The sequence below is a fragment of the Hyperoodon ampullatus genome (genome assembly GCF_949752795.1).
Source record: "Hyperoodon ampullatus genome assembly, chromosome: 2".
In the NCBI taxonomy this organism is placed as follows: domain Eukaryota; kingdom Metazoa; phylum Chordata; class Mammalia; order Artiodactyla; family Ziphiidae; genus Hyperoodon; species Hyperoodon ampullatus.
The window spans coordinates 119,080,459-119,152,547 of record NC_136915.1 but is presented as its reverse complement, the minus strand read 5'-3'; the positions used below and the strand labels follow the sequence as shown (position 1 = coordinate 119,152,547).

At 40.2% G+C, this 72,089-nt stretch overlaps 3 protein-coding genes across 3 annotated transcripts; 2 read left to right on the top strand and 1 right to left on the bottom strand.

Annotated features, from left to right (window-relative positions):
• Nucleotides 1–31,068: 31,068 nt before the first annotated feature.
• On the top strand, nt 31,069–34,048 carry CFAP126 (cilia and flagella associated protein 126; the record flags this gene model as incomplete). The annotated part of the gene is made up of 5 exons (XM_079698712.1): nt 31,069–31,095; nt 32,357–32,419; nt 32,623–32,703; nt 33,210–33,386; nt 33,776–34,048. 5 exons carry the CDS (start codon nt 31,069–31,071, stop codon nt 34,046–34,048), a joined length of 621 nt encoding a protein of 206 aa, XP_079554838.1.
• Nucleotides 34,049–35,909: 1,861 nt separating this feature from the next.
• SDHC (succinate dehydrogenase complex subunit C) lies at nt 35,910–55,611 on the bottom strand. The gene is made up of 4 exons (XM_079698615.1): nt 55,510–55,611; nt 46,254–46,315; nt 39,681–39,844; nt 35,910–36,771 (listed from the first exon to the last, which is right to left on the bottom strand). The coding sequence occupies exons 1-4, from the start codon at nt 55,575–55,577 to the stop codon at nt 36,667–36,669; spliced, it is 399 nt and encodes a 132-aa protein (XP_079554741.1). The 5' UTR covers nt 55,578–55,611; the 3' UTR covers nt 35,910–36,666.
• Nucleotides 55,612–66,734: 11,123 nt separating this feature from the next.
• MPZ (myelin protein zero) lies at nt 66,735–70,762 on the top strand (the record flags this gene model as incomplete). The annotated part of the gene is given in 7 exon segments (XM_079697133.1): nt 66,735–66,801; nt 69,149–69,315; nt 69,558–69,771; nt 70,014–70,149; nt 70,307–70,367; nt 70,469–70,567; nt 70,571–70,762. Coding segments are annotated over 7 exon segments (936 nt in total).
• Nucleotides 70,763–72,089: the final 1,327 nt, after the last annotated feature.

Here is a 72,089-nt window from a genome sequence, read left to right as displayed (position 1 = left end):
TAAAAGTTTATTGTGCACACAACAAAAAGAAAGTTCACGAACCAGGAGTACTCCCTCCAAACATGGAGGAAAACTCAGGGGTATAGAGTCATCCCTCCATATCTGTGAGGGATTGGTTCCACAACCTCTACTCATACACCAAAATCCTTGAACACTGAAGTCCCGTATATAAAATGGTGTAGTATTTGCCTCTAACCTACTCAGGTCCTCCCATTTACTTTAAATCATCTCTAGATTACTTATGATACCTAATACAATGTAAATGCTATGTAAATAGCTGTAAATACAATATAAATTCCATGTAAATAGTTGCTGGCTTGCGAGAAATTCAAGTTTTGCTTTTTAGAAGTTTCTGGAATTTTTTTTTCCAAATATTTTTGATTATTGGCTGGTTGAGCCCAAGAATGTGGAAGCCAGGAATAGGAAGGGCCAACTGTATTGTTACAAAGCAGCTTGTATTAGTGAGGAGGCAGTGACTGCTTATTATTCACAGTGATTGGTTACAAAATTAGAATTTTCTTACATGATAGGGAATTGGTTAGTGGTTACCTCATATCAATTTTGGCGAAGAGTTTGTTGTGCCTGTGATTTCCAGAGGCATGAGCAAGAAGTGACCAAGGTCAAATTAGTCTCCCTTGCTTTGCAAAATAAGCTAAATTAAGCTTTGCTGTATAACTAAACTGATTTTGTCTGTTCAGGGAATTTTAAAAGCCAGTCTTCATTTGTTTTTTGTTTTAACGATTTTTCTCCCCTTCCAGTTTTATTGAGATATAACTGACATACAGCACAGTATAAGTATAAGGGGTACAACATAATGATTTGACTTATATACATCATGAAATGATTACCGTAATTAGTTTAGTGAACATCCATTACCTCATATAGATACAAAATAAGATAACATTAAAAAAAGTTTTTCCCTTTTGATGGGAACTCTTAGAATTTAGTCTCTTAAATAACTTTGATATATAACATACAGCAGTATTAATTACATTTATCATATTGTACATTATGTCCCTAGTACTTATTTAACTTATAACTGGAAGTTTGTACCTTTTGACCACCTTCATCCAATTCTGCTTCTCCCCAGACCTTGCCTCTGGTAACCATAAATCTGATCTCTTTCTATTAGTATGTTTGTTTGTTTTTTAGGTATATTTGATCTATACAACACTATGTTAGTACCTGATGCACAGCGTAGTGATTCGATATTTCTATACATTTCAAAATGATTACCATCTATCACCATACAAAGATATTACATTATTATTGACTATATTCCCCACACTGTATATTTCATACTCCTAACTCATTTACTTTGTTACTGGAAGTTTGTACCACTTAACTTCCTCACCTATTTCTCTTCTCTCCCACCCCTCCCCTCTGGCAACCACCTGTTTGTTCTCTGTATTAACTTTCTTAGTGTGTGGATTTATTTTTATTACTTTTATATATCACCTATTCAAAAACTATCAAATGTTTTTAAGATGAAAAAAAAATACCATTAAGACTAAATAGAAACGAGAAGTGTACGTGACCTAACTTTAAGTGAAAATGTCAGTGGACATTTTTCTGGAGTGGGCAGACGAATTCAAACACGGTGAAAAAAAAAAAAAAGACGTAATATGAGAAAAGAGCAATCTAGTTAGGCAAAGACGAGATTATAAGTTTTCATTACAAAGACAAAGAAGATATGGACACATTAACTAAACAATAAAAACGCGAACATCTCCAAAAATTAATTCGTCGCGTGATTTCGCCTTCTTACTCCTGGGGGCGTCCAGGCTGCACCTAGCCCCTCCTTCCTCGTTTTCCGCAGACTCCGAGGGCCAACAGCTGGGCAGCGCACGAGTCAACCGAGACGCCCAGGGGTCCCCAGACACACCTGAAATCCGGGCTCCTGAGAGACCGTCTCCGGGACACGAACCCTACACAAAGGCCACCTTCGGCTTAACGGTACAACCCGAGAAACCTATTTCAAGGCCGGAAATCCGAGGCCTAGAGAAAAGGCGCGCCAGGGTTTCCCGGAAGTCTGAGAAGGCCGATTGGCCGCAGCCCTCGGACGTCCCCGCCCCCCGCCCGCCGTCACGCCCGCGGGCGGCCCCGCCCCCGCTCCTGCCAGTGCAACCGCGGTGGGGAGCCTTCCCGCAAGTCGGGCCTGAGTCAGGACCGGAAACCTGGGAAGTGTTGATCGGTTCCCGACAGTAGGAGCAACGTGACACGATCCCGGCCACACATCGGTGGGAGGGACGTGGAGCACAGCGCAGGCAGCCTCCTGTTGGCGTCCCCACTTCTGCCCCAGGAGCTGGAAATGACCGGGCCTCGTCATTGCTACGAGGAGAGTGGCGGTCCCATAGATCTGAACACTTAATAGTCATGTGCGTGTTCCAGCCGGGTCCCGTTCACTCCAGCTCCTCCATCTCCACCTAATCCCAATTATAGGTGTGCTATTTAAAAGTGTTCCTGTGGACGTATTAACCAGGAAAATTCTGGTTCAACAGAGTTCAGCAGTTCTCTAATTAAATAGCTTTCGGAGTTTTTAACACGCTAATATACACTTTCTAATCATAATGATTAACGTTTGTTTTACATTTACTTTGTATCACAGTAGTTTACAATGTCATTTAATCATTTTAGCAATCTTATGAGATAATCATCAAAATGTTGAGGATGAGGAAATAAAGTTGTAAAGAGATATGCCTGAGTTCCCATTCTAGTGATAGAGTTAGACCCAAACCCAGGTCATTTGTACTGATTGTCCACAAATCCCTTTTAAAATCAGAGCATCACTTGAGACCAGGCCTATAAAGAGTGTACTTTGTCTTGGAGTCCTTGGAGGGAGCAGCTGTGAGGTCCAAGTCAAACAAGAGAATGTGAGCCCCAGCCCTACCATGGAAGAGGTGAATTGACTGGTTTCTGACAACAAGGTGAGGAGGCAGTGGGGAAACTGCAGGAAACTGAGTTTGGGGTGCCAGCAGTACTTCTTGCTACCTTAAACACAGCTGCTCCTGCCTACACCCCTTGCAGAACACTCCCAAATATTCTAATGAAACCCTGAAGGTGGGGCTAGTGCTGGAAGGGACTCTGAGCCTCCCACTCCTGAGGAATGGATTAAAAAAACAAAATAAACAAAAAACCCCTAAGAGTAGGAGGTGAGAACCTGACCCACCATCTGGTCTAATACAGTCACACTGGGAGTTGCTGGTGGGGGGTGGAGGAGAGAGGAATATATTCTGAATAGATTTAACTCCCATCTCCTTCCAAGGGAAGACACCTAGACTAGAACAAATGTCTTTTGTAGAAGTCTGGGAATGAGACAAAACAGCTTACTGGGCAGAGAATTTGCAGCTAGAAGCAAATGAATGGGATGGGTCAATGGACTTGAGCAATTAATGTCAGGATGGCAAAAGGCCCAACAGAAATAGCTGCAACTTAGCACATGGCACCCAGGGACAAGGCCAGCCCAACACATCTGAGAGCAGTAAGGTGCCAGCTGCCAGCCACAGGGTTGCCTCCCTTTTCTGCTACCTCTAGGTCATGGTAGGTCCACCTTCACCTAGATGCCACCTTGAGGAGAATAAGAGAGTGTTCTGGTTATCTACTGCTGTGTCACAAACGACTCCAGAGTCAAGAATTTGGAAAGGGTACGTTGGGGACAGTTTGTTTCTGCTTAAAATCTCTGGGAATTCAGCTGGGAAGACTTGGAGGCCAGAGGTGACTTGATGGCTGGGGGCTGGAATCATCTGGAGCTGCTCATTCAAATGTCTGGATGTTATGCTGACTGTCGGCTGGGATCTCAGCTGAGGCTGTCAGCAGCAGCACCTACAAGTGGACTCTCCATGAGGTCTCTCTGCTTCCTCAGATCCAAGGTGGCTGGACTCCAAGATGTGGCATCCCAAGAGGACCAAGCAGAAGCTGTCACCTTTGACTTTGCATCACTTTCACCTTAGTCATAGGCCCACCCAAATTCAAGAGGAGAGAATATAGACTCCTCAGTGGGAGGAGTGTCAGCATCACATTTAAGAGCATGTAGTATGGAATATCTAGCTGCAACCCTGTTGAAAAATTAAAAGGAATGATGAAAGACCAAGCATATTCCTATAGGGACTGAGTTAACCCCCAAATACCATGTTTTGTTATCTATTTCTGTATAACCACCTCAAAATTTAGTGCCTTAAAATAACAATTTATTATTTCTATGGTTCTGTTGGTTGGCAGGGGCTCAGATGGGAATTTGGCTGGAACTAGAATGATCAAGATAGCCTTAAGCCTTTCTCCACATGGCCTTTATCTCTGGCAAAGTAACTGGTCTTACATGGCACGGACTAGCAAGAGGGAATGTTCCAACCACGGCAGGCAGAAGCTACAGATCTGTTAAGGCTCTACCCTGGAACTTACATATCAGCAGTTCCCAGATTCGTAGAGAGGGGAAATAGACTCTACCTCTTGAAGGGTAACTGTCCAGGTCACATTTCAAAAGAGCTTATGGGGTGGGACATATTGTTGTCATCTTTGGAAACACAATCACCACCACAATTTAAGCAAGAAAAAACTTAGAGATCTTTAACTGGGCAGTTAAATTTTCCCCCATTTCTCCACATCTTGTAGGATAGAGGCTTAAGAACAGGTTAGATCAATTATAAAATAGGCTACATTTTTTCCCATGCATATCTGAATGTAATGAGTAAATTGTGAGCCACTACTTATGTCAAAATATTGGTCTGCATTAGAAACAGTCTTAGTCCTAAGACATAAAACTGGAGAACAAATGTGAATCGGAATGGGAAATAAGAAGATTAATTTTGGTTTTGGGCCTACATCTGTCCATCATCTGAGTGCGTGCTGTGACTTAACAAACACCCAAGGTGGGCCAAATGATCAACTGAGACTTTTAAGGCTAGCTCACTTGTTCTACATTTTCCTTTGCTCTCACCCTGGTTCAATCTACCATCACCCCTCACCTAAACAACTGCAGAAGGCTCCTAATCAGTTTCAGTGCATCCATAGTTGTCATCTTCCAATCCATTCTCCATTTATGTATCTTCAAGATACATATTTAAACACTTAATCCTAAGAATATCCTTTAATACCAAAAAAATTACATAACTTTCTTGTTAGGGATTTCGCTATAATATATTTAGATCCTTAAAGCTGGAAAGAAACTTAGAGACCAACACTTTCATTTTAAGGATGAGGAAACTGAATCTCATAGAAGCTAAACAAGTTGTGCAAAGGCATACTGGTTAGTAACTGGCATAAGATGGAACATGACTTCCTAATCTAGTGATCTCTTTACTCATCACATTACCTTTCAAGTAAAGAGGGAAAACATATAATAATAATAATACCTTATATCTTTATAACTCATATTTATACTTTTAAAAAATCTGATTTATCTTTACAACAACCCTGTGAAGTGGCAGGGTAGATGTTATTACCTTTCATTTGTAAAATTAAGACAATGAAATAGCAACTTGGTGACTTGTCCAAGGCCATATCTAGTTGGTAATAGAATTGGACCTAAGAATAAAAGTCTTCAGGCTACTCTTTCAAGGTTTTAAACTTCTTTTCCTTTTTTAAAAAATATTTTTATTACAAAAGAAATATGTGCTTATTATAACCAATCAACACATAAATGTACAATGAAAACTTCTTAAGCAAGAATAACCAAACAAATGGAGAAGCCATACAGGAAAAGACATATTTAACTATCTTTTAAAGGAAATTAAAACAAAAGACACCCTAAATAAAGTAAAAAAAAAAACAAAAACAAAAGCTAGAAACATGCTCTGAGAAATAATTCCAACACATATGACTGAAAAAGTGTATCTCTAACACACAAAGAGTGCCTACAAATTGATAAGAAAAAGAAACAAACTAATAGAAAAGTGAGTAAAGGATATGAATAGGCAATTCATAAAAATGAAATTCATTGTAGCCAATAAACATATGGAAAGGTGCTGGTAGTCAAAAAACCAAAAATTAAAAGAATAATATATCATTTTCACTCATCAGATTGATAAAAAGAAAAAGAGTAATAATATTCAGGGACTAAAAGGATGGGAGAAAACAGCACTTTTGTATCTTGCTGGTGGGAATATAAATTACTATATTTTTTAAAAAGTAACCTGGCAATATATACTAAAAATAAGAATACATGTTCACTTTTGTCCAGCAACTCTACTTTTAAGAATCTAGCCTACTGAAATAAAACCATCAGTATAGAAGGCCAAATGTATAAAGATGTTTATTACAATATTGTGGTAGCAAAAAGTGGAAATATCTTGAATGCCCATTAACAGGGGAATGACTGAATAAATGTCTCCACTATGGAATATTAGGCAACTGTTTAAGAAAATGAGATAAATTTATATATACTTTGTGGTTCTATTTTATTGATTCCTTTTGACTACTGAGCCGCTGAACCTATTTCCTATGTTTGGGGGATCCCTACCCAACCACCGCTGCCTCTGCCTTGTAAGATACAGCTTTCCTCCCACCATAAAATGCCAGCTATTCACTTTTCTAGCCTCCGTTGCAGCTAGAAAATCTGCAGATTAGACCACCAGTCCCACATCTTGAATTGGAAACAGGTGAGGGGAAGAAGCAGGGAAGGCAGTGAACGCAGCCTGGTGAGGGGTATGGCAACAGGGGCAGCTTCAGCCAGTTTCTAGAGGTGGTAGTCACAGTGATTCAAATAGTAGCACCCAATGTCCAGAACGCAGGACTGGCTACATGATTTGTGGGAGCAAGTGCAAAATAAAAATGTGGGGCCGCTTGTTCAAAAATTATTAAGAATTTCAAGATGGGAGCAACAGACAAACCGAGGGCACAGCCTTTCTCAGTGCAGGGCCCTATGGGACTGCATAGGTCGTATGCCCATGGAGCCAGGGCAGAGGGCAGAGTAAGTCAGATATGCAAGCCGCAGTGTTCATGCCCAGTGGCAGTGGCAGCTCAGGGTACTAATTCGTCAGGACTAACAGGAATAACTTAAAATCCAAGTCTAATTTTCTATCTCCCTAGAAATCGTATGAACTACCCAATATCCTTTAATAAGTTGTTTTTCCGCTGAATTAGCCAGAGTTGATGTGTGTTTCTTTTAGCTGAGGACTCTGATACCTCAGTGATATATTAAATGAAAAAGGCAAGTTGCAGAGTAATGTTATAGTACAAGAAAACAATCTGAAAGGATGTATAACAAGTGCTGACGATTACTTAGTTTCAGAAACAGTTCCCTGACATAATTTCTCCCATTTCATCTAGTAACGTAATTTTTAGTTGGACATATAACCTCTCAGAATAAAAACTGTATATTTCCTACCCTGCTATATTTGCAGCTAACTATGGTCAGTGACTAAGTTCAGGCCAATGAGATGAAAATGGAAATATCTTTGTGTGACAGCTTCAAGTATCATTCCTTAAAAGACAGCTTCTGTGGGCTTCCCTGGTGGCGCGGTGGTTGGGAGTCCGCCTGCCGATGCAGGGGACACGGGTTTGTGCCCCGGTCCGGGAAGATCCCACATGCTGCGGAGCAGCTGGGCCCGTGAGCCATGGCCCGTGAGCCACGGCCGCTGAGCCTGGGCGTCCGGAGCCTGTGCTCCGCAACGGGAGAGGCCACAGCAGTGAGAGGCCCGCGTACCGCAACTGCGTGCCCTTTGGAACTACTGCCATCTTGGATTATGAGAATCAGGGTTCCACCCGTGGGATGGAGAAATAATGAGCTGGAAGGAATCTAAGACCCTGAGGTCCTCAAGCAGCAGAGCTCCCCTAACAACCCAGGACTGCATACCTCTGGACATTTTCATGGGAGCAAAATAAACCTCTCTATATTTTTAAGCTACTCATTTTAAATTTTCTGTCACTTGCAGCCAAATCTACTTTAACGAGAATAGTTTTTTCCACAAGGAAGATGAGGTTGGAATGCTGGGGGGTGGCGGAGGGGGAGTCTTTGCATATCTCTGTTTGATTTGTTTGATTTTCTACAATGTGAGTATATTCCTTCTATAATTAAAAAAAAAATCCCTGAAATTGTGGCCAGAAGACCTAGAGTCTAATTACAGCTCCAATATTAACTGGTTATGGCCTTAGGCAAATCATTAAGTTTCTCAATATCTCAATTAAAAAATTTTTCCAAATGAGAGAAAGTAATTCAAATATTCTCTTAAAGTAGTTGAAAAAGACAAAAGCAATATTCTGTATTACATGTAAAGTTTTGCAAAATTTCAGCTAAGAAAATTCCTTGAGATGCTCCATGAAAAATAAGTCCAGTGGTCAAATAAGTTGAGGAAATGGTCTATATTATATCCCCTTTCCACTATTGAAGAGTTTTAATGTACGCTTGGAAGTTAAACATCTGAGACTTCCCACAGGAGAAACGTTTTGTTTCACTTACCCAATCAGATTAAATGAGGGCTTGAGATTTCAGATTTTAGGGTCTGGACTTTCAGGAACAGGTCAGTTTGGGAGTTTGAAAACTGGTTCTGCAACTTACTGGCTGTGCATCTTGGACAAATTATTTAACCTTCCTATGTTTCAGTTTTCTCATATATAAAATGTACTAATATTATTCTCATTTTACAAGGGGCTATTGCAAAAATAAGTTTAAAAACTTTGGCTTTACTTTAATTGCTCAAAAATTTTTGATAATTGTGAGAATAAAAACTCTGATCTAGAATTTTTAGGAAATTACTGACTCTGTGCCTTATTTCTGACAAACGAAGAAGGAGAGGGTAAAATTTGGGAGTGGTCTGAGGCGATATGTTCTCAGAGAAGAGGTATGAATGATGACTGAGTGATTTATGTATGTAACAAGGAGAGACACAGAACTCTGGAGAGCTCTGGTGTTCCTCTTGGTACTTGTTAAAATGAGACATGAGATCTTATCCTAGCATCATTCATTGGTACCTATTTTCATTACTTGGCAGTCTTCAGTGAAGTTCACATTACACAATACGTAAAAAAATTTTTTTTTCTTATTGTGGTAAAATACATACAAAATTTACCATCTTAACCCTTTTTAAGTGTACAGTTCAGTCGTATTAAGTACATTCATATTGTTGTATGACCAACACCCTTACCCATTTCCAGAATTTTTTTCATCTTGCAAAACTGAAACTCTGTACTTATTAAACAATAACTCCCCATCTCCCCCCCCCCCCCAGTAGAATTCTACTTTCTGCCTTATGATGTTTGATCACTCGGTACCTTATATAAATAAATCATTCAGTATTTGTCTTTTCGTGACAGGCTTATTTCATTTAGCATAATGTCTTCAAGGTTCATCCAAATGTTGTAGCATGTCAGAATTTCATGCTTTTTTAAGGCTGATAATATTTCATTGTGTAACGTTCACATTACTTCTTGTTATATTAAGAACTTTGGCCTTTAGCAACATGTTTCTTATATTTTGCCCACAGGAAGTGTCACCACACCTAGTTAGGACAATTTTTTCCATCTAGGATTTCAATTCACCTTTTAAAGGGAGGAAGTGAAGGCAGAACAAAGAAAGGTGTGGGAATTGGCTGAAATAATCATTCAAATGAGTAATTTCCTGGACAGTATTCTTAGGCTAGATATGTAGAAGAGCAGGCCCCCAGAACTGAATTAAGGAGTTAGATTTGGTGGGGGTAGGGGGGGACATTTATTTATTTATTTATTTATTTGGTAAAAGATTTATTGAGATATAATTTATAGACCATACAATTCACTCATTTCAAGGGCACACTTCATTGACTTTTAGTATATTCACAGAGTTGTGCAAATATCACGACAACCTTAGAAAATTTTCCTCATCCCTGAAAGAAATCCCGTAGCAAGTTGCCATCACCCTCAGGTCCCTCCTCAGCCTTATGCAACCACTAACCTACTTTCTGTCCATACAGAGTTGCCTATTCTGGAAATTTCATATAAATGGAATCAGATAATATGTGGTCCTTTGTGACTGGCATCTTTCACTTAGTGTAATGTTTTCAAGGTTCATCCATGTTATAGCGTGTACTGGTAATTCATTTCTTTGTTTGTTTACTAGATGAGAGAAATAATAGCATGAGTTCATTCTTTTTATTACTGAATAAAATTCCATTGTGTGATTATACCACATTTTATCTACTCATCAGTTTTTGGACATTAGAGTTGTGTCTATTTTTTGGCTATTATGAGTATTGCTGCTTTGAATACTCATGTATAAGTTTTTTTTTTTTTTTTAAAGATTTCAATTTTAATCCACAGAAATTTTTCACTGATGTTATTTCTTCATGGTGAAACATTTTACTAGTGTCTATGATTAAAATAATACTAAATAATGTCTAACAATATCCAGAGTATTTCATTTGTAAATTTCATTGCTCAGAGTAATTTTAATCCTAACAGAAGCTTTGTATTCATCACTCAGCTTAAATTTACATGGAAATAAGAATCTTTAAAAGATATAGTAAATTGTGTTATCATTTTACTATTGACCTTTTCAAATTATGGTCACAGAAAGGTTTCCCATGCTTTGTGCCAGCACAATGGCACAGTTATATCATGCATGAAATGTCCCATCTAAACTGCAGGACTGCTACTCTTTCAACCTTTTCTTGCAACCTTTTTTTAAAACTTTTTTCTTAAGATTTTTGATACTGCAACAATCAGAAAATCGGTAACCTTACTATCCAATGCAATTAAAAGAATGGTGGGAGACGCAAGAGGGAGGAGACATGGGGATATATGCACATGTAGAGCTGATTCACTTTATTATAAAGCAGAAACCAACACACCATTGTAAAGCAATTATACTCCAATAAAGATGTTAAAAAATAAATTAAAAAAATAAAATAAAATAAAAAGAATGGTAAGTTAATCAGCATTAGGAACAGAAGAAACTTTAAGATGTGACTATTTCTGCTACTCCACTAACTCCAGGTAGAATTTCATCTTGCTGACATAAATATACAGGTATCACTGACATCTTTATATATCAGATAGTTTTCCTTTCCTAATACTTCGGCTCAATATTTTTCTCATCTGTTGGAGTAAAAAGTCAAGGTCTTTAATAAAATAAAATTTAGTAGATTATAAAGATGATAGTTTAAATACTGTGCTATTACCTCTAGACTACATATTCTAATGGAGAGTTTTAATTATTTTTACTTTGAAAAAATAGAATAAATTATTTCAAAGACTCTTGCAGTAGTCTCATGATCTCAGAATTTGACATGAATGGATATATAAAGAATCTAAACTACATTCCTTTATATTTGTTTTATATTTTTTTCATTTTATAAATAAAATAATTTTTTGATTTTTAAAAAAAAATTAATTCCAAGCAATATATTCTCCAGCTTGTGGTTTCCAAAAGTATCATTGTGGAATTGGCATTTCACAGTGAACCTCCTCCAAGAAAACGCTTTTATCTTATAAACATATTTTTCTCCACCTCCCCACCCCCTGAAGAATTCTAAGCAGCATCTTCTTTTTTTTTTTATTAGTTTCTGCTTTATAACAAAGCGAACCAGTCATACATATACATCTGTTCCCACATCCCCTCCCTCATGCATCTCCCTCCCTCCCACCCTCCCCATCCCACCCCTCCAGGCGGTCACAAAGCACCGAGCTGATCTCCCTGTGTTCTGCGGCTGCTTCCCACTATCTATCTACCTTACGTTTCGTAGTGTATATATGTCCATGCCTCTCTTTCGCTTTGTCACAGCTTACCCTTCCCCCTCCCCATATCCTCAAGTCCATTCTCAAGTAGGTCTGTGTCTTTATTCCCGTTTTACCCCTAGGTTCTTCATGACATTTTTTTTTTAATTCCATATATATGTGTTAGCATACGGTATTTGTCTTTCTCTTTCTGACTTACTTCACTCTGTATGACAGACTCTAGGTCTATCCACCTCATTACAAATAGCTCAGTTTCGTTTCTTTTTATGGCTGAGTAATATTCCATTGTATATATGTGCCACATCTTCTTTATCCATTCATCCGATGATGGACACTTAGGTTGTTTCCAGCTCCGGGCTATTGTGAATAGAGCTGCAATGAACATTTTGGTACATGTCTCTTTTTGAATTATGGTTTTCTCAGGGTATATGCCTAGTAGTGGGATTGCTGGGTCATATGGTAGTTCTATTTGTAGTTTTTTAAGGAACCTCCATACTGTTCTCCATAGTGGCTGTACCAATTCACATTCCCACCAGCAGTGCAAGAGTGTTCCCTTTTCTCCACACCCTCTCCAGCATTTATTGTTTCTAGATTTCTTGATGATGGCCATTCTGACTGGTGTGAGATGATATCTCATTGTAGTTTTGATTTGCATTTCTCTAATGATTAATGATGTTGAGCATTCTTTCATGTGTTTGTTGGCAGTCTGTATATCTTCTTTGGAGAAATGCCTATTTAAGTCTTCTGCCCATTTTTGGATTGGGTTGTTTGTTTTTTTGCTATTGAGCTGCATGAGCTGTTTATAAATTTTGGAGATTAATCCTTTGTCAGTTGCTTCATTTGCAAATATTTTCTCCCATTCTGAGGGTTGTCTTTTGGTCTTGTTTATGGTTTCCTTTGCTGTGCAAAAGCTTTGAAGTTTCATTAGGTCCCATTTGTTATGTATACGTTTTTGTGTGGACATATGATTTCATTTCTCTTGGGTATATACCAAGAAGTGGATTTTTAAAACATTTTTATTTTATATTGGAGTATAGTTGATTTACAATGTTGTGTTAGTTTCAGGTATACAGCTATGTGATTCAGTTATACATATATCCATTCTTTTTCAGATTCTTTCCCATATAGGTTATTATAGAATAGTGAGTAGAGTTCCCTGTGCTATACAGTAGGTCCTTGTTAATTATCTATTTTATCTATAGTAGTGTGTGTGTATTAACCCCAAACTCCTAATTTATCCCTCCCTACCAAGGAGTTAGATACTATAGGACCAGAAAATGAACTTAGGAAACCAGACTGTTTTTTTTTTTTTTGGCGGTACGCGGGCCTCTCACTGCTGTGACCTCTCCCGTTGCGGAGCACAGGCTCCGGACGCTCAGGCTCAGCGGCCATGGCTCACGGGCCCAGCCGCTCCGCGGCACGTGGGATCCTCCCAGACTGGGACACGAACCCGTGTCCCCTGCATAGGCAGGCGGACTCTCAACCACTGCGCCACCAGGGAAGCCCCTAGACTGTTTTTAGTGTTCATTTCTTTTTGTATTCTTATTTAAAACTGTAAAGGAGATTGGAGATACATGCTGAGGTGGCAAGCCTCAAACGTTCTCTACAGATGGTAAGACCACACTGTGACAGAGAGCGAGGGGAAGAATGGCATATACTTAAAACTAGAGTAGATGTTAGGAGAGGTTCTACTCTAAAGGAGTTTTCCTCTGAGTAGTTTTCATTGTGTGGGGTCAGATGAGACCTAGGACAGCCCAGAACACAAGGACCCTCCTCCCATCATATCCCCAGAGGCCATTGTCAATGTGGGCTAGTCTCTGACTCTCCTCTCCCTACCAGGAACTGAAGAGACCGTGCCAGTACCTTTCCCCCTGATCAGTTTACAAGGAGGCAAAGCTTTCATGCATCTGACCTCAAGGGTCAGTGGGACTCTGGGAGAGTCCTGAGGGATGGGAGAGATGCCTGGAATTGACTCCCATCACTCTTTATCTGGCCCAAGAGAATCACCCTTCATCTACTCATCACCATTTCTCACCCAGGTTTCTCCCTGAAGCAATGCCTTAGGGGGAGCTATTTCCCTGAGTACACAGCGACACTGACATATTAATCAAATCTTTCTGCACAGAGGTGGTGGCAATCCTCCAACAACAGGAAGTTGAAGTTCCTTCCCCATTCTGGGTTGAATAACCAAATTTTCTTGGCTCTTACAGTCTCTCCTCCCCCCCCCCCCACTTCTTTTTAAAACTTGACTCTGTCCCTGACTCTTTGCTATCCCATTGCTCAATATCTTCCATCACATCCTCCTCCTCATGACTTTAACACTTATGTAATTTAAGGATTCGGTGGCAGGAGACAATGGGCAAAAGATTTCTTCCTTTGTAGTGTAGGGGGTAGGGGACTGGTTGTAAAACTGATCTCCACTAGAGGGAGACTTAGTCTTAAGAAAGAAAATGGTTACAAAATTTGTGACGTTTAGAGGAAGTAGAGGTATTAACTCATCTATATAGCTGTTGTATTTAGCCAATTATCTCTGTAAAAAAAAAAACTGTTGTGAAAATAATGAGAATTCATTTGTTTTTTATTTTAGGAATTACTTTTTTTATCTTAATTTTATAATTATATAAAATATTTACATGGTTCTAAAATCAACTCTGCAAACAAGGTATATTCAAAGAAGTTTATCTTCTACCCCTGTCCTTTCTGAATTATTTCTCCTCTCTACCTAAAGGTAATCACTAATCATACCACTTATTTTTCCATCATTTTTCTATTAGAAACATATATAATTTATATCTCCTTTTTAATATAAACAATAGCACACTATTCACATGTCCTACACCTTGCTTTATTCACTTTAAAGTATTTCCTGGAGATCATTCCACAGCAGCATCTTCCTCACTGCTTTTCACAGCTGTGTAGTACTCCACTGTGTGGAGATACCGTATTACTGACAGTTGAGTTGTTTCCAGTCTGTAGTTATTACACATAATACTGCATATAATAGTTGACACTTTTCATATTTTTGCTAGAGTATCTTTGGGATAGATTTCTAAAAATGAAATTGCTTAATCAAAAGGCATTGATAATTGTGCTAGCTAGATACTGCCAAAGTCTCCATCGTGGAGGTTGTACCATTTTACATTTCCATACTCAACATATTAGAATGCCTGTTTCCTCATAGACTGACCAACAGAGTACGTTATCAAACTTTTGGATTTATTCAGTCTCGTAGGTAAAATGTGGTATCTCCATGCAGTTTTAATTTCAATATTTCTAAAATTATGAGCAATACTGAACAATTTTCATATGGTTAACAGCAATCTGTATGTCTTTCTCTGTGACATGCCTCATTATAACCAGTTTTCTATAGGTTTATTAGTCTTTTTCTTCTGCATTTTTAGAAGTTTTGTTGTTGTTTGTTTGTTTTAATATTTATTTATTTATTTATTTATTTTGTCTGTGCCGGGTCTTAGTTGTGGCATGCAGGATCTTCATTGCAGTGTTTGGGCTTCTTAGTTGTGGCATGTGGGATCTAGTTCCCTGACCAGGGATCAAACCTGGGCCCCCTGCATTGGGAGCGTGGAGTCTTATGCACTGGACCACCAGGGAAGTCCCTGTTGTTGTTTTTATCAAAGATGCTAACTCTTTGCCTGTGGTATAACTTTTTCCTCTAGTTGTCTTTTTGGTGGTGTTGTTATGTATTAAAATACATAACAACATAACCACTTTTTGGTGGTGTTGTTATGTATTAAAATTTATCAACGCATCTGTGGAGAGGGGCATTTTTTTTTTTACCTTGGATCAATTAATATGATAAACTATATTAATGGATTTCCTTTGCCTCGCCATCTTTGCATCCATAGAGTATTATCCATTTGGTCATGATACAATTTTTTTAACATACTATTGGATTCTGCTTACTAATATTTTATATAAGATTTTTGTATCAATATTAATAAGTGAAGTTGATCTATAGTGTTTTTTGTTTAGTCTTTGTCATGGTTCCAAAATTCAAGTTTGGGAATCAATGTTACACCCACTTCATAAAGTGAATTTGTGAATTTTCCTTCTTTTGCCATGCTCTAGAAGAGCTTAAAAAGTTAAGGATTTATTTTTTTAAATTTGATAATATCTTCTGTGAAACTATCTGGATCTGTTTTGTTTTGTGGGGTAACTCTAACCAGCTTCTCTAATTCTTTTATATTAAATGGTATGTTTTTACTCTGTCTCCACAGGGGTCAATTCTGTTAAATTGAGGTTTTATACAACATTATACATTTAATGTAGATTTTCAAACATATTTACATAGAATATTTAAAAATTTTTCTTTTCTGCGTCTCTTTCTTTCTAACATTATCTATTTGTGCTGTCTTTCCCCACCCCGTTTGAGTAGTTTAGTTAAGAAGTTATCAATTTAATTTTTTCAAAGAAACAGTTTTGGATTTATTTATTTTAAAAGAGAATTTTAATTTCCAGTTTTAAAAGTTCTACTTTTTGTTGTCGTAGTTTTCAAACCCATTACCACTGCCTTTCTTTTTACTAACTTCTTTCCTTTGCTGACATTGGTTTGCCTTGTTTTTTTTTTTCCATTTAAAAAAACACTTTATTACGAAAATTTTCAAACATACATAAAAGTTGAATAGTGTAAATGAATTTGTATATATCCCTGTCCAGATTGAATATTTATCAATATATTGCCACAGTTGCTTCATGTATCTTTTTAAAAAAATTTTCCTGAAGTACTTTAAAGCAAACCTCAGACATCACAATCCTGAACTCTTCACCGTACATCTCTAAAAATAAGATCATTATCCACCTGTATCATCCATCATTATCCATCAGTACCATCCAATAGCCACTCCATATTCAGATTTCCCTAAATGTCTTTATACATTTAGTTAGAATCAGGATCCAGCAATATTCATACTGTGGTTAGTTGTTATATCTCTTTTAATTAAAAACAGTCCTCCTTTTTTGCCCCATGCCATTGTCTTGCTGAAGATACAATCATTTCTCTGTTATTTTCTAGTTCCTTCCTTTGGCCATGTTCAGTTTGATATGATTGATGTCTTTTTTTTTTTTTTAACATCTTGATTGGAGTATAATTGCTTTACAATGCTGTGTTAGTTTGCCTTGTTTTTTTTTCTCCCTAGTTTTTTGAGTCATAATGTTCATTTATATTTGCTTTTTAACTTCTATTCATTTAATATTAAATCTCTGATAGCTGTTTTAACTATTTCCCATAGATTCTTGTTTTCATTATTAATATTTTCGATTTGTTTTGCATTTCTCCTTTGACCCAGAAGTGGTTAACAGCAAGTTTTTAAATTTCCCATTTGGAAATTTAAATTGGAATTTATTGAGATTTTTTCTGTGGCCTAAGATGTGAATGTGCCACATTTTTGTGATATTTGTGAATCCTTTATATGCATTTGGAGGGGAAGAAAGCCATATCTCTATTATCAAGGTTCAGAGTTTAAAATATATTAAATCTATCTTATTTATTATGTTGTTTAGGTTGTCTATATCTGTACTAATTTCTTGTTCACTTTATCTCTCTAGATCTGATTTGTTAAAGTCTCCTATTATTAATGTGCTTCTATTTCTCCCATATTAGGTGTAATTCTTTCTCTTTTTTTAATTGTGGTAAAAATTTCTTTATCTCGAATCCTACAGCCTGTGGAACAAAAACCACATTCACAGAAAGATAAACAAGATGAAAAGGCAGAGGGCTGTGTACCAGATGAAGGAACAAGATAAAGCCCCAGAAAAACAACTAAATGAAGTGGAGATAGGCAACCTTCCAGAAAAAGAATTCAGAATAATGATAGTGAGGATGATCCAGAACCTCAGAAAAAGAATGGAGGCAAAGATAGAGAAGATGCAAGAAATGTTTAACAAAGACCTAGAAGAATTAAAGAACAAACAGACAGAAATGAACAATACAATAACTGAAATGAAAAATAAACTACAAGTAATCAATAGCAGAATAACTGAGGCAGAAGAAGGGATAAGTGACCTGGAAGACAGAATGGTGGAATTCACTGCTGCGGAACAGAATAAAGAAAAAAGAATGAAAAGAAATGAAGACAGCCTAAGAGACCTCTGGGACAACATTAAACACAACACCATTCACATTATGGGCTCCCAGAAGGAGAATAGAAAGAAAAAGGACCAGAGAAAATATTTGAAGAGATTATATTCAAAAACTTCCCTAACATGGGAAAGGAAATAGCCACCCAAGTCCAGGAAGCACAGAGAGTCCCATACAGGCTAAACCCAAGGAGAAACATGCTGAGACACATAGTAATCAAATTGGCAAAAATTAAAGACACAGAAAAATTATTGAATGCAGCGAGGAAAAAACGACAAATAACATACAAGGGAACTCCCATAAGGTTAACAGCTGATTTCTCAGCAGAAACTCTACAAGCCAGAAGGGAGTGGCATGACATATTTAAAGTGATGAAAGGGAAGAACCTACAACCAAGATTACTCTACCCAGCAAGGATCTCATTCAGATTCGATGGAGAAATCAAAAGCTTTACAGACAAGCAAAAGCTCAGAGAATTCAGCAGCACCAAACCACCTCTACAACAAATGCTAAAGGAACTTTTCTAAGTGAGAAACACAAGAGAAGAAAAGGACCTAAAAAAACAAACCCATAAAAATTAAGAAAATGGTAATAGTAACATACATATCGATAATTACCTTAAACGTGAATGGATTAAATGCTCCAACCAAAAGACACAGGCTCGCTGAATGGATACAAAAACAAGACCCATATATATGCTGTCTACAAGAGACCCACTTCAGACTTAGGGACACATACAGACTGAAAATGAGGGGATGGAAAAAGATATTCCATGCAAATGGAAATCAAAAGAAAGCTGGAGTAACAATACTCATAGCAAATAAAATAGACTTTAAAATAAAGAATGTTACAAGAGACAAGAAAGGACAGTATATAATGATCAAGGGATCAATCCAAGAAGAAGATATAACAATTATAAATATATATGCACCCAACATAGGAGCACCTCAAAACATAAGGCAACTGCTAACAGCTATAAAAGAGGAAATCGACAGTAACACAATAATAGTGGGAGACTTTAACACCTCACTGACACTAATGGACAAATCATCCAAACAGAAAATTAATAAGGAAACACAAGCTTTAAATGACAGAATAGACCAGATAGATTTAATTGATATTTATAGGACACTCCATCCAAAAACAGCAGATTACACTTTCTTCTCAAGTGCGCACGGAACATTCTCCAGGATGGGTCACATCATGGGTCGCAAATCCAGCCTCAGTAAATTTAAGAAAATTGAAATCATATCAAGCATCTTTTCTGACCACAATGCTATAAGATTAGAAATCAATTACAGGGAAAAGACTGTAAAAACCACAAACACATGGAGGCTAAACAATACGTTACGAAATAACCAAGAGATCACTGAAGAAATCAGAGGAAATCAAAAAATACCTAGAGACAAATGACAATGAAAACACAACGATCCAAAACCAATGGGATGCAGCAAAAGCAGTTCCAAGAGGGAAGTTTATAGCAATACAAGCCTACCTCAAGAAACAAGAAAAATCTCAAATAAACAATCTAACCTTACACCTAAAGGGATTAGAGAAAGAAGAACAAACAAAACCCAAAGTTAGCAGAAGGAAAGAAATCATAAGGATCAGAGCAGAGGGCTTCACTGGTGGCGCAGTGGTTGGGAGTCCGCCTGCCAGTGCAGGAGATGTGGGTTCGAGCCTTGATCTGGGAGGATCCCACATGCTGTGGAGCAACTAGGCCTGTGCACCATGGCTGCTGGGCCTGCACTCTGGAGCCTGCAGTCCACAACTACTGAGCCCATGTGCCACAATTGCTGAAGCCTGTGAGCCTGGAGCCCGTGCTCTGCAGTTGGAGGGGCCACTGCAGTGAGAAGCCCGCGCACCACTACAAAGAGTGGCCCCTGCTCAGCGCAGCTAGAGAGGGCCTGTCTGCAGCAATGAAGACCTAACACAGCCAAAAATAAATGAATAAATAAATAAATAAATAAATAAATATTTTTAAAAAAAAAAAGATCAGAGCAGAAATAAATGAAATAGAAACAAAGAAAACAATAGCAAAGATCAATAAAACTAAAAGCTGGTTCTTTGAAAAGATAAACAAAATTGATAAACCTTTAGCCAGACTCATCAGGAAAAAGAGGGAGAGGACTCAAATCAATAAAATTAGAAATGAAAAAGGAGAAGTTACAACAGACACTGCAGAAATTCAAAGCATCCTATGAGACTACTACAAGCAACTCTATGCCAATAAAATGGACAACCTGGAAGAAATGGACAAATTCTTAGAAAAGTATAACCTTCCAAGACTGAACCAGGAAGAAATAGAAAATATGAACAGAACAATCACAAGTAATGAAATTGAAACTGTGATTAAAAATCTTCCAACAAACAAAAGTCCATGACCAGATGGATTCACAGGTGAATTCTATCAAACATTTAGAGAAGAGCTAACACCCATCCTTCTCAAACTCTTCCAAAAAATTGTAGAGGAAGGAACACTCCTAAACTCATTCTATGGGGCCACCATCACCCTGATACCAAAACCAGACAAAGATACTACAAAAAGAGAAAATTACAGACCAATATCACTGATGAACATAGATGCAAAAATCCTCAACAAAATAGTAGCAAACAGAATCCAACAACACATTAAAAGGATCATACACCATGATCAAGTGGGATTTATCCCAGGGATGCAAGTATTCTTCAATATATGCAAATCAATCAATGTGATACACCATATTAACAAATTGAAGAAAAAAAACATATGATCAACTCAATAGATGCATAAAAAGCTTTTGACAAAATTCAACATCCGTTTATGATAAAAACTCTCCAGAAAGTGCGCATAGAGGGAACCTACCTCAACAAAATAAAGGCCATATATGACAAAACCCACAGCAAACATCATTCTCAATGGTAAAAAACTGAAAGCATTTCCTCTAAGATCAGGAACAAGACAAGGATATCCACTCTCACCACTATTATTCAACACAGTTTTGCAAGTCCTAGCCATGGCAATCAGAGAAGAAAAAGAAATAAAAGGATTACAAATTGGAAAAGAGGAAGTAAAATGCAGATGACATGATACTATACATAGAGAATCCTAAAGATGCCACCAGAAAACCACTAGAGCTAATCAATGAATCTGGTAAAGTTGCAGGATACAAAATTAATGCACAGAAATCTCTTGCATTCCTATACACTAATGATGAAAAATCTGAAAGAAAAATTAAGGAAACACTCCCATTTACCATTACAACAAAAAGAATAAAATACCTAGGAATAAACCTACCTAGGGAGACAAAAGACCTGTATGCAGAATACTGTAAGACACTGATGAAAGAAATTAAAGATTATACAAACAGATGGAGAGATATACCATGTTCTTGGATTGGAAGAAGCAATATTGTGAAAATGACTATACTACCCAAAGCAATCTACAGATTCAGTGCAATCCCTATCAAATTACCAATGGCATTTTTTACAGAACTAGAACAAAAAGTCTTAAAATTTGTATGGAAACACAAAAGACCCCGAATAGCCAAAGCAGTTTTGAGGGAAAAAAAATTGGAGCTGGAGGAATCAGACTCCCTGACTTCAGAGTATACTACAAATCTACAGTAACCAAGACAATAGGGTACTGGCACAAAAACAGAAATATAGATCAATGGAACAGGATAGAAAGCCCAGAGATAAACCCACACACTTATGGTCAACTAATCTATGACAAAGGAGGCAAGGATATACAATGGAGAAAAGATGGTCTCTTCAATAAGTGGTTCTGGGAAAACTGGACAGCTACATGTAAAAGAATGAAATTAGAACACTCCCTAACACCATACACAAAAATAAACTCAAAATGGATTAGAGACCTAAATGTTAAGACTGGACACTATAAAACTCTTGGAGGAAAATATAGGAAGAAAATTCTTTGACATAAATCACAGCAATATCTTTTTTGACCAGCCTCCTAGAGTAAAAACAAAAATAAACAAGTGACAAAATAAAAATAAACAAGTGGGACCTAATGAAAATTAAAAGCTTTTGCACAGCAAAGGAAACTATAAACAAGATAAAAAGACAACCCTCAGAATGGGAGAAAATATTTGCAAACGAATCAATGGACAAAGGATTAATCTCCAAAATATATAAACAGCTCATGCAGCTCAATATTAAAAAACAAACAACCCAATCCAAAAATGGGCAGAAGACCTAAATAGACATTTCTCCAAAGAAGACATACAGATGGACAAGCAGCACATGAAAAGCTGCTCAACATCACTAATTATTAGAGAAATGCAAATCAAAACTACAATGAGGTATCACCTCACACCTGTCAGAATGGGCTTCATCAGAAAATCTACAAACAACAAATGCTGGAGAGGGTGTGGAGAAAAGGGAACCCTCTTGCACTGTTGGTGGGAAGGTAAATTGATACAGCCACTATGGAGAACAGTATGGAGGTTCCTTAAAAAACTAAAAATAGAATTACCATATGATCCAGCAATCCCACTACTGGGCATATACCCAGAGAAAACCATAATTCAAAAAGACACATGCACCCCAATATTCATTGCAGCACTATTTACAATAGCCAGGACACGGAAGCAACCTAAATGCCCATTGACAGATATGAATGGATAAAGAAGATGTGGCACATATATACAATGGAATATTACTCAGCCATAAAAAGAAACGAAACTGAGCTATTTGTAATGAGGTGGATAGACCTAGAGTCTGTCATACATAGTGAAGTAAGTCAGAAAGAGAAAGACAAATACCGTATGCTAACACATATATATGGAATTTAAAAAAAAAAAATGTCATGAAGAACCTAGGGGTAAAACGGGAATAAAGACACAGACCTACTTGAGAATGGACTTGAGGATATGGGGAGGGGGAAGGGTAAGCTGTGACAAAGGGAAAGAGAGGCATGGACATATATACACTACCAAACGTAAGGTAGATAGATAGTGGGAAGCAGCTGCAGAGCACAGGGAGATCAGCTCGGTGCTTTGTGACCGCCTGGAGGGGTGGGATGGGGAGGGTGGGAGGGAGGGAGATGCATGAGGGAAGGGATGTGGGAACAGATGTATATGTATGACTGATTCACTTTGTTATAAAGCAGAAACTAATAAAAAAAAAAAAAAAAGAAGATGTGGTACAGATATACAACGGAGTATTACTCAGCCATAAAAAGGAACGAAATTGGGTCATTTGTAGAGACGTGGATGAATCTAGAGACTGTCATACAGAGTGAAGTAAGTCAGAAAGAAAAAAACAAATATCGTATATTAACGCATATCTGTGCAACCTAGAAAAATCGTACAGATGAACGGGTTTGCAGGGCAGAAACTGAGAACACAGACGTAAAGAACAAACATATGGACACCAAGAGAGGCAAGCAGCTGTGGGGAGGGGATGGTGGAATGAATTGGGAGATTGGGATTGACATATATACACTAATATGTTTAAAATGGATAACTAATAAGAACTTTCTGTATAAATAAATTAATTAAAAAAATTCTTTATCTCTTTTAAACCATTTTAGTCAGAATTCTACTTTCTTGGATAATTACAATTGCAACCCCTGCTTTAATTTAAGAAAATAATTCTGGTACTTTTTTAGTCATTTATTATTAGGCTTCCTGAATCTCTTCAATTTAGATATATTTCTTTTATGCAGCATAGTGTTGGAATTTGCTTTTGTAGTCAATGTGAAAATCATTTTAACACGTGTGGTAAGCCCATTTATATATTTGTTGATGCAATCAATATTTCTGGCCTTAGAGCTGCCTTACTGTTTTTTTGGGTTTTTTTTTTTTTGCGGTATGCGGGCCTCTCACTGTTGTGGCCTCTCCCGTTGCGGAGCACAGGCTCCGGACGCGCAGGCTCAGCGGCCATGGCTCACGGGCCTAGCCGCTCCGCGACATGTGGGATCTTTCCGGACCGGGGCACGAACCCGCGTCCCCTGCATCGGCAGGCGTACTCTCAACCACTGCGCCACCAGGGAAGCCCTGCCTTACTGTTTTAAGTTACATATTTTTTTATATATGTAGGTCTCTCACCATGTGATCTATTTCATATGCTTCCTCCTCTCCCCACCCCCCACTTTTTTTTAACATACCTTCTGGTACTTAAAAGAGTTTGTATTTTTGTTCTAATGGTTAACTTTATCCTAATACTTTTATACAATACATAAGTTCTGTCTCTTTTTTGCTATTGTCTATATGAGCACGTGAGATGATAGAAAATACATATATTGGTCTCTGCCCCTTGTTCCTGGCACAGAGCTCCTCAAACTCTTGTAAATACCTAAGTGATAAAAGCACTAGGAACATCTTTTGTGCTAACATTTGGTCTTTGACCCTGGTTCCTGACACAGTGCTTGGAATTTCCTGGGTAATAGGGGTGGGGGTGTCTTTTGTTCTAGTGAGGTGATTATTGTGGGCTCCTGGGTGGAAGCTGGTCACCAGAAAGACCAAGTCATGGTTAGAAGCTTAGACTTCAACCCCATCCCCCATTCTCTGGAGAAGGGAGAGGGGCTAGAAATGGAATTAACAATCAATCAGGCCTATGTGATGAAGCCTCCAGAAAAATCCCAATAAGATAGGGTTTGGAGAGTGTCCAGGGAGAGTGGCAGACCCAGAGAGGACATGGGAGCTCCACGCCCCTTCCCACATACCTTCCCTAAACATCTCTTCTATCTGGATGTTCATCAGTATTCTTTATCATATCCTCACAGATATCCTCAAGTATTTTGTTGAGTTCTGTGAGCCATTCTAGCAAATTAATTAAACTCAAGGAGGGGGTCATGGGAACCTCTGACTTACAGCTGATTGATCAGAAGCACAAGTAACAACCTGGACATGCAATTGGCATCTGAAGGGAAGGGGGGCAGGCGGTCTTGTGGGACTGAGCCCTTAACCTGTGGGATCTGATGCTATCTCCAGGTAGATAGAATTGAGCTAAATTATTGAGCTAAATTGAACTAAATTATAGAACACCTAGCTGGTGTCATGGAATTCCTTGATGTGGGGAAAACCCCCTTGTCTGGTGTCAGAAGTTTGTTAATGAGATAGTAGTGTGAGAGTAAAGGAGAAACACAGGACTGGAGTTTTTCCTAATATAGAGCAACACTGAAACTATCTAGGAATCTCTTAATCAGTCACTCCCCCCACCAGCCCCCATTGCTTTCCCCTAGCACCTAACTATGATAATCAGGGCTTATTCTATTGATACTTCTCTATTGATACTTCTCACATACTACCTAATCTACCTCACATATTTAATCTCTCATTGTTAGCTGTACTATATTTACAGGGTTGCCAAGAAATCTGGAAACATAAATGAATACATATTAATGGTTTGTTGGTATATTTCAATACAGAACAAAATAGTATCTTTTCCCAGACTTTATGGCCACTGTGTATATCATCAAAGCACATAGCTATCACATAACTACACTATTTCCATTAGAACCATCGTTTATTCTTGGTTATTCAAGTAATCATAAATTTAATTCTCTCCACTAGTGAGAGATACTGATGTCTCCTCAGTCATTGTGGTTGTCTACAGCTTGTTCTCTAGATTCCTCAGGAAGTGTTCTTATCCACAATATTCTTCTTTTATGGGGTATGGGAGGGGAGACGTAATAGCAGTCTCCAATAGAGGGAGCCTTAGGTTCCTCAAAGGAAAGAAAATATGATAAAAAATTTGTAATATATAGAGAAATTTTCAAAGTGTCTATATTTGCAGCCATCCATTTCTTCAGTGCTTACTGTGTACAGAACTGTCTTCAGTTCCTATAAAGGAATATATAGAAAACAGGGGGGTGTAAATAGTTCAAAGTTGGTCCAGTAGCTTGGTTGGATAAGATCCTGTTAGCTCAGGAAAACAGGCAAAAGCCAGGTCTCCAATCCAAGACCCACTACCACCTGCCGCAGTGAACTAGCATGCAGGGTACTTTGGAACTATCTGGAAGAAAACTTGGAGAGCTGTTGGTCAAACTATGTAATAGATGAGATGCTCAAGTTCTTACTAATGAGGTTACTAATGATTTTTCTGGTTTTAAAATTGCCATGGGGGGGAATTCCCTGGCGGTCAAGTGGCTAGGACTCTGTGCTTTCACTGCCGAGGGCCTGGGTTCATTCCCTGGTCGGGGAACTAAGATCCTGCAAGCTGTGTGGTGAAAAAGAAAAAAAAAAACTGCCATGGGAAGAAAAATACATTGAAAGTTCAGGTTGCTAACTTTTGGCTATTATAAATTAGAAATCACTAAATGAGGTAGTTTACCTAACAACGCAAATTTTTGAGGGAGAAGTTGCTGTGAATCTCTTTAATGTATGGGAAGAGATGTGGGATAAAAGCTAACTTGGAGATCTCATCAATCTATCAAGGCTTCAAGTTCTGCCAGAGAACTCTTGATACGTGGCTGGAGGGGATATAACCTCTAGAAGGCAATTTGTTAGTATCTATCAAACTGCACATATCCTTTGACTTCACAATTTCATTTCTATAAATTTATCTTACAAATATACTCACACAATGCAAAACAACACATGTAGAAAGTTATTCCTTGCTGCACTGTGATAGCAAAAGTTTAAAAACAAACTAAATGTTCAACAATAGGGAACTGATTATAATTCATCATTAATGTATACTATGCAGCTATAAAAAAACCAAGGAAGCTCTTTATGCACTAATATTTAATGATTTTCAAAATATATTTTTTAATCTTAAAATGAAAGTAGTATGCTATAATTTGTGTAAAATGTAATGGTGATGAATAAAATATATATTTCTATTTATTATATCTATTCTTAAATATGCACAAAACCTTGGAAAACTACAGAAAAAACTGATAACTGATTGTGGGAAAGTTATTACCTATTTTTTAAAAGAAGATCCACTGGTTCAAAGCAAAAGCTTTACCTTCTATGGTCTCTCTCCACTTAAACTGACCAGCATTCTTTTTGTTCTTCCCATTCCCTCCTATTGTATTAGTAAGACTCTTACTAGGTTGCAAGAAAGGCACAAGCCCAAGTAATCTCACGATGGTGGCTGTCAATGAGGAAGCAATCATACTGGCTGACTTGCAGAGAAATAAGAACAAGGCATTGCAGAGAACAATGAGATGGAGAAAAAAAAAAATCCCTCTTCTTGATCATGTTCTCTCTTCCAGATTCTAGTACCCTTTAAGGCCCAAACTATACTTCCTACTTTTGGAATCCGTTATAAATATCCCATAACTTTATTTATTTATTTATTTATTTATTTTTTGCGGTACGCGGGCCTCTCCTGTTGCGGAGCACAGGCTCTGGACGTGCAGGCTCAGCGGCCATGGCTCACGGGCCCAGCCGCTCCGTGGTATGTGGGATCCTCCCGGACCGGGGCACGAACCCGCGTCCCCTGCATCGGCAGGCGGACTCCCAACCACTGTGCCACCAGGGAAGCCCCTCCCATAACTTTAAAATAAATTTCCCCCTTTTCTGTTTCAGGTAAACTGAATAGGTACTTCTTTTTACTGGGCAGTCTTGAGCTAATACTAATGCTAAAATTATTGAACACTCACTATGCATCACGTACCCTACTAGGCATGTTACATATGTTTAATTCTCAAAATTCAGATTATCCTCATTTCACACCATAAGGGTTCTCAGACCCAGAAAGACCAAGTAACTTGTCCAAGGTCACACATTTAGGCAGAGCCAGAATTTAATCCAGGCAATCTGACTCCAGTGCTCAGGTTGGTAGTTGCCCTCAATTAGGTAGTTTATACACTTCCTATAGACACAAAGTAAACTTGTAGTCCAATGGCAGATGATCTCAACCCAAATAAAAGATTTCCTAATGGTCTAATTTCAGGTATCAAAGAACCGAATCAAATGATGAAAATATCGTGAGGCATATTTTTTGAGTGGGGCCTTTATGAGTCCTTCCAACTTTGAAAGAGTTAAATCTGGTTCAATGAACGAACAACAGCTATACCTAAAGTCAACCAGTCAATCTGAAGAAAGGCTGAAATTCAATACAATTTTATTAGAAGCTTGAAATTGCCTGTTACTATTTATATTACAATTTCCTAGTGTCTGTGAAATTCTAATTGGAGAATTCACACAGGACCCAGCCAGGATTAAACCATGGATTTTAAAAAGACACAAATAACCTAAAATGGTCACCTCTCCCTGCAGAACAATGGGTTAGAGGATCCAGAAACAGACCCAAATATATTAGGGAATACAATAAAGGTGGCAATTCAAATCAGTAGGGAAAAGATGGCTTATTCAACAAATGATGCCAAGACAACTAGTTAGGTATCTGTAGATTGACCTCAGTTTAGTCACCAAAATAAATTCCAACAGAATAAAAATTTAAATATAAAAACTGAAACTGAAATATAAAAACTGAAGGGGTGAATTATTTTTTAAATATTGGAATTTACAAAAAGCCTTCAAAGCATAAGATCCAGAAGTACAGAAGGAAAGACTGATAAGTTTGACTACATAAATTTAAATGACAAACTGGGGGAAAATGTTTGCAACATAACTGACAAAAGGGCTGATTTCCTTAATACATAAAGTTCAAATAGATTAATAAAAGTGATCAACAGCTCAATAACAAATGGTAAAAAACATGAAAGGCTATTTTCAGGGGAAAAAAGAAATAAAACATATAAACATAAGGAAAAAACCTTGTAATTAAAAAAAGTTTAAAACAAGGATACACCATGTTTCACCTACAGCTTAAGAAGCAATACAGTGTAATGGTTAAAACTGATCACTCTAGAGTCAGAATACTTGGGATTAAATCCTGGTTCTACTCCTTACTGTGCATGCCCCAGTTTCCTAGGCTGGGGTTCTTGTGAGAACCAAATGAGAAAATATAATAAAAAGCAATTAGGACTGTGCCTGGCATATAGTAACTACATTAGTTTTTATTATTATATTGACAAAAACAGGAAAAACATTGGTAAGGGAGTGGAGAACTAAGCACTCTCATACACCGTTGGCAGATGTATAAACTGGTACAATGTCTTTAGGTGGCAATTTGACATTGTCTACTAATGTTTAAATTCATAAACTCTTTGACTTTACACTTCACTTTTAGAAATTTATCCCACTAATCACATATGTTCCTAAAGATATATATATTTCTCTATATATACCTTTATGTTCATAAAGATATATATGTAGATATAGATTTTCATTGCAGCAATGTATGTAACAGCAAAAGACTGGAAATAACCTAAATGGTCATCCAAATGAAACTAAATAAATGCATGATGGTACACCCTAAAATGAAATAATATACTATCATGAAAAAAAAAATCCCCAAGATAGTCAAAAAAGCAAATCACAAAACAGTGTGAATGGCTTGCTCCCATTAATCTTAGAATGTATAGAATATTTCTGGAAGGAGACACAAGAAAATAATAACAGTAGTTGCCTCTGAGGAGCAAGACTGGGAGTTGAAGTCAAATGGAGATTTGCTTTTCATTAAACACCTTTCCGTAAAAGTGAAATTTTTTTCCCATGTACACTTTTTTCAATTAAACAAAAACTAGTTAATTAAAAAAAATAAGATTGAAGCCATCATATAACATCATATCTCTATCAGAAAAGCATACCAGCTAAAGACAGAAGTTCCAAGAGAAATGATGCTTGCTTAAATATCACTGTGGCTTTAGGAACCAAAATGTTATCACTCTAGAGAGTAATGAGAACCACAGGGACTAAGCACATGAGTCCCCTTTCCAGACCTCACATAAGCACATCTGTTAACTGCCAGAGTCTGTAAAACAAAAGCTGTTTTTACCTCCATCTCTAGAAGTGTAGGAGTGTTCTTGTACTTGGTGTGTTGGTTGGGATGAGGACTTTGGAAGAAGGAAGGGAGAAGGGATTGACGATCATCCATTAAAATGCTCTCCTGGTTCTCAATGAGCTATTTCTTTGGACAACTTATTTCTTAGTTTTTTCCTTTCATTTTAATACCTTATGTATAAACTTTATAATTCAGAAAACACAATTCCACTTTCTCCCTAACAACCCAGTAGATGGTTCTGATAATACCATTTTAGATTAGTCTCAGAGAGGTATCCTAGTCCAACAAATATTAGGTTTGTGTCATAGCACCACCACTTAATTTTCTAAATCTGATGCTTTCCACACTACAGCTTTCTTTCATCATCCCTGCTCAATCTCCTGGCACCAGCTCCTGATTTCACCTCATCCCAGCCAACATCAAGCACCTTTGTTTATAGGCTCTGTGATTCTAGAGAGTGATGGAAGAGACAGGAGTCATTTAAGGACTAAGGATATGTTTTTCTTTCTGGGGACAAATCTGAATCAGCTGCTTTTAAAAACATCATTCCTGGATTTCCCTAGTGGTGCAGTGGTTAAGAATCCGCCTGCTAATGCAGGGGACACGGGTTCGAGCCCTGGTCTGGGAAGATCCCACATGCCGCAGAGCAACTAAGCTCGTGCGCCACAACTACTGAGCCCGTGCTCTAAGAGAGCCCATGAGCCACAACTACTAAATCCCACACGCCTAGAGCCTGTGCTCTGCAACAAGAGAAGCCATCACAGTGAGAAGCCCGCGCACTGCAACAAAGAGTAGCCTCCGCTCACTGCAACTAGAGAAAGCCCGCATGCAGCAACAAAGACCCAACACAGCCAAAAATAAATAAATAAATTTATTTTTTAAATAAATAAATAAATAAATAAAAACATCATTCCTTTGTTATTCTGAGAAAATGAAGTAGTGGACCCTGTAAACAGGGTCTTGGCAGTACTGAGTACCTACCATGGTATGACATTATCTAGATACTTTATTCACCTCACCTCATTTACGCTGTAATTGTTCTATTATTTCCACAATACAAATGATTATAGAAATTCAGTGAAGGGACGTCAGTTGTTTAATGCCATACAGCTCCTATGTTCCTGTGCTGAGTAAGGACTCAAACCCCAGTGTCTGGCTCTAAAGTCTACGGTACATTACACCACACTGCCCAATGAACACAGCTCTTGGGGCTCCATGGTTTGTTATGGTGGTTAAAGACCCCAGTCAAAGACAACCTGGAAGTTCTTAAGCAGGGGAAGTTATGCTAGAAAAAAGTCTGGGCCACTATTCAACCAATTTTCTCACATTTATTTACTCTGTCCCTCACATCTCTAAAATGAAAATGAACCTAAGTTTCAGGGGAAAAGATTGGGGGCAGTGTCAGCCAAGAAAGTGATTAACAAGAAGGAAAAGGCAGCCCCTGCTAATTGAGAGGTAGTCGAGATGGTCTGCCTTCTTGCGGTTGCCAGGCAACACAGGTAAACAGAGGAAGTGGCAGGATCATGGCCACTAACTACAGTGCCAACCAAGTAAGTACTCTTTTCCATTTCTTTAACGTTTAATTTTGCCTTCCTGATTCCACCTTTGGTCTGACCCCTCCCGTAGGATTCTGATGACTGAATATATAGCTGAGAGTGCGGTGAGATAGTATTTTTTTACCTCCTCAACTCCCCAGGGGAGGGAGAGCCCAAGGACAAATAATAGGTATCTCTGGGTTAAGTTTGTAGGCCCTAACCCAGAGGTCAGCAAACTTTTTCTGAAAAGGGCCAGAGAGTAAATATTTTAGGCTTTGTGGGTCAAGTGACAAAATCAGAGATATTATATAGGTATGAGAGAAAACACTTTTCCATAAAATTTTGACAAAATTCAAAATACAATAACTGAGTGCAATTTTTTGTAATATTAATGAAAAGCATGAAATTCTTATAGGATGAGAAAATATTTCACTTAATTGGGGTACAAAGTTAGTGTTCCCCTTTATCAAATCAAGTGCAAATGTTCATCTATAAAAACAATTCTTAGCTTTCTCAGGCCATCCCAAAACAGACAGGAGGATGGATTTGGCCCAGGCCAGAGTTTGCTGACCGCTGGTCTAGACCAGCACTGCAATAAAAAGATAATGTGAGTCACAAATGTAACTAAATTTTCTAGTAGCTACGTGAAAAAAATTAAAAAGAAATAAAGTTAATTTTAATAATATAATTTAGCCCAGTTACGTCCAAAATATTATTTCCAACACTTAATCAATATTTTAAGTTATAATCAGATGTTTCATTCATTTTTGTACTAAGTCTTCAAAATCCATTGTATTTTATATAGTTGACCCTTGAACAAGGCAGGGATTAGGGTACAGATCCCCACACAGTTGAAAATCTACATATAACTTTACAGTCGGCCCTCCATAACCAGGGTTCCACATCCACAGATTCAACCAACTATTGATCATGTAGTACTGTAATACATATTTATTGAAAAGTACATATTTATTTATTTATTGTAAGTTAACCTGCACAGTTCAAACCCATGTTGTTCAAGGGTCAACTGTACTTACAAAGCACCTCAATTTGGACTAGTCACATTTCCAATGCTCAATAGCCACATGTGGCTAGTGGCTCCATGTTGGACAGCACACAGATGAAACAAATCACATCCTCTCTAAAGTGAGTTAAAGCTTACTTAGCATGGTTGTTCATGCCTTCGGTCTTCAAATCTAAAGAACTGTGCCTAGCTATCATTTCCTGGGCTTGGGGCGTTTGAGTCTCATAGGCATTCTCATCTTTTTCTCCACAGTATGAAAAAGCTTTCTCACCCAAGTATCTGCAGAACTGGTCTCTCCCCAAGCGAACAAAAGAGGTATTCCACGTTCAGCACAACACAATGCGTTTCTGGTTCTTCACGTCACACTCTATGTATTTCACTGGTACCTAACTTCTTTCAGCCTTCTTTGAATTCCCATATCCTCCTCTCCTTCAGTCCTTAATTCAAGCCCTTCAGATACTTTCTTCCACTTTTCCAGTCCATGTTCACAAGCACTTCTCTCCCCACCTCTACCCCAGAGGATTTCTTCCCATGAAGGCTACACTCAGATTATCGCCAATGATCGTGGTCATCTGTTGCCTTCAGTGCCCCATTCCAAGGTGAGATACTCATCTCCATTCTCTTCTTGAAAGGTAAAGAACTGAGGCACAGAACTGGAGGAACAGAGCAGGGAGACTTGCAATCTCCTGCAGCTACTATTTGGAAAATTAAAGTGCAATCTAATTCACATTGTAACTCGAGTGCCCCCAAACTTCCAGCCAGCTTATCCAACAGAACAGGGTTGTGTTTAACACCCAGAATTCCTTAAGCGGATGAATGATCTGTATAAAATGAACACCTTCAGGTGATAACATTTATGCAGTGGGTACACTGCCAAACTTAACCTAAGGATGTGGAATTTAATTTAAGAGATAAGCGGATAAGAAAATTAGGGTAGCCTAAATGAGAGCGGGGGAAAAGGAAGAGTGGGGAAATTATGCTTTCATTCTTGTTTCATGACGATGCATTCCCAAAGGTAAAGGATGGAAATAAGACAAACGGCCCACCAATAGGTCACTTACTGGGAGTGAGAAGCCCTGTTGAGGAATCTCATTTTTCCTTTTAGGCAAGTCCTTGGGGTTCCTTCATGGGCACCTGGCAAATGCCTCTGAAGGTACCTCCTGCTCGGGTGACCCTGACCTCCCGTACAGCTGCTGGTGCTGCCTCCCTTACCAAATGGATACAGAAAAATCCTGATTTACTCAAGGCCTCCAATGGGCTACATCCTGAAATCTTAGGCAAGGTATCTGTTCCTCCCATCTAACCTCAGTCCTGTTGTCTTCACTTCTTTTCAACCTCAAAAATGCCTAATGTTATACTACCACAATCCCAGCAGGGGGAACCTCTAACCAATTCTGTCTTACCCTATCTAGTCCTTAAACAACCTCTGTGGCCTGAAGGGATAAGCTAAGGGCATCTTATCCACAACCTCCCACTCACACCCCCTCCACACAGTACAAAATGAGCTGATCTCAAGGGGAAGTTAACAGTATCAAATTTAACTCTTCTTATTTGAAACCTGACCTTTTGTTCATGGAATGGGGAGAAAGGGATCTAGAATTCTGAGATGGATTGGGAATGATCTAGGCCTAACCTGAAACATAACTGTCTCTTCTATTCCACCCCTGACAGCCCCATGATCCAGATAGTCAGAAGAAACTTGGGAAGTCTATCACAAAGACTGTACAGCAAGCACCAAGTCCAACCATAATCCCAAGCTCCCCAGCATCAAATCTCAATTCCCCAGATCACCTCCAAAGCTCACACCCCTCTGAAGGTCACACTCCAGGTCCCCAAAGCCCACCCAACTCTCCAAAGAGTCCACCTGGAAGCCCATGTATGCTAGAACACTGTGCAGGTCCTAATTTAGCTGAGGTCCAGAAATGCAAACCTGGAACTCCATAAGGGACTAAGGGACCACACTGAGAAAACCTGTCTAGAGACTGAGTGATGTAAGCAAGACCCCCCAGTCAGGGAAATTATGGATGGGAATAAAGGCAAATTTGGAAAATAAACATTGTTTGTTGAATCTTTTACTGATTTGGATTTTTCCCTCCTGCTATGTTTGCCTCTTTTAACCCATAACTAGGAGAAGGGTTGGAGGAAATAGAGCAGGGAAAAGAACATGACAGTGGCTTGGGGGCAGAACACATTTTTACAAGGATTGAGTCATTTCCAGAAATGACCAACCAGGAGGAAGTTGGTCTGAATCACAGCAAAAGAAACCTCAAATATCCAGTCTGTCACCCCTACTCGCTCACTTTTCATCCTGAGCATGAACTACAACTTCAAAGTCAGAAGTACAATCATTTAGAGTAGAGTGTGTGTATGTGCACTTGGAGAAGGTGGGGAAGAAAAGGTACAGGAAGCCAGAGTAGAAGATACAATCCTTGTCTAACACTTCATTATCTGATGACCGAACACACAGGGACAACAAATTAGAAAGAGTTATAAAAGCAAAATTAAAGCAAAAATACAAATATAATTTGAAAACTGAAGATAAAGAAGTGATTAGGGACTTCCCTGGTGGTCCAGCGGATAAGACTCCGCACTCCCAATGCAGGGAACACGGGTTTGATCCCTGGTCAGGGAACTAAGATCTCACATTGCAATGCCGCATGCCACACAGCGCAGGCAAAAAAAAAAAAAAAAAAAAAAGAAGTGATTAGAAGACAGAGAAGAGAAATAAAGGGAGACAACAAGTAGAAATTTAGGACAGAATAACATACATGATGACCACACTGCCACTCCCCCCACCCCAATCACCTGAATGATAAGAAGCCACCAAAAAAGTCCCTTATCTATTTCCCAGCCTCCAATTTCTGTTTATCATTATCCCCATTCTGCATCTTCCTGGAACTGGCTGTTAAATTTAATGCCCTTGCCAAACCTTTCCCAGTTCCAGTGCCCAATTGTTCCCTCATGAACACGTATGCCTAACTCCAAGGACAAGTACAGAGGACATATGTATATGCTGGAGGAAGGCTACAAAGACTTCCCAGGTCCAGTGTAGCAAAAAGGGAGAAGTGATCATCACTTAAAGCCAAAGACTACTTGGGAGCTGGGATGAAGACTCTTGAGGCAACTAAGTAAGGTCTTCCTCTCCAACTGACACCAATTACAGCCACTGTTACTTCTCTCCAACCCACAGCTTTAACTGGTTGGCTAAAAACTCAGAGTGACAGACAAGATAGATCTGTCACCCCAGAGTTTCCAAAGACTATCAAAACAGCACTCCTGTCAAGGCAGTTAGGGACCAAAAAGCCTGGCCTACATGGATTATAAAAAGTAGCATGTTTTCCCATTAAACTATAAATGTTTGCCAGGTTTCCAACAATCTCTCCTTTCTTACCTCTACTCTCCTTTCTCCCCAAATGGACATACTTAGTTCATATTCATAGTCCCTTGGCTGTCCCCTCCATTGTTCCACTGGATCATAATTTGCTGAACTGTACCTTAAGGCTTATAATAATCAGTTCTCAGTGGGATTTTGGAGCCTGTAATAACCAAAAAGCTCTCCACATGCTTAACTTCCTCTCTCTTGCTTCCTCCTTCTCTGAGGTTCCAGCAAGATGTTAAATCCCTGGCTACTTGCATTTGATTCCCTGACAATTTTTCCAGTGGTCACTTGTAGGACAAACTGTTTCCCTCCTGAGAAAGGGCAGATTGGGGGATGTAATCACCTGAGACCAGAGGGAGGGGGAGGAAATTGGCTCCTCCCCAACCACCATTGTCTTGGTTTCTCAAGATATCAAGGAGAGTCAAAGACAATATAATAATTTTAATTCTGTTTCAGAAAAAGCTGTCACATGAATTTGGATTAGAAAACATGACAATAAGAGGCTTGGTTTTTCTGGAAATGCAAGGAAGAAAAATAATCCTTAATAGGTTCAATGATAGTTTTCTGGATCTTCCTCTTGCATCAAAAGCTATCTATCTTCTTCTCCCCAAAGCATGTGCTCCAAGAGCCAACTTACTCTCTTCATCTCCCTCTAGCCAGGACAGGCTAATTCCCCTCCACCCCCACCCCTCTTCTTTCAGTCACACTGTGTGGGTGTTAAAGACCCTGGGCTGACCAATTAACAGAATTGTCCTTTAAGCCAGCAACCCACAGGCAGTGGCAACCCAAGCCCCACTCCCAGTCCCCATGGCAGAGGCCACAGAGTGGCATTGTTTCCACTGTCTTAGGAAGAAGAAGCCAAAAGCTGACCCTCAGCACAAATCAAGGCCTAATATGGAGAGAGAATGAGGGCTCCCAGGCCCAGAGTAGGCTGCAAGCTGGGGGCAGGAAAGGGGAGTTTTTACAGTCATTCCATCTTTAGAAATAAGGAGAAAACTGGATCCTTTTCCACTACTCTGGTTCTATAAGGTACTCTTACTGCTGAGCTCCAAGGGGATCTGCAAGCACAAAAGGGTCTAAACAAATCAAGATAACTTTGCCCTGGCTTAAGATAAGAGTAACAAACAGGAAGATGGGTCAATGCAATAACTGGTAGGAAGATGATGCTGGGAACGTCGGCTCTTCACATGGCTGCCAGCCCTACAGAGGACAACACGGTAAGAACCAAGACAATCACTCCAGACTGGTATAGCTGGGAAATCGTCAGGCCTTTTCCTAGGTCCCACATCTGTAGAAATAAGAAAAAAAATTTTTTTTTCAGTAATCAGGGTCCTGGTCACTCTCACAACTCCTTTCTCAGAAAGGAACTCCACCTAGGAACAGGCAATTCCTCTCAGCATGATTCTAGAGAAAACCTCTTCTTCCCTTATTCCTGACCTTCACTTTCCTCAAAACCCACAATACAGTAACGACCACCCACTTATCCCAATGACAGTAAAGGGATCCATCCTCAGCCCATAAGATCTTCCAGAATGAATAGATAAAAACGTTCCCTTGTGACAAAAAAACTGATCAATGTTTCCCAAAGTGTGTTTCTCCAAAAACTAGTTCCTCAGAATGTTAAAAGGCATTACATGGGGGAAAAAAGTTCTGTGGTCAAATTAATTTGCTAAAAGTTTAACTACAAGACTTCTCAAACAATTTATTAATGCACACTGTTAATCTCCAAAATGGGGATATAATATACATGATTTCCTAGGTATAGCCAACCAGGTATGGAATCCCCTTTGAGAAGGAACATTTGTCCAGCAGAGGACTAGTATTTTTTTAAAAAATAAATTTATTTATTTATTTATTTTTGGCTGCATTGGGTCTTCATTGCTGCACACGAGCTTTTCTCTAGTTGCAGCAAGTGGGGGTTTCTCTTGTTGTGGAGCATGGGCTCTAGGCCCGTAGCTGTGGCACAAGGGCTCAGTAGTTGTGGCTCATGGGCTCTAGAGCACAGGGTCAGTAGTTGTGGCACTTGGGCTTAGTTGCTCTGCGGCATGTGGGATCTTCCCGGACCAGGGTTCAAACCTGTGTCTCCTGCATTGGCAGGCAGATTCTTAACCACTGTGCCACCAGGGAAGTCCAGGACTAATATTTTTTTAAAATACTCTTTGGGGTCTAGAACACTATTTCTCAATTTTGTTTTGACTGTGACCCCCACTCCCAGCTAAGAAATATCTTTTTAATCAGTACCCAGTGTGTGTGTGCATATGTATGTGTGCGTGTGTGTGTGTGTATGTATATATATAAAATATATAATATATAAAAGTTCATGAAACAATAAGCAATATTTATCATTACCATGTGTGTTGTATTCTATTTAAATTTCTTTTTTTTGTTGGTAGCAACCCACTAAATTGATTTTCTACCCATTGAGTCAAAAAAACACAATTTAAAAAATACTGATCTAGACTCTCTTGTGCCCTAGGGACATTAACATATTGTACTCTAAAAGATTCCCTAGGGCAAAAGTAGAGTCTTCAGGTTTCACGCTTCCCACATATGACTGTTTCAACACACACATATACCTATACCCTGAATGTAAAACTGAATAAATTAGGATTGCCTCAGAGAAAAATTAGAGAGCCCCCAAAATAATCAAGATGAGAAGATGCCCCTACCTCAGCTGCCAAAGAGCTTCTACCTAGATAAGATTAGGAGTCAAACAGATTCCACAAAAAGCTGTTTTGCTTATAAAGGCACAGTGTTTTACCAAAAAATCGAGTCCTACTGGGTGGTGGTGATGGGGGAATATTCTCTAGCATACCAGAGACCTTGTCACTTCCTACTCTCTTAATATCAATTCCACCCTCCACTCCCCCACTAGATCTTCTGGCAAGGCAATTATCAAGCTCAGAGTGCAAGAACTATGGACTGTCACAGAGAACAGATAAAATCCTGTCCCACACTCAGAGCCAGGACTTGCTAAAAGAACAAACAAAAGCAGATTTAAGGGATTAAGAAAAGCCTTGACTGAGTTCTGACATTTTATAAAATCTCTTCCCCTTCCCTCCCCCCATACTGAGACAAAAGCAAATATATGGCAAGTCCCTGCCTGAGCCAGGATGCCAACAAAGGAAGCTGATCAGCTGATTCCATTGGAAAGCTTTGTTCTGTGGAATAAGAAGTCATTAATGGAAATGCCCTCCCTCTCCATCCCCTCTTCCTGAGGGAAGTGAAGTCATTTTGAATCAAACTGAACACTGCCTCAGGGAACAGTTGATAGATACACTTAATTTAATAGATCATTTAGTCTCTCACTCTTCTGATTCCATTAAACTGTCTATTGGACCAGACTACAATTCAGAAAGTGCTTATCTCTAGGCTCTGATGTGGAAGTTATGAAAGGTCAAATTAAGGCAAGAGCATCCAACTGACAGATGGCTTAGGTTGAGAAATAATGGAAAACCAGAAAGAATGAAGCTGTAATTATCTTCCTGGGAAAGGAAGCCAGACTAGGGGTAGGGAGACCACAATATATAAATCTTAAAATGCTATAGGAGAGATTCATCTCTGACCTGGGGCAGGTTTCATTAAGCTTTAATTCCTTAATAAAGAGAAGGAGACACCAGTTTGAACTGACCCCAAGGTCATGTAGGAGGCAACATGGTCAGATTTCAGGCTATCAAAAGATTCCTAAACTCAATACTGGGATCCTAGCACCCAGTTGCTTGTTAAAGTTGGCCCCATTCTCTCTAATAGTTCAAAACAAACAAAAAACAAAAGCAGTTAACACAATCCAATATCAAGATAATAAACATCAGTATATTTGAATCCAGCCAAATTTGTCACTCTGTGTTGACAGGAAGTTTAGACTGAAAGCAGTAACTATTATTTGTCTGATAAATATGCCTTCTATGCCAGATGTATGGCTTGGCTTCATGGGTCTCTTTTAGTAACATCCCTCTTGAAACTAAAAGAATTCACTGAGACCCTGCAAGTATCTGCCAGGCCTACATCCAGTCTAAGCTACATCACCAGCTGGGCTACCTGGCAATGCACAGGGCATCTAGTTTAGCTTTCCTCAAGAGGCCCCTGAACAAAGGTCCAGCACAACTAACTTTAAGAACAGCACACTAAACCCAGACCAGGAAAGAGAAAATCCTTCCAGGCTCCCCATTCCTTTCACCCAGAAAATGTACAACTTACCAAGTGTCGGATCCCATTCCAGGTATGATACGTGAGAGGGAAGACGAGTGCAAATTTGGCTGTGTGGATCAGCGCTGGCCCCAAACACAGGGACTTTACAAGTTCCAAATGAGACTCAAAGCTCCCAGGGACCAAGAGGGCTGACAAGCCAAAAAAAGAGACCCCTGAGGAGAAACAAAGTAAGCCCATCACACCAGCTACAACCAATTTAACACATAAAACTGGGTTCTATGACAGCCCTAGGACTTCACACAATTCTAAACCATTTTAAAATGGGAAAGATTTAAACTAATGTTCACATTCGCAGTGGAAGATATGCTACTTGGAATCCGACCCTAATCTCTTAAATTTGCCATATATTTTAGCATATTGCTCCTTCTTTCAACATCTCTCTCTATAAAAACTTCACCCATCATTTTAGAAGCCACCTCTGGCTGCATCTATATCATCATCTCAGTAAGCAAAAATAATAACAGTACATTCAGTCCAAGGAAAAGAATGAAAAAAATTTTAAATCACTCAAATCTCTACCATACAAAAATTTAACTCAATATGGATCAGAGACCTAAATGTAAGAACTAAAACCATTAAACCAAGAAAACATAGGAGTAAATCTTTATGACCTTGGATTAGCAGTGGTTTCTTAGATATGACACCAAACCAGAAGCAACAAAATAATAAATTGGACTTCATCAAAATTAAAAACTTTTGGGTGCCATCCATTTCTCCATCAGTCTGGAAGAATGCTGGTGCTGAGAATAACTACCATGGCTTGCAGCTCTTTGACGAAACCTCAGATGCGTCAGAATTTTATAGCATTCATAGGAGAAGCAAAGGCTGAAGGAAGACATGCTGTTCACACCCTAGGATAAGGCAGCCACATCAGAGTCTGGTCTCCTAGAGGTTAGTGTTGCCGAGTGGCTATTCCTAGGACTCAGTTAGTAGACTGCTGTCACATTTGGTGCACAGATCAGAGCTGAGCCTGGTATCTGAGGCATATGTGTGGCTGTCGAGGTTTTGGAACTTCAGGTTTGCACTGAAACTCAGAGGATAGTGGGGAGCTCCTGTGATCGTCTAGCTTCCTATCTATGCAGGCTGTCAAAGATCCTTGAATGCTCTTGGGTCATATCTTCCTCCCAAACCTTCTCAAACGATATCTCAGTTCCATGTTACCTCAGTGTTTTCAGGAATTTTTTTCATGATGCCCCTAAGCCAAAAGAAAAACCTAACAGTTCTGTTTATTAAGTAGACAGATTCAAACAACTTAAATATTTATGTCCTAACAATTTAGTAGCTATGTGAAAAAAATTATCCTTGTAAATGGAAAGAAAAAACTTTTATTCTTAAATAACCAGTTACTTACTAACATGTTGTTGGATATTATACACCTCAAACCTCAGAAATTAAATTGGACATTACCATGCTCATTTCCTGTTCCACACTGACCTTCACACAAGTTGGATTAGAGAATCAGACCTTCAGTGAGAGACCAGGCAAACCTAGTGCTCAGGCAGTCAGCTTTGTTTCTAGAAAAGCCAAAGGACTTACAGATTTATAAAGTAATTAACGGAACTCTGAAATTACTGTTTTATTCTCTTGGGCTTTCTGTAAGATGGGACATGAATTATTGATTCTCAAATGTGATATGTCATATGTTAGGAATCCCAGTCATTCCAGACAGAGGCACTGTAGAGAGAGTGAAAAGTGCACAAACTTTGGTTAAGACAGATCTGAGTTCAGTTCTGTCACTAACTAGCTACTATATCATCACTTCCTTCTCTGCTTATAATAATGCCTAGTTAGGACTGTGAGAATTAAATTAAATACATATATATAAAGTTCCTAATACAGGCCTGGTAGTGATTATTATTTACATTAATAGTTGGAATATTTAATCTTTTACCTCTCAGAAAATGTCTGATCATTTGTAGCTAAAAATCTCATTCTCAGCCCTTCCTACTCCATATCTTAGTCCTTGAATTGTCAAGAGGGGATGACCTGGAAAAACTGATTGTCACCAGAAGAGAATGCTTCTCAGAAATGCTCTGTTTTCCCTCAATGCATGAATACTCCTGCCCGCCACACGCCCCCCCGCCCCACAAGGCTGCAGGGAAGCAGACAGGCAGAATATATGATGAGATTAGTTTGACAACACTTTAGTTAAGACAGCAATCAGGTACTGCCAACCTGAGTTTTAATCATCATTTGGACAGGTCCACCAAGTCCCTTTTAGATGTTTTCATTTTCTTTGGCAGTGACATCTGCAGAGGCTTGCTGGGAAGAAGTGTCTGAAAGAACTTATGATGGCTTCTGGAAGTGGCAACAGGACTTACTGACAATCCGCACAGTTCTGTATGTAGCACTTAACTGCAGAAGAACAGGCTGAAGTTGGTCTTGGCAGCCAAGTGAAAGCACCATTTAATTTTTCTTAGTGATTAGATGGGACAGCTTCAGTGGCTTTGTTTTCATAATTTAAATTGTTTGGCTGTTAGAGGAGTCCCTCCTTAGGCACTCAGGTTCTAGGAGGAGAGGCTATTTCCTGCCTTCCAGTACACTAGACATCAGAGGAGGATTTAGGAAATTTCATATTTAATTTCTTCTCATATACTTTTCATTTGTAAAGAGGAAAGCTTTGGCCAAAATCGCTTCTGATTAACTTACTGATACTGATATTCCTTGTTTGAAGATGTGATACAATAAGAAATACGTATTTGGTCTTTTTCCCCCAATTCCTGGCACACAGCTCCTAAAACCCTTGTAATCTCTGGAGTGAAAGGAAAGTTTTTTTGTATGCTAATGAGATAATTAGTAGCTGGCGGGGAGGGGGAGCGGGCGGCTAGACAGCTTCAGGATGGGGTCTAGCTGCCAGAAAAAGCAAGGCATGATTTGAGGATTGGGACTTTTAGTCCCATACCTCCCTCCCCTTCCCTGTCCACATCCCTCCCCCAACCCCACCACACCTGGGAGTGGCTGGTGATTGAGCTAATCACCAATGGCCAATGATTTAATCAACCTTGCCTAGGCAATGAAGCCACCATAAAACCCCCTAAACTACAGGACTTGTACAGCTTCCAGGTCACTGAACACAAAGATGTACTGGGAGAGCAGTGTGCCCACAGAGGGCATGGAAGCTCCATACACACTCCCCTCTCTGCTCCCCCATACCTTGCCCTGTGTATCTCCTCCGTTTGGTTTTTTTTTTGTTTTGTTTTGTTTTGTTTTATTTCGTTTGCGGTACGCAGGCCTCTCACTGCTGTGGCCTCTCCCATTTCGGAGCACAGGCTCCGGACGCGCAGGCTCAGCGGCCATGGCTCAGGGGCCTAGCCGCTCCGCGGCATGTGGGATCTTCCTGGACCAGGGCACGAACCCGTGTCCCCTGCATTGGCAGGCGGACTCTCAACCACTGCGCCACCAGGGAAGCCCCGTTTGGTTTTTTAAATAGAGGAGTTGAGGACTTCCCTGGTGGCGCAGTGGTTAAGAATCCACCTGCCAATGCAGGGGACACAGGTTCGACTCCTGGTCCAGGAAGATCCCACATGCCATGGAGCAGCTAAGCCCGTGTGCCACAACTACTGAGCCTGCACTCCTACAGCCTAAGCTCCGCAACAAGAAAAGCCAGCGCGATGAGAAGCACGTGCACTGCAACGAAGAGCAGCCCCCACTCGCCGCAACTAGAGAAAGCCTGAGTGCAGCAACGAAGACCCAATGTAGCTGAAAAAAAAAGTTCTGAAGCAAATTTTAAAAAAATAATAAAATAAAGAAGTTGATCCTTTATTTTAAAAACCAGTACATCTTGGGACTTCCCTGGTGGTCCAGTGGTTAGGACTCCACACTTCCAATGCAGGGGGCACAGGTTCAATCCCTGGTCATGGAACTAAGGTCCCACTAGCCACATGGCAAAAAAAAAACAAAAAAACAGTATGTCTAAATAAAGTGTCTTCCTGAGTTATGGTGAGCTCTTCTAGCAAATTATCAAACCTGAGGAAGGGGTCATGGGAACCCTGATTTACAGCTCGAATTTTATATATTTAATTTAATTCTCACAGTCCTAACTAGGCATTATTATAACCAGAAAAGGAAGTGATGATACAGTAGCTAGTTAGTGACACAGTTGGAATTGAACTCATATCTAACTCCAAAGTTTATGCTCTTTTCTCTTTCTCTAAACTGCCTCAGTCAGGAATGACGAGGGTATAACACATCACATTGGAGAATCAATAACTCTGGTCCCATCTCATGAAAAGCCCAGACGAAAAAAACAGTCATTTCAGAGTTCCATTAGTTACTTTATATACCTATAAGTCCTTTGGCTTTTCTAGAAAAGAAACGACTGCCTAAGCAGTAGGTTTGCCTACACAGTCAAGTGACCTTTCACTGAAGTTCTGATTCTCCAATCTAACCTGTTTTTAAAGACTATCCAAAACATTCAGGACCATTCTTCTACCCATTCAAGTTAGTTGTACAATTTATTTATAGTTGTATTCCTCTAAAATATCTGTTGTTTGGCACTCATATTTTCTTTTTTGAATCTCATTCTTTTTACTGTTGTATGTTGCATCTTGATTACCCTTTCCCAGTCTCATTCACATTGCAGCTTCAGGTACCTGTCATTCTCAAGCAATTTACCTAATTTCACCTAGATTTTTATACTGTCTGTCACTATGAAAAATCACGAGTATTTTAATCCCTACAGAATCTAAGCAATGAAAGAGTGTTACTGGCCTTCTCTCTCCATCTTTTAAAGGACTGCTTGTAAAGGTCTTCCTCAATAAATTCTATATAAAGTCAAACTAGTGTCATCATGCTTTTTTAGTTCAACATGCTTTTCAGAATTTATATATTGGCCATAAAATCTCTATTGTCTGAATAAATACCTAATCATGGATTTGTCTAGGCCAAACAAATGAGAACATGAACCTTTTATGACTTCCCATGGTCAATGGGATCAAGTTCCAACTTCTCAGCACAGCAGTCAAAGTCCTTTATTGTCTGGTGCACTTTCCAGTCTTATCTTTTGCTGCTTCTCCCATAACACAACGCTTAAACAAGCAGATCTAGTTATCATTATCCAGGACTCTGGATTCCTTCCAAACCCTGTGCCTTTGCATAAGGTAGTCTGTCCATTGGGAAGTCCTCCTCTACCTCCTTTCCATGAATTCTCCTACTCATCCTTCTTTCAAGTTCTCCAATTCCTGAAGAGTTGTTCTCTCCTCTGGGATCTCATATCTCTATTAAAATTTTATCACAGTGCATTATAAATATTTATTTGTCTTACTCCTTAGATTCTTTCACCCTTGAGGGTAGAGGCTATTATTATCACTATCCGATTTCTAATGCATAACAGGAGATTAATTAGAAGTTAGAAGGAACGAACATATCTGAAATGACCACTATGAGCAAAGTGATTTACACGGTTGTACTCATTTAGTAAATAAAGATTAACTAAGCACCTACTGAGTGCTAGAGGATATGAAAGGTAAATAAGATAGATGCAGTTCCTACTCTATGAAGAGTTTACAGCCTAATAAAAGAGACAGATTTATAAAAACTAAGCAAATAAAATAATTACAAGTTATATAATAACCTAAGGAATGGTAACATAGGAATGATAACATCGGATCTTAGATAGGAATTCTTATCTTTACTTGCTTACCAACAAAACTAATCTAATTGTGAATAGCAGAGACTTAGTTTTGGATAGTTTCTCCAATGTCTCAGCAGCTGCTCCCTAAATACAGGATCCCTATATTTGAGCCACTAGTCCTGTTGATGACCACTTCAGTGAAAACATACTCTATGGAAGCCTAGGAGGGGCCCCAAAGGATATTATGAAAAACAAAAATATGTCCATGTCTCCAGCACTAGCCAGAGAAAACTTTTAAAATACAGCTGATCCTCTTATAAAGTACCTCCCTACTGTGGAAAGATCCATCAGACTCCAGAAACCTGACTATAATCTGTACATCCTACCTGTAATAAACCTTACTACCTGAAAAGGATGCACTAAGACCAGCATACGACTCACTCTGCAGCTGTATTTCATATTATATAAATAAATAAATAGACATTCTGATTTGTAACCAAGAATTTTTGAGATTGGAGAATGAGTTAATGTTTTTGCACCTGATCAATTCTAGGTGATGAAAACTGGGTGCTAAAACTGAGTTTCTGAAAGAATAAGGTTGATGATTAATCTTGGACTGTGTTTGGTCAGTCAGCCAGTCTATCTCCATTATATTTCTATATCTGTTCTCTGTAATGACAATAAACATACTATCAGGACATGCTAGGGATGATTTAAAAATTGGCTAAGAAAAAATAAGAAAAAGAATTCAAAAAAGAAAAAAAATTGGCTAAGAAAAGAACCTGAGCATTGTGTGAACTCATAATTAATTGTTAAAGAAATGAACAATAAGCTTAAATGACTTATCATTTTCTCTAAATCAAGTTTCTGAGGGGGCATTGCCAAGGAGGCATTGCCAAGAGCCAAAGAAAGAGCAAAGTTTTTCAAAGCAGTATGTGTGTGTGTGTGTGTGTTTGTGTATTCACGTGTGCATAAAAACACATACATACCTGCACTCAAGGCAATACCAGTGCCACGGTGGCAAATGGACATCACCATGGGAAGAGACCATCTGAAAAGAAACACACAAAAGCAATTTAAAAAAAGGAATAGGGCTTCCCTGGTGGCGCAGTGGTTGAGAGTTCGCCTGCCGATGCAGGGGACGCGGGTTCGTGCCCCGGTCTGGGAAGATCCCACATGCCGCAGAGCGGCTGGGCCCATGAGCCATGGCCACTGAGCCTGCGCGTCCGGAGCCTGTGCTCCGCAACGGGAGAGGCCACAACAGTGAGAGGCCCACGTACCGCAAAAAAAAAAAAAAAAAAAAAAAAAGGAATAGACGACACCATAGTAGAGAGTCCGTCTTGGCAAAAAGAATATAAACCACTTCAGAAATAGGCAACCATTTATCGCAAAACAAAAACAAACAGCTTTCACATTCCTGTGTTTCCACTCTCTAATTTGAAAATAAGAACAGTGATTTATTTAAGGAGAAGCATTACTCCCTTTTCCAGACTGCATCACTAACAGAGCTGAGACGAGGAATCAATTAAAACTCAAACTCCTCCTTTCATAAGAAGAAGGAACATGGGTCAAAAACATCAATTAAAGTTGCATACAGTTAGAAAATAAACACTAGATTACAACCACCTGGGTCCTTCCATTTCTCCAGTCGTAAGACAGAAGTAGAAGAAAACCTGAGTTTTATTTATCCACTGTTTCATATAACATTCAGTCATCCATGATCTTTCTTATTATATACCCCAAAATATCCAAATTGAGCATATCAGTCATTCCCTAATAAATTACCTATCCCAAATTTAAAATCCCATTTTGCTGGATTTAGTATATGTTCTTAATCCACAGTAGTTTTAAAATACTTTGTCATCAAACCACTTTTTAAAGCATGTTCTGGGACTTCCCTGGTGGCACAGTGGTTTAGAATCCGCCTGCCAATGCAGGGGACACGAGTTCAATCCCTGGTCCAGGAAGATTCCCACATACCGCAGAGCAACTAAGCCCATGGGCCACAACTACTGAGCCTGTGCTCTAGAGCCCACAAGCCACAACTACTGAAGCCCGTGCACCCAGAGCCCATGCTCCACAACAAGAGAAGCTACCACAACGAGAAGGCCGCGCACCACAACGAAGAGTAGTCCCCACTCGCTGCAGCTAGAGAAAGCCCGCGTGTAGCAAAGAGGACCCAACACAGTCAAAAATAAATTAATTAATATAAATAAATAAATCATATTCTGATTTTTCTATCTGCCAAAGCATTTCCATGGAAGGACAACCAACACTGCTACATTCTGGACCTAGTGCTCATGCTCAAGAGGGAACTGGTTAGTGAAATGGAAAGAACAGGCATCTTTGGATAAAGTTAACATTCATCCTGGAAAGTCAGCTTAGACAGAGAATGCTGAGCATAATCAGACCACATACTCCATACTCTAAAGGGAAGCAACTCAAGTAGGTTGAAAGGACTGCAAAAGGAAATTCTATGTATTAAAAATGGTCACAGTAAGAAAGGAGTAATGTCTAAAGAAACCAAAAAAACTGGCTAGATGCCACTCTCATTAACTCAGACTAACAAGATAAATATAAAAGGCAGAAGAAGAGCCTCATAACAAAGGACAAGCGGAGAACAATGGCATAATTTGATTAGAAGAATCAGGAGACTAAAACCCAGAATGAGCTGAGGCTTACAAAAATGTCAAGGACAACAACAAGGGGCTTTTAAAATTGTATTCAGGGAAAGACAGCCTCCTAACTGGGGTTGACAATTTTATGTTAATGGATGACAGAGTGCAAAGCAGATTGCTCAACTATTTTATTTGTCAAAGAGAATGATTATCAGACTGAAAAAGACAGAACAAATATTGATTTGAAAGAAAAAAAAAGTGGGGGAATTATAAGACATTGCTTAGCATTCCAAGTGCACTTAGGGCTCCTGGCAAGATGAATTAAATCACAAGAGCTAACACATGGAACATATGCACTGTTCTAGTAATCTTTTAGACATATTGAAATGGAAAATGGGAGTGATAAAGTCAAATGTTACCCTAACTTTAAAACAATGGTTAGGCTTCCCTGGTGGCGCAGTGGTTAGGAATCCGCCTGCCAGTGCAGGGGACAGTCTCACATGATCTTCCAGGATCTTGTCACTCCTCATCAGGCAGTATTTATATTTAGCACCTTGACTCTGGGCAGGACTTCATGACTGACTGCCTCAAGATATAGAATGCAGCAGAACTGACACTGCACGAGTTCCAAATCACTTGCCCTCCTTCTATCCCTCAATCCCTTCGTCCATCCCTCTCTTATGCAATATGGAAGCCCAAAATAGCCTCAGCAGAAAGATCATGTAGCAAGACCCATGTAGAAGGAAAAACGAAATCCCCTCTAAGAGCCAGAATCAACCCAAAACATGTGAGTAAACGGATCTTCAAATTATTTCAGTCCCAGCCTTGTGTTCTCTAGTTGAGGCCTCAGACATCATGGAGCAGAGACAGATCATCCCCACTATTTCCTTTCAAACATTAGATAAGAGTCAAGCACAGAAAATCAAGATTGTTTAAATTCACTTACAGAAAAGATGATCACTAGGAGCCAGTATGATTTCCCTTTGGAAAATTTTTTTTCAGGAAATACTGTGATCCTTTTGAGCACAGATTTTATCTTATTCATCTTTGTATTTCCAACTCCTAAAAAAGTACCAAGCACACTGTGAGCAAATTAACAAATATCTACTGATTTGAAGTGTGTTAAATTTTTTTCCTTTTTTGACTTTTAGTAGAATGTTAATCAAAGAAAAGCTAGAGACATAAGATATATGATTTTCAGCAAGTGACCTAACATCACGCTGCAAACAATACCACCAAAAAAGTAAAAAGCAAAGAAGATACATAAATGGCCAGTAAGTATATGAAAAGATGCTCAGCATCACTAATCATTAGAGAAATGCAAATCAAAACCATAATGAAATACTTCTTCATATCCATTAGGATGGCTATTATTAAAACAACTACAACAAAAACAGCAAATCACAAATGTTGGCAAGGATGTGGAGAAATTGGAACCCTTGTGCACTGCTGGTGGAAATGTAAACAGTGCAGCCCTTGTGGAAAACAGTATGTTACTTCCTCAAAAAATTAAATATAGGGACTTCCCTGGTGGTGCAGTGGTTAAGAATCTGCCTGCCAATGCAGGTGACACAGGTTTGAGCCCTGGTCTGGGAAGATCCCACATGCTGCAGAGCAACTAAGCCCATGCGCCACAACTACGGAGCCTGTGCTCTAGAGCCCACAAGCCACAACTACTGAGCCCATGCACCTAGAGTCCATGCTCTGCAACAAGAGAAGCCACCACAATGAGAAGCTACGCACCGCAACGAAGAGCAGCCCCCGCTCGCCTCAACTAGAGAAAGCCCGCGCACAGCAAAGAACCAACACAGCCAAAAATAAATAAATTTATATTAAAAAAAAATTAAATATAGAATTACCATATGATCTGGCAATTCCACTTCAAGGATATACCCAAAAGAATTGAAATCAGAGATTCAAAGAGATATTCGTACACCCATGTTCGTAGCAGCATTATTCACAAGAGCCAAAAGATAGAAACAACACAAAAATCCATGGACGAATTAATGGATAAGGAAAATGTGGTATATATGTAAAATGGGATATTATTCAGCTTTAAAAAGGAATTAAATTCTGACACATTCTTCAACATGGATGAACCTTGAAGACGTTATGCCAGATGAAATAAGCCAGATACAAAAGGACAAACATTATATGATTCTACCTTATGAGGTACCTAGAGTAGTCAAATTTATACAGACAGAAACTTGAATGGTGGTTGCCAGGGGCTGGGGGCAGAGGGGAATGGTAATTATTGTATAGTTTCAGTGTGGGAAGATGAGAGGATTCTGGAGATCAACAGTGGTGATGGTTGTACAACAATGTGAATGTACTTAATGCCACTGAACTATACACTTAAAAATGGCTAAACTGGCAAATTTTATGTTATATACATTTTACCACAATTTTAAAAAAGTAAAAAGACAACCCAACCTAAAAATGAGCATAGGACTTGAATATACATTTCTCCAAAGAAGATATACAAATGGCCAATAAACACATAAAAAGATACTCAGCATCAATAAAGGTTGTCAGAGAAAAAATGGACTTAGATCTATTTTATATGGTTCAGGGTAGAACTAGAACCACTGTACAGAAGATATGTTGTAGTAAGTTCAATAAAATGAGGGTCTTTCTGATAATAAGAGAAATTCCCAAATTGGAAAACGGTGATAGTGAGTTCCTTTTCTCTGGAGGTGTGCAAGCATAGGTAGACATCCATTTATGAAAATACTGCAGAGGAAATTCACTCATTAGGTACAATAGTGGCTTTTAAACTTTTTTTATTTTTATTTTTTTATTATTATTATTTTTTGAGCAGCACCCTTTCTTCAAATGCAAAATCCTTGAAGTCAAGTTGCTTTGGTTATCCAGGACTAAGGGCCTACAGTGCAATCTGCATGTTGGCCAGCCCCACACGACTATCCGCAGAAGCTTAATGGAATATCCAAAGCCCCAAGTAGCAGTCTTAAAACCAATGAGGTTGAAGAATAAATTAAAATTTAAGAACGTTTCTAACTCTAAGTTTTTAAACTATTTTTCGAATGTCCTTTAGAATGACTTGTTTTCCTAATAATGTAATCCCTATACACACTTTTGCTTTGATAGCTGACTTAATTTATTAAGAGATAAAGAGTACTTCAGGGACTTCCCTGGTGGCACAGTGGTTAAGAATCCACCTGCCAATGCAGGGGACACGGGTTCGAGCCCTGGTCCCAGAAGATCCCACATGCCACAGCGCAGTTAGGCCCATGCGCCAAAACTACTGAGCCTGCACTCTAGAGCCCATGAGCCACAACCACTGAAGCCCGCACGCCTACAGCCCGTGCTCCACAATGAAGAGTAGCCCCTGCTCACCACAACTAGAGAAAGCCTGCGTGCAGCAACGAAGCCCCAATGCAGCCAAAAATAGATAAATAAATAATTTATTTTTTTAAAAGTTTAAAAAAAAGAGTACTTCAGAAAGGGCTATAACTTAACCATATACTTCCATGCTACCTCCAAAAATCTATAAAAGTTAGCAACAGAAAATATATGATTCCAGATATCTCAGACATCTTTCCCAGACATTTCACCTTGGAAACAGCTCTATGTTTCCTGCTATTTTTTTCCCCATAAATATGTCTAGAGTTTCGTAACCAAAGAGCAAACAAGGTAGTTTAAGTCTCATCTCATCAGCTTATTACTGTTTGTTGTATGACCTGTGAAAAAAGGCCAGGGCTTTAAATATAGACTCAAAATAATTTGAGAAGTTCTTCATCATTATAATCCTCCCCCACATCTTTCATCTCTTAAAAATAAGTTTTACCATAAAGTAGCAAGGATTGAAATCACTTATTAATCTTCTGTTTTAGTAGAATGTCCAATTTCTACTGTTCAATCAGAATTATTTCTGGAATCTGGCTTGGAAAAAATCTGAAGGGTTGTGGTATTTGTGGAGGTGGTTAAAAAATGACCAGCCTCCCTGGCAGGAACCCAAGTAAAGACGGTAACTGAGCTCAAGATGATTTGCTGAGTTAGCTAGAAAGGAGCAGATCTACAGGGATTTTTTGGGAAGACACCAGCATAACAGCCATCAGTGCTACTTCTGAAGACAAATTAACAGAAATAGATGTACGTATGCATATGTATATACTCACATATACACATGTACATGTGTATATTCATACATATATCTCATAGCTCTAATCTACTGAAACAGCCTAGAAGCAATGATATCCTGGTAGCAATGAGCACATCTAGCACCCAGACCTTGATTTCACAGGAGCCATCTTGAAAGAACTCCCACTAGCTAAGTCTGGGACAATCTGAACAACAAAATAAATCAGAGTAACAGTGTAACTCTTTGGGCAAAATAGGAATTGTGCAATAATAGGAAAAAATATATATAAACATATTTTTTTAATTAATTAATTAATTAATTTTTGGCTGCTTTGGGTCCTCGGTGCTGCTCACGGGCTTTCTCCAGTTGCGGCGAGCGGGGGCTACTCTTCGTTGTGGTGCGCGGGCCTCTCATCGCGGTGGCTTCTCTTGTTGCAGAGCACGGGCTCTAGGGGTGCGGGCTTCAGTAGTTGTGGCATGCGGGCTCAGTAGTTGTGGCTCATGGGCTTAGTTGCTCCATGGCACGTGGGATCTTGCCGGATCAGGGCTTGAACCTGTGTCCCCTGCATTGGCAGGCACCACGAGGGAAGTCCATATATACATAAATATATATATATATAATATCTGTTCCTAGTTTCTGACACAGCGTTCCTAAAACCCTTATTAATCTCCTGAGTGATAGGGGTGCTAGGAGTATCTTTTTATTTGATCTTTGACTCTGGTTCCTGACACACAGTTCCTAAATCCCTTGGAATTTCCTGGGTGGTAAGAGCGATCTTTGTTCTAATGAGGTGACTCTGGATGGGGGTTGGTCCCCAGAAAGACCAAACCATGACCAGAAGCTTGGAACTTTCAGCCCCACCCCCACCTCCTTCCGGGAAGGGAAGGGCTAGAGATTAAGTTAATAATTGATCATGCCTATGTGTTGAAGCCTCCATAAAAATCCCCAAAGTACAGGGTTTGGGAAGTTTTCAGGCTGGTAAATACATCCACAACAGGAAGGTAGTGCACCACAACTCCATGGGGACAGAAGCTCCTGTGCTCAGGATCCTTCCAGACATAGAACTAACTAAAAGGGCACCTTGCTATTCATCTGTATCATTTGTAATATCCTTTATAATAAACTAGTAAAGTTAAGTAAATGTTTCTGAGTTCTTTGAAACATTCTAACAAATTATTGAATCCACAGAGGGTGTTGTGAAAACTCTTGATTTATAGTTGATTAGTCAGAAGTACAGGTGACAACCTGGGACTTGCAATTGGCATCCGAACTGGCAGGCAGTCTTGTGGGACTGAGCCCCTAACCTGGGGGGCCTGTGCTAACTCCAAGTAGTAAGTGTCATAACTGAATTGTCGGACACCCAATTGGTGCTGGAGAGTTGAAAAATTGGTTGTGGGAAAACATTTGGTATCAGAAGTACTGAGAGTAGAGAGGAAACATTAGTGTCTTTCCTTTAGTTGCTGTCATAAGAGTAGAGGAGAAGAGTTTTTCCTGTTAGAAATACTGGAGAAAGAAAGAGAAAGAGAGAGAGAGAGAGAGAGAGAGAGAGAGAGAGAGAGAAAGCAAGCAAGCAAGCAAGTTTTACCCTATTGTAATAAACAAGGTATGATGGAATTAGAAAAATCACAATTTGGCAACCATCACAGTAATAACTGATTCAGGCAACTACCATCGAAAGATGCTAATGGGTAAACATCTGACGAGAAGTAGAATATTATACTCTCAAAGTACCTCCCCACAAAATAAGAATTAATAAATACAACATCTTTTTCCATTAACTTTATAGTGGAGAAACCTAGCAGACACACCTTAACCAGTGATAAAAAGTTACATCACCAACCAGGGACTTCCCTGGTGGTCCAGTGGTAAAGAATCCACCTTACAATGCAGGGACGCGGGTTCGATCCCTGGTCAGAGAACTAAGATCCCACATGCCATGGGGCAACTAAGCCCGCACACCACAACTACTGAGCTCGAGTGCCTCAACTAGAGCCTGTGTGCCACAAACGACAGAGCCCATGTGCTTTGGAACCCATGCATCACAACTACAGAGCCCACGCACCCTGGAGCCTGTGCACCACAACTAGAGAAGAGAAAACTCGCATGCCACAACTAGAGAGAAGCCTGTGCACCACAATGAAGATCCCGCGTGCCGCCATTAAAACCCGATGCAGCCAAAGATAAATAAATTAAATAAATAAATAAATAAATTATAAATACATCTTTAAAAAAAAAAGTTACATCACCACCAATGGGATATATCACCATCATGTGTCACCCTCTGACAGGATGCACTAAGAAGAACATGGCATCACTTCAGAGGTATTCCTGCCAAAAATGCATAAACACAAGAATACATCAGATAAACCCCAAACTGGGAAACATCCTAAAAATGTCAAGATCATAAAAGATACAGAAAGGCTAAAAAATTGTTCCATACTGAAGGAGATTAAAGAGACAACTAAATGTAATACATGATCCTGAGTTGGCTCTTGGACCTATAAAAGACATTACTGGGACAACTGGCAAAATCTGAATGGGATCTGAGGATTAGTTGGTAACACTGGATCAATGTTAATTTTGACTGTGATGGTTGTAGTATGGAGAGTTTCCTTGAATTTAGGAAACACACACTCAAGTATTAAGGGATTGTGGTAGGCAGAAAGATGTCCACATTCTAATCCCTGAAACCTGTGAGTATTTACCTTAAATGGCAAAGGGGAATTAAGGTTGCAGGTGAAATTAAGGTTGCTATAAGCTCACCTTAAGATAAGGAGACTATCTTGGATTAGCTGGATGGGCCCAATATAATCCTCTTAAAGTCCTTAAAAGTGGAAGGGTCTGGCAGAAGGAGGGAGTTAGAGAAGAAATGTGACAATGAAGCAGGTTCAAAGTGACAGGATGGAAGAACTTGACCCACCATTGCTGGTTTTGAAGATGGAGGAAGACCACAAACCAAAGAATTCAGAACAGCCTTCAGAAGCTGGAAAAGGCCAAGGAAACACCCCTAGAGCCTCCAGAAATGAATGCAACCCTGCTAACACCTTAATTTTAGCCCTGTAAGACATGAGCCAGAGTTTGACCTACAGGACTGTAAGATGATAAATGTGCTGTTTTAAGCCACCAAGTTTGTAGTTAACTTGTGACAGCAGCAATAGAAAACTAATACAGGAATAATGGGGTATCATCATCACTGCACTTGTTCTTAAATCATTCAGACATGTTATAACACATTGGGAATCTGCATAAAGGTACAGAGGAACACAGTGCACTACTTCTGCAACATTTATGTAAATTTAAAATTGTTTCAAAATAAATTTTTTTAATTAACAGGAATTACATTTTGACTTACCAGAATTTTCCAAATAGTAGTTTTGCAGGCTAGATTACCCTTCTAAGGCCAGAAGAGGGAATTTAGTCATCTTGTTATAAAAAAGGCCTAAGGGAAATAATCAGGGACGCTATGGGCCAACCTCCAGAACTTCTATCCACTACTACTAAATTCCCTGGTTCTAGAGCCCTTACCTGTAGATAGTGACATGGGGAGACAAAGGACGGTTTGAACCAGTGTTCTTATTCCAGAACCTCTCCATCTCTTCTTTGGCTGTGGTTCCCAAAGGGACAGCACTAAAATAAAACCAAAAGGTTTTAAAATGATTAAAAGTAAACTTGGTTTAAATTTTCACATAACAAAAAATTAAAATATAAAAAGGTAAGCTGGGCTAGATGAACCTATGTATTAGGAAAACATGTTTGTCCACTCACCTTATCTTTCTGCCAAGTTTGACTCAGTTATTAATAACCTCAATCACCCAATGAGGTCATATCAGAGGATAACTCTTCTTTCCAATCCCCCAACACACAGGTCCAGTAATGGAGGCTAAACTTCTTTCTTGTTGGATGGCAGGGCAAATATAATATTTCAAAACCATTTACATAAATGGGTTACCCTTTTCCCAGGCCATGAGTGATATCTCATACATTACCACCTGCTCTCATCTGGCTCTTCAAGACTCCTTTTTAGGTTCTCAAAAATCGAGAACTGGATTCAACTCAGTACCTCTGAAGAGCTTCTTGGTTTTCCTTGTCACTGGGCTAGGCTGAAACCAACTGTTTTCTTCTTTTTCTTTTCTTTTTCCTTTTTTTTTTTTTTTGGCCGCACTGTGGGGCATATGGGATCTTAGTTCCCCCACCAGGATCGAACCTGCACCCCCTGCAGTGGAAGTGCAGAGTCTTAACCACTGGACCACCAGGGAAGTCCCTGAAGCCAATTGTTAAACAGCTATATTCAACAATTTAACTTTCTATGTGCCTATATTAAACATGATCTATCCCCCTCAAGAAAATATTTCCCCATAGATTACTTATTAATTGCAAAAGTTAAAACAGTAACTCCATACTGGGAAAAAACTTAGCAGACATTTCTGTATTCAAATGATCAAAGTTAAAGTCACTAATGGGACAAATGACATCATATGCCCCTGATGTGATGTACTGAGGATACATCATTTATGTATTACACTTGCCAAAAATGGATAACCTGAATTTAGTCATTAGAAAACAATCAGACAAACCTAACTTAAGAGATACTCTACAAAATAACTGACCTGTATTCTTCAAAAATGTCAATGTCATAAAAGACACAGGAAGGCTAAGAAATAGTTCCAGGTTAAAGGATACTACAGAAATATGACAACTAAATATAATATGTGAACCTAATTAGATCCTGGATGGGGGACAGGTAGACTATATTTCTATAAAGTACATTATTTGGGACAAATGGAAAATCTGAAAAACAACTGTATATCAGATAAGATTACATCAATGTTAAATTTGCCAAATTTGATAATTGCATTTGTATAATTATACTGTATTTTATAAGATAATGCTCTTGTTCTTAGGAGAAGTTTTTTTTTTTTTTTTTTTGGCCGCATCACACGGCATGTGGGATCTTAGTTCCCCTACCAGGAATAGAACTGGTAGCCCCTGCAGTAGAAGCTCAGAGTCCCAACCACTGGACCGCCAGGGAATTCCCTTAGGAGAAGTATTTAGAAGTAAAAGGTCATGATGTCTGCAACTTAATCTCAAAGAATTCAGAGAAAATAATCACAATAATTAAATTGTGCTGAACCACACTAAATTGTCAATACTAGGCCAGTTTTGACCCACAAAAATGGCAATTTCATAGAGCACAACCTAAAATATATAGAGTGATAGGTAAACACAGCAAAATGTTAACAACTGATGAATGTAGGTGAAAGGTATACAGAACCTCCTTGTACTATTCTTCCAACTTTTCTGAAAGTACAAATTATCAAAATATTTTTACTATCTCTTTTTTTTTTTTCCGGCAGTACCACACAGCTTGCGGGACCTCAGTTCCCCAAACAGGGATTGAGCCCGGGCCGTGGCAGTGAAAGCACTGAATCCTAACCACTGGACCACTAGGGAACTCCCTGGAAGTACAAAATATTTCTAAAATTAAATGTTAAAAAAAAAAAAAAGAACCACAAAGAGACAATTGTTGAAGTCAGTAGACTAGAAATGAATATAGCAGAAAGAAAGAGATATAAAGACTAAGGCCTGGGAGCTGCCCAAAATGCAAATCAATAAAGTTAGATATAGCAGAAAAGCTTAAAGTGAGGAAAATTAAGAAAAAATACAGATATATTCTTATCCTTCCTTCTTCTATTACCAGATGAGAAAAATAGGGACCACAATCACTAAATTTTCAGCCAACCATCTACAATTACCTGCTTTCGTACATATCCCCAAAATATCAGTCAACAACCTACTGCTTTTCCCTGATGAAAAAAAGGTTAAATAATAATAATCTCCATATTTAGAAACTTACTTTCTGATACAGAGCAGAGGACTAAGGTGGGCACGGAGGCAATGATGGCCAACACGTCTGAAAGATAAGAGAACCAACAGTCAATACACATTTAGAGACATACTTCAGTATATCAACTTCTCTATTTTTGTACTGTATTAGACTCCGGGTGGAGGGGAAAACTAGGAATAAGATAAAAACAATGACAGTATCAGGATCTTTGAGATTTTTTCTAGTTGAAAAGCTACAACTTTAAATAACTTGAGAATAATCACAAATATTACTCACAAATGCAAAATAAGGTTTTAGCTGAACACAAATAATACAAGGTAAAAGAATAATCAGAGTTGGTAATGTTCAACAAAGAAATACAGAAAGCAAATTTTTTCAAGCTAGATCTTAAAGGAGGTGATGTTTAAAAGACAGGGGTTTAGGGCTTCCCTGGTGGCGCAGTGGTTGAGAGTCCGCCTGCCGATGCAGGGGACACGGGTTTGTGCCCTGGTCCGGGAAGATCCCACATGCCGTGGAGCGGCTAGGCCCGTGAGCCATGACCGCTGAGCCTGCGTGTCCGGAGCCTGTGCTCCGCAACGGGAGAGGCCACAACAGCGAGAGGCCCGCGTACCACAAAAAAAAATAAATAAAATAAAAGACGGGTTTAAAAAAAAGAGAGGGGGACTTCCTTGGTGGTCCAGTGGTTAGCACTCCTCGCTTGCACTGCAGGGGGCAAGCGTTCGATCCCTGGTCAGGGAACTAAGATCCTGCATGCCATGAGGCATGGCCAAAAATAAAATAAAAAATAAAATAAAATTTTAAAAGGGGGGTGGGTACAGAATAAGCCAGTGGCAACACCAAGTACTATACAACTTAGCCAAAGCAGACCCCTGATGCAAATGGATGAATTTAAAAGGTTTAAAGAACAAGGGGTTTGAGGAGGCAGGGTCCTAAGTATTAAGCTGTCATTTTAGGAACTACCAACAAGTTCCAGACAACCGGATGAACTTTAAGTGAAAAAGGCTGTCATATAATAGTGCAAAAAATATGAGAATGTAGATTTCTTTACTATCCACATGAAAAGGTACTTGAAGAAGGTAACACAAGTTTTCTACTAAAAAGTTGCTATTTTTGAAATGTATATATCAATACCGGAACTGCTTTTCAAGTCTGAGACTAAAATGTACCCAGGCATTCTATCTAAAGAGAATTTAACTGATTTTAACTAATTTAACATGGTATTATGAAAAACACATGATCACTACACCCCTTTAACTCACGTTATATCGAATCTTTCCAAAGGTATTTGAGAAAGTTATCAGAGTGAAGCTCTGGGACCAAATACATTGAGATTCTACAGAAGTTTACTGTATATACACTATGTGCAAGGCACTGTGGGGATACAAGATCACATTAAGATCCAATGATCTTCTAAAAAAGCTCATGATGTCCCTCATACCATTGATATTAGATGCATAAACATTTCAAGAACCTTACACTCTACACTAGAACACTAGAAGGGCCCACTATTTGAAGGAAAAATAATCCAACCAACACTTCCTTCAGCTCTTCCCTCTTTCCAGCTTTGGAGGCAAGAGGTGAATACAGACATTGTGTACCCAAGGCTCCCAGAAAGAAAGAAGTGGGAACAAATCTCTTTAAATCAATTGAAGTAATTGTGACTCTGAAGTTGCAGGGCATGCATTCCTCACACCAGGCTACATCCAGTCACTCAGCTACCCAGCAAGAGTTTGCAGATGTGGGTTGGAATCTACAGCACTCTCTGTCTAGTGCTATTGTCTCCCAGACAAATACCAATGTAAGCTTTCCACAAGGCCCTAACAGAAACTAGTTGCACAACTGCATAACCTTATTTGAAATATAAGAGTAGATATCTAATTTATCCTTGCCTTTCATGTGAAACCAGAAACCCTGAAAAGATTTCTTTTTCCACCCAGGAAGAGTGCTTTATATGTTATAGCTAGAAAGTAATAGTACTTTCTTTATTTTATTTTTAATTAACAAGCCAGAACTGATTTCTAGTTAGTGCCTGTCCCTTTCTAAATGCATTATACATGTCTCCCCCAAAATGTAATCATGGCTCAAATTGTTTTTGAAACTCTTCTCTGTACTGAGTCAACAACAGTAATGTAAAAAGAACACTGGACAAAGTAAAAAAGCCAGACTGGAGGTCTAGATCTGCATAAGTTGTATAACTTAGTGAGTCACTGAGTTTCAGCTTTTTCATTTATAAAATAGGATTGATAATACCTACATTATTGGTTGTTGGGAGGACTGCATGAGAAAATGTATAGCAAAGCACTCTCTAAACTGCAATATACCACATACATGTAATTTAGTAATATTTCACTGGTCTCCCAAAGGTCTTTAGAATTCATAACACATTCTTTTTAAAACTCTGCAGTGTAAAAATATTCATCTGCTGAAAATGGATTTCACTTTTGGAAAAAACCAAAAGTTATTCAAAGTCAAGTCTATGTGATCAAATTGAATAAGATCCATTTTTGGTCCAAAACAAGATGTGACTATAATGAGTTTCTCTTGTATGCCCTCTAAACTTGATCTGATGGCATGTCAAAATTTAGTTTCATAAATGTCTGAGGTAACAGCAACATTAAAATGTTTACATAACCTTGAAGGACACAATGAACAGCAATCATTTATATACAAAATTTCTGATTAATTGTATGAGCACCCAACTGACTCCAAAGATACAATGTAAGTCATTCTTGATTTCTTTTCTCTTACATCCCCCCATATATATGCAAGGCATCACCCAATCCTACCAATACTATCTAGAAAACTTCAGTCCATTGTTTTAGTCTGTATCCTCTTCATTTCTCACTAGGACTATAACAGGAGCTCCTGAATTGATCTCCTAGCACCAATCTCTTCCCTGTCATTCAATATTACCAGAGTTAAATTACTGAAAAATAAAGCTGACTTCATCAATCATCTGCCTGAAAGTCTTTAACAGTTCCCCACTACTTATAAGGTTCACACTGCAGTCAAACAAGGCCCTTCTCAACATGACCTAATCCAATTCTCCAGAGCTATTCTCCCACAAGTTCGCTTCAGCCCTCTATACTTCTACCACACTGAATGTTACATTACCCCCCGACAGAGCAGTTTCTTTTGGCCACATGCCTTTGCTCAGGCTATTCTCTGAGTGGACCTCCCTCGCAGCCTGATAAACTCATCCTTCAAGATCCAACAACTCCCAAATGGCAACTTCACCACTCCTTTAGCCTTACCTGCTGCACCTGTCATGCTCCCACATCACTTGTTCATATCTCTAAATCAACATTATGTTGCTTATTAATTAATCCATTTATCTCCTTTGCTAAACTTTGAGCCCCTTAAGAATAGAACTGGAATACTTTGCATCTATAGCACCTATAATAATATGTCAGAAGAGGCTCAAAAAAATGATTTGTGAATTAGTATGCTTATTTTAAAAGGCAGTCTTAAGAATTTAGACTTTAAATAAATTAAACCTTGTTTTTGGAGGTGCTTCACATGTAGCATTTAATATGATGAGCAACGTTTGGAGGGTTAATGACTTGGGGGCTTTGTGCTTAAGTTGCATGAACATTACTAGATAGAAGGCTAGCTGTTCTTAGCTTAGTTCTCTGTCTCGGTCTTGGCTTTGGCAAGTCATTCCCTGACTGACTGCCAATGGAGTTTGTGCTACTTAGCTGGTTATTCCTCCCTAGCTAGTCCATGAACTTTAGGGAGTATACAAAATATAGAGCACTACTCAAAAGCCATGACATACAATACTGTGATAACTAATAATTTTTAGTTAACCAAGCATAAAAATGTTTAGCCAGTATTTCTCTTAAGTGAGTTCAAGTTATCACTATTTTCATTCACAAATGAAGAAACCACAATCATGCAATCAATGACCTTGACTTGTCCAAAATAAATGGAATTAGTGACACTACTAGAACTAGAAACTAGCTCCTAGAATTTAAGGTGCCCTTTCCATAAGAGTTTTGTACTACCACTAATGAATCCTAGTGATGACAGTCCTACACAGCTCAAAATGACACACAGGACATACTCAATGTGTACAGTGATCCTTGGTTTCTAAGCGCTAATCATGAAACTCCTAAAATGAACTGTTTAGACCCAATATGATCATTACAAGCTAAACGTTAATTCCACCAAAAAGCCTGTGACATCTTCTAAAATATGATGTATCAAAGAATTCAAAAGCATTCAATTATGGTCAAACTACTTGTAATAAAGGATGCAATCTGGAAAGACTGGCCCTGACACGTTTTAGAAAAAAGACACAATTGTAAATAAGAGTCAGGGAGAAAAAAAGAAGGATTAAGATAAACCATTCCTGATCTCAGCTCCAAGAGGAATCATTTTGACACAGAGAAAAACTAAATAAAGTCCGTCTATTTTTACACTGGGTGACTGAAGTGGAAAGAGAAATGAAAAGACATTTGGGGAAATCAGGAATTAAATCTCAACTGCATTAAAACTAACTTTCCATAACAAATAGTTTCCAAAAATAGTGCTGGCACGAAACTGTGCTGGGATTTGTACCAAGAGTGTCTAAAATCGCTATGGCTAGAAAGGCTCTGAGCAGAGAACGAGGCCTTGTCGACAATGGACAGTTCAGAATGGAAGACAATCTAGGGTATTTCTCTGGACAAGGAGTTGACACTACAGAGAAAAACTGGGGCATCTATTCCCCTCACCCACCAAGTAAAAAAATAAACAAATTGAAGTTCCTGGCTGCTCTGGGGCAGCAGAGCAACCACTATGGGCGCTATTGCTAATCGTCACCCCGATAGGGGTCTAGGCCTCCTGCACTCTGCCAGGGGCCCGTTAGGAACTGGGACAGTGCCCACTCATTGCCAGCAGCTGGTGTTTGCAGGAGTAAAACGCAAAGGTAAAGTACACCAAGATCCTTCTCCTCGAGGCCCAAGCCTTAAATAAGAGAAGTTAGACCTACTTATTTTCTTGGAGCTCGGCTCTCGCTGCAGCCCCGAGAGCAATCTGGGGAAGAACTATTTTAGAAGTGGGGAAAAACTATTTTAAAAGTGGGAAAGCTGGGCTTCCCTGGTGGCGCAGTGGTTGAGTCCGCCTGCCGATGCAGGGGAACACAGATTCGTGCCCCGGTCCGGGAAGATCCCACATGCCGCGGAGCGGCTGGGCCTGTGAGCCATGGCCGCTGAGCCTGCGCCCGGAGCCTGTGCTCCGCAACGGGAGAGGCCACAACAGTGAGAGGCCCGCGTACCGCAAAAAAAAAAAAAAAAAAAAAAAAAAAAGTGGGAAAGCAGAAGCGGCGAGAGCCCCGCGACCCATCCGCAAGGAGTAAGGAAAAGATAATCGGCCAGGGACCCCGAAGCTCTACAGGGTGCACAGGAGACGCTAGGGGAGGGGAAGGGTCTCTAGGTTTCCAAAGCGCATGGCCTCCACCCACAGGTCCTTTCCCTGCCGAGGCACGAGGTAAACAGCTGTTAGCAAGACGTGAAGGGCCAGTGCAGCTCTCCCGAGAGCCGCCGGCACCGACTCCCACCCCCCACTAAAGTCACCTCAGACAGAGCGCAGCCATCTTGGGTTCCGGCCTGGACGGAAGTGACGCCGACGGCCCCGCCACCTCTGGGCGAGGGGAGGGGAGGGGCTTCTGTCATGTGACGACACCAGCTCTTTCAGAGGATTGGGAGCTTCCCCGGCTCAGCCCTAGTTCCGACTCTTCGCAGGTCTCCTGTGCGCAGTTAGTCTCCGACCCCGCCTCTCTCAGCGGACTTGTAAAAAGTGACAAGTTTTCCGCAGAGCTGCCGCTGGCTCAAATTCTGCAGTCTACGTTTTACCTTTTTGTTTTTAGAGGTGCTTCACAGGTAGCACCTCTAAAAACACACTCATTTTTGTTTAGCACCACAAAGCAGAGGACTTACCCAGATTCTTCACTGAGGACTTCTCAGTCTAGTTTCACGCCTTCCTCCTCCCAGGTGGGACTAAAAAGTATTATAGGGTGACTGAGACATGCAGGGGAAAAGATACTTTCGGCTTGCAGCAACATGGATGAACCAAAAGATTATCATACTAAAGTCAGAAAGAAAAAGACAAATAACATGATATCACATATATGTGGACTCTAAAATATGGTACAACTGAATTTATTTACAGAACAGAAACAGACATAGAAAACAAACAAACATAGATACCAAAGGGGAAAGGAGGAGGGATAAATTAGGAGTTTGGGATTAGCAGATACAAACTACTATGTATAAAATAGGAACCAACAAGGTCTTACTGTATGGCACGGGAAACTTATTCAATATCCTGTAATAAACCATAATGGAAAAGAATATGAAAAAGAATATATATATGACTGAATCACTTTGCTGTATACCAGAAATTAACACAACTTCGTAAATCAACTATACTTCAATTAAAAAAATTTTTTTTGTAAAGATACTTTGGGCTCCTTCCCATTCTTATGTGACCGTCTTCACCAATACAGAGACAGTGCACTAGTTGAGATCCGTGGGGGAGAGAACCTCTCAGAGCACCATTTCCGAGGATGCGGAGCGTCCTCTAACCACCTCGATTAGCTTTATGTCTCACAATTCCTGGGCTTGAGCTGCTGCATGAGCTAGATGCCCACTAACCAAAGACAACGCTCCCTTGTTCCTTGTTTCAGGGCTATGTGGGTGACACCCACTGCCAGAAGAACCTGGGGTGGGGGTGGGGGAGAACTCGCTTTGATTTATATACACAAAAACAGTTTTGAGGAACCCAAGCACAGCAATCACTTCCAGAGCACTTATAACATAAGGGAGAAAACAAGCAAGTGGAAAGGAACGGAAAAGCGCAAAAGTTCTTGAGCCTCTTTTGAGGAGGAAGGGTGAGGAGAAGTGAAGCAGACAGCCCAGAGCAACTCCTGTTCAGCAATAAAAACATATTCGTTACATTAATATTCAGATCTTATTTATATTTAGCACTTATGTACTTTTCCTTTCAGGACTTAAATAGCACAGATTCATTTATTTCTGCATCAAATGAATATACTATTTTGCATTTCTATAGTGCTGGCAAAGAAAGCACTTTAATAAACTTCTGGACTGGAAGGGACCTTACAGGCTCTCCAACACGATTTTCTCTCCAGTGCAGGAATCTCCTCTGTAGTGCTGCTGACAGCTGATTTTCAAAAGTGTGTTCTAACACATTCGATAATGGGTACCTCAAAAAACAAGTTTCATTTAGTAAACAATTTAGTCATTAGGCAGTTGTTACGTTAAAATACAGTTTTCTGCTATTGATCTTCCAGTCATTGATCTTGCTTTGGCTCTTGGAAGCTTCACATTAAAAAATCCAATGAATGCCTCTTTCACTTAGTTCTTCAAATGTTTCACTAACGTATTTGTCTTAAAACTCAGCTCTGACCATGTAGACACTCCCATTCCTAACCCCAAATACCATCCCAAAACCATCAGCAAAATTCTTATGATGTACAAAATTAAATCCACCCCCTTTAGTCTGTCATTTAAGGCCCTCCACAAACTGGCTTCAACTTTCCTGTACAGACTCCTTTCCTCTCATGCTTGCTCAAGATGCCCCAAATCGAGTAAAAATGGAGGACACCAGATATGCCCTGAATATTCCCAAAACTTCACAAACCTACCCATCACACACACACACACACACACACACACACACACACACACACACACACACACTTTCTTATCTCTTTGTCTTTGCTTTTGTTGTTCTATATGCCTAGATACCCTCACTGCCAATTTCTCCTTTTCAAAATGGCATGCATCCTTAAAGGTTGGTCCACATCTAATATTGCCTTCTAGACATGACTCCCCCTTCCTCTGAACTTCATTTATTAAATGAAAGTTATTGATATTTTTGTGTTTAATCTCTGTTACATAACTTAATTTTCCTAATGTAGCTCTATGGGCCCTCACTTATACTCTCAGCACTTTGTTCCTCAGTCTGCTATACCAAGCATCATGGTTTATTATATTTCATTGTTAATGGGTTTGTCCTCTGATTCTCCCCTCTGCCTCCCCAAACTAAAATTTGAACTCCTTGAAGGAGGATCTTAATTTTTATTCCTCTTTCTATTACTCACATACCCACATATTCACATACTCATATATGTAGCTGGCTGGCACTCAATATAATTTTCTTGCCTTGCTCTTAACTGAAATGGACTTAAACTGCAGCATGAGGCAGTGAAGGACTTCCTGAAAAAAAGGGAAAGATCAAGGTATTCTTCCCTGGGTATTTTCCCACGGAAGAAAGTTTTTTATCTGGAAAGAATCACCCAAGATGCAGAGAGATAGGAAAAAAAAAAAAAAAGACACCCAAAGGACTTGGTCATCTCAAGAAGCCTGTAATGCAGCCCATAGTAGTGAAGATAACAGGGATATCCTGTTTTGAAAGTTCTCTGGGGGAAACCTGCCTCTAACTCCTAGAGCTCTAGGGGAGCCACTCTCAGGCATGGAGGCTAGGGAGGAATCCCTTTTCATAGCCTTAGGATTCAGGTTCCTCCGCCCATCTGTCCCTCAGAGAAATGTGTTTGTGTCCCTTTTTCTGTCCCTCTCCCTCACCCCCCACCCCGACATTCCAGCCTGGGGCAGGGGGAGGCCAGCAGACACAAAGCCCTCAGTGTATGGGGTGGTATGTGTCCCCCCCACCCCTCCACCCAGAGGACACAATGCCCCTTCTGCTCCCTGCGTTCTGCCCCCCTCCTCACCACCTCTCAACTGCACATGCCAGGCTGCAATTGGCTACTGGCTCAGGACAGCCCCCTCATACTGGGGCCCTGGGGGATTTTAAGCAGGTTCCAGGAACCCCCGCTCAGTTCCTTGTCCCCCACTCTCCCAACCCCGCAGACGCTCCGGGCCCTAGCCCTGCCCCAGCTATGGCTCCTGGGGCTCCCTCTTCCAACCCCAGTCCTGTCCTGGCTGCGCTACTCTTCTCCTCTTTGGGTAAGTTGAGCCACCCCAGTCTGGGGGCCCCGGGGCTCAGGTTGTCTCTCAGCAACCTTCCCCCAGCCTTCGCTGTGCTCCTCACTGCAATCAAAGAAAGAGTGAGCAAGAGCAGGAAGGTGATATTCTATGCAGAGAAAATATATATATATAGTTTGGAGGGAGGCTGTAACGGTAAAGGTGTTCTGTGAAGGGAAAAGGGAAAAGAGTGTAGAGAGCTTCCCTGAGGTGGACCTGACTGCACCCGGGTTGGAAACCAGTAACATGCCCCCAAAGCGGTGGTGAAGACCTAGTAGGAAGCAATGTTAGAGCTGGGTAAGGAACATGTTCAGACATCTGGTTTCTGGTCCCTACTCATTCCCTAGTCGTGCAGAAGGTACCTTAACCTTAGTTTCCCTGAAGAGAAAAGTCAGGGAATGTGATCTAAGGAAGGAGCCCAAGGTTTGTGGTCCCAACTCCTCTGATCCTTTGTCTCTTGGTGCCTCAGTTTCTCTCTGTGGATCTGTTGTCCATTATGTGGGTGAACAGAGTAGAAGGGAGGTTCTATGAGATTCTAGGGTCTTGTCTCATCTAAAGCTATCTTCCACATAAGTTGACCACCCCCTTCCTTGCCCCACGGAAGATGTTGGGTGAGGAAGAGAAGTTCAAAGCAGAGTTATCTGAATGGATTGTTCCCTTCTCCAAACTGCCCTGAAGCCTAGTGCAGTGGGTGAGAAGTAGGGCAAATGGGGGGAGGGGAGGAAGGGCTGGTTAGAATGTCTGAGATTCTCTGCTGTCAGCTCCTTGAGTCCTAAACCTAGAAGCTAGACTCTTCTGGACTGTACTGGACTATTCAGAGGTATCCTGAGAAAATGTTAAGGATAGGGAGTTGGAGAAGGGCGTGGTGAGGGAAATGGGGAGAGGGGATCTTGGAGTATAAGACGGAGAGAGAGTTCTGTCCCACTCATAGCACCACTGAACAGAGCTGAAGGGCAGTGGTTGATATTTGAACAGGAGGAATAGAAGTTAGATCCAATGAATAACCTTCCTTGTTACATTTGGGATACCCAAGAAGGCTCAAAGGCTGAGTCCCAGGAGGTGAGTCACTGGTATTGCATGCTGAGGTGGGAGATTTGGGACTATGGACCACGGGCAGGGGTGTGGGGGGCAGTGAGGGGAGGGGAGGCATGAGCCCCCGACATTGGTCAGTGGTCAGACAATGGGTCTCTATTTATTTGGTTGCTTCCTCCCCCTCCCATAGAACAAAAGGGTCTACAGTTGCCCCCAGCCAGGGCCAGCCCACACACATAATCTCCCTGGAATGGCCTTGTGTGGGTGAGCCTTGGGAGTGGCACTGGGCCGAAATGGCCAAGAGGAGGGTGAGGAGGGTCAAACCAGAACCACAAGGGGCTCAAATGCAGAGTCATCTGAGCTTTGGGCTTGGGGGTCCTGCTCTGAATCAAGCTTCCCCTGAGAGGGATATGAGGTCCTTCCCTCCGTGACCTCCCCCCCAATCAAGAACAGCTGTATGGCAGTCAGGGATTCAGCAATGAAAACAGCTGGGTCAGGGAAGAAGACTTACATTCTCTAGTTATCTTCAATTTTTCTGCAAGACATTTGAGTTTGTTGTACTGTGAAATACTATGTAGCTGTTAAAAATAATATTGATCTGTACGCATCCAAGTGGAACACTCCCAACAGATACATATATTCTTTTTATACATATGTTCTTAAGCAAAAAAAAAAGTAGACTATAATGCAATGTATGTTAAAAAAAAAAGAAAGAAAGAAAAGAAAGCCCAGAGAAAGAAGCTATTTCTTATAAGTATATGTGTATCTTGAGTTTATATTGAGTCTGACACATAGAAAATGGTTACACATTAAACTGATAACATTGGTAATATCTGGGAGGGGACTACAGGAAAGGAATTGGTCAAGAGAGACTTTATCTCTCTTTATCTCTATTGCTTGAATAGTTACAAGAAGAATGCACTATGTGTTACCTGTATAATTTATAATAAGTTTTAAAAATTGTAAAGCCTGCATCTAAGGGATAGCTTAAGAATTAGATACTGACCCAAAGGGAAAGTTAGACTTGGAGACAGAATTCAACTTCTGGAAGTCCTCAGGAGAATTCTGGTACTGCTGATTTCATTTCCTCTATGAACATGCTGAAGAGCTTGAACCAACACAGCATTTCCACTCATCTATTCAATTAGGCGAGACAGACCTGGACCTCAGAATTCGTCATTTCTGTCCCAGTCTTTTCTATGGCCTCTGACTCAGGCTTGACTTCCTATTGATCTCACTTCCTCTATATCTCTTTTTGGGCCCACATGTGCATCTGATTCCCCCTCTATGTTTGCAGTGCTCTCCCCAGCCCAGGCCATTGTGGTTTACACGGACAAGGAGGTCCACGGTGCTGTGGGCTCCCGGGTGACCCTGCACTGCTCCTTCTGGTCCAGTGAGTGGGTCTCAGATGACATCTCCTTCACCTGGCGCTACCAGCCAGAAGGAGGCCGCGATGCCATCTCGGTGAGTGCCTGGGGGGAATCCTGAGATTGCATAACAGAAAGGGTGCTTCAAAGAACCACAGAAAAGAGAACTTGGGCTAAGGAAGGGGAAATCCTTTAGGAGCCATAACCCCATCGTTGGCAAGGTAAGTGGCAATCTTTGTCACACTGACTAGGGCTGAACCTCTTCCCAGCATTACCCTCACCAGCCCAGAATCCCTCACCTTGAAGCTAGAAATACATGCTTCCCCTCATTCCTCATAGATCTTCCACTATGCCAAGGGACAACCCTACATCGATGAGGTGGGGACCTTCAAAGAGCGCATTCAGTGGGTAGGGGACCCTCTCTGGAAGGATGGCTCCATTGTCATACACAACCTGGACTATAGTGACAACGGCACTTTCACCTGTGACGTCAAAAACCCACCAGACATAGTGGGCAAGACCTCTCAGGTCACGCTCTATGTCTTTGAAAAAGGTGTGAGAGGAGGTGGGATGTGGGTATGGGAGGGAGTTCAGAGAGGGGATCGGGCCTCCCTGAGAGGCTGGGGGAAGGGGCAAAATGCCGGGGCTAATGCCCCTCAGGCTCTGGGAGAGTGGGCAGAAGGCATCCTTGGTTGGGATGTCTTACAACCCAAACAGTAGGGAATAGGTGTGGGGCTAGGAACCAAAGATACTTGTCCCTGCTCATTCCCCCACTTCTTTTCCTTCCCCTTTTAGTGCCTACTAGGTACGGGGTGGTGCTGGGAGCCGTGATCGGGGGTGTTTTGGGGGGTGTTCTATTGCTGCTGCTGCTTTTCTACCTGATTCGGTACTGCTGGCTACGCAGGCAGGCGGCCCTGCAGAGGAGACTCAGGTAAGGGGCGGAGCCGACTCCCCTTCCCCAACCCACTACTCCCCGTCTGGGCGGAGACTAACCCAATGGGTGGGAGGGCCAAAGGGAAAAGGAAGCCTTGACCCCTCCGTGAGGGGCTCCAACAGGGCCAAATCCATAGCACCCCCTTTCCCTGCAGTGCCATGGAGAAGGGGAAATTGCACAAGTCTGTGAAGGACTCGTCGAAGCGCGGCCGGCAGGTTAGCGGGACTTGGGGTGCCTCCGGGCAGCAGTCAGGGGCAGGATGGGAACAGTCAAGCCCCACCAGACCGGTAACTGATGCGTGCACTCCTCCCCGCAGACGCCAGTGCTGTATGCCATGCTGGACCACAGCAGAAGCACCAAAGCTGCCAGTGAGAAGAAGACTAAAGGGTTGGGGGAGTCTCGCAAGGATAAGAAATAGCGGTTAGCGGGCCGGGCGGGGGGTAAGGGGTCAGGGGCGGAGGTTTCCAAAGGCTCTCAGATGGTGGTCATAGAGATGGAGCTACGAAAGGATGAGCAGAGCTCGGAGCTCCGGCCTGCTGTCAAGTCCCCCAGCAGAACCAGCCTCAAGAACGCCCTCAAGAACATGATGGGCCTGGACTCAGAAAAGTGATCACCCCCCCCCCCGACCAAGGCCCTTCCAGAAAAGGGGGACCTAGGCTCCTCTATCCTCCGTCTAGGTGCTTTCCTCCTTAGCTCCCCAGCCCTGCCCAGCCCTCACTTCCCTTTGAGATGTAAGTTTCATTCCAAAATTCATTCCCCAGGCACTTCATATTCTCCCCCACCTTCACCCCCTGGCTTTCTGGAAGCCCAGGGCTCCATCCTATGCTTCACCTGCCCCAGGGACTGTGTGTTTGGTGCCCATTCCTCTGGCGCTGAGAAGAAAGGGACCTTGCTACCCCCTGCCTCAACTCCAAGCCACCTGATATTCCCATCCCCTGCACCACCTAGCCTGTCCCTTTGACCCTCTTCTCTCTGACCCTCCCTCCCCTCCATCAGGTGGCCCAGCTCCAGACTCTGCCCTCCCAGCTAACACCCAGGTCACCCAGATCAGATTCTCCTTCAGGTTTTATTTAGGTTGTTAGTTATTTTTTATTTTTTAATCCATTCTTGTTTGTTTGTTTGTTTGTTTATCTGATCTGTGCCCATGCTCTACCCTCCCCCCATGACTGAGTACCAATGACGTCATGTGGCTTTGGCAATTCCCCACCCCCCATTAAATCCTTAATGGAGAGCCAGCCCAAGCAGAGGGACCCCTGATCCTCAAACCTCAGCTACAGGAATGGTGCCCCCTGACCACTTTGGAGCACTGTTCTGGGACTCAAGGCCACGGGAAAGGAGAGAGAGAGAAAAAGGATCTTCATAGGTGAGGGGGTTGAGGAGGGGACAAATGAGCCTTAAGAAATAGCTTTTAAATAACCAAAGAAAAAGCAGGAAAAACAAATGGGAAACAGGGGGGAAAGGGGAGAGGCTGCACTCCTAGCCACAGGGGATTCTTAGGATTTTTCTACATTCTGTATATTTCTTCTCAAACCCCCAAATCTCCTTAAATGTTTAATAAACACTGACATTTCCAGAAGCTGCTGCCTCCATCTCCAATTTCCTCATTCTTCTGGGAATAATCCCTGCCCTTTTTCCCATCCCCAACCTCCCACCTTCCCCAATCCCTCTCCTCCCCAACTCCTTCTTCTCCCCAACCGGTTTCAGTTGTTAAGAATTTGATTTCATGGCATGGGGTTACATAGTATCACGGAAAGAACTCTGAAATAGGCTCATAAGACACATTCATACATTCAACAAATATTCAGTGAGTTTGTACTATAGTACACAGAGTTCGTACTATGTGCTAAACTGTGTGTCAGGCTCTGCGTTTACATGGGTTATAACAGATTCCCTCTTCACCAAGATCTATATTTTTAAAATATCACAGCCACTCACAA

Excerpts from the sequence above, each read along its gene's own strand:
- SDHC (XM_079698615.1), bottom strand. The coding sequence starts at position 55,577 with ATGGAGAGGTTCTGGAATAAGAACACTGGTTCAAACCGTCCTTTGTCT. Across the intron at positions 39,845-46,253 it reads TGGTATTGCCTTGAGTGCAG|GGGTCTCTTTTTTTGGCTTG; the intron begins GTATGTATGTGT and ends GTTTCTCCTCAG. Across the intron at positions 36,772-39,680 it reads GGAATGGGATCCGACACTTG|ATGTGGGACCTAGGAAAAGG; the intron begins GTAAGTTGTACA and ends TTATTTCTACAG.